This window comes from Mesoplodon bidens, assembly GCF_964165515.1.
Source record: "Mesoplodon bidens genome assembly, chromosome: 8".
Lineage (NCBI taxonomy): Eukaryota > Metazoa > Chordata > Mammalia > Artiodactyla > Ziphiidae > Mesoplodon > Mesoplodon bidens.
Window position 1 is genome coordinate 77,602,458 of NC_138165.1, and position 72,089 is coordinate 77,674,546.

Consider the following 72,089-nt stretch of genomic DNA (forward strand, 5'->3'; position numbering starts at 1 on the left):
CTGGGTCTGCACTTGAGAGCTTTAGAGCCCATGGTGGCCTCCTCCAATTGTGAGCTCTCCATGCTAGCCCTGGAGGCAGGAGTGCTTAGGGCTACAGGGAGGTACCTATGGTCTCAAAGCCTGCGCACCTGCTTCTAGGACCCTTTGTCTCAATGACCTGAGCCTAATCCCAGGGACCGTGCAGGCCTCTGGCCCCCACCTGCAGTGGGTCACACCTCCAGTGTGCTCTATTTGGGATAAAGAGGATGGAGCTTGGATGTTTGGACAGTGATCTAATAATAAAATATAAATATAAAATATAAATAATCAATGACGATATCAGCTCTGGGGAGCAAGTGGTACAGTAGTTAAGATTAAAACCAAGCTGGGCCTCAGTCTGGGTTCTGATATGCCTGTGTGACTGAGCAAACGTATTTAACATCTCTGTGCCTCAGTGTCCTCATCTGTAAAATAGGGATGTTAATAAAACAACCTTGTAGGGTTGGAGGGAAGTTAAGTGAAGTAAGTATGTGTGCTTGAAACGTCACAAGAAGCAACTGGCAGGCGAGAGGCCAGGCCAAAGTGGCACGAGGGTGAGGGTGGGGATAGGGATCAGGGCCACTTTTCCTGCATCACCATGTCCAGGCGTGGAATCCCTAGAGTCCAGCTAGCCTTCAGAGCTGATGCATAGGCATAGCTGATGAGGTAGGAGGACAGAGGGTGCTTTATTTAACAATCGGTCAGCTTGCTTTGTAACTCTTAAATGTTTATGCATATAGACATGTGGTATGGGGGCCTCCCCTTGACCTTTTACCTTGGACTCTGTAAGTGTTTGGGGTGGACCCAGGGAGGGGAGAGGTACGTTTGTCTTCTCCTTTCCTCTCACCTTGCAATCTCCCACCAGTACCTGTCACTGCCGAACCTGAGGATACGGGTTCCCTAGGACCCAGAGCAGAGCAGGGGAGGGTGAGAAGGGAACCCTTCTCAGCAACAGGATACTCAAACAGGTGAGTATCCAAGGTAGTCTGGACATAGATGCATAAAGGACTTAGAAATGTGCCTGAGGAAAGGGGAAACTCAGTTTATTTTATTTTAAGCCTCTAAATCCGGGAACAAACGAAGGCTGGCAGAGAGAGAGAAACATATGCAGTATACGACCTAATGTCACAGGGAATTTCCCTGTATTCAGGTGTTCAAGAAAAACTTGGATATTCTCTGATAACAAAACTCAATTGCAAGGATTTTAGGATAAAGTCCAGCTTTCTTTTCTCAGTGGATACTTTTCGGCACGAATGTCTCCTACCTCCCCATGGATCCTCTCTATGGAAGGACAAAGGTGCAGTGGGGAGCAGAAGCCTGGCAGCCTGGGGGACAGAGACCTCAGAGGGCTGCTCCCCCAGGCTGGCTGACATAATGTTTCACATATTTTGTGGTAGGAGGTCAACAAGTTTTTATAGATTAGCTATTTCCCCTTATTTTATTCTTGTTTGTAATTTAAAGCTTCTTACCTTTAATTTAATATCTATCCAGCAATCACTTATCAAATGCCCACTCTGAGCCCTGTGGTGGGCAAAGTACAGGGAGACAGAGGTGAATGACAAAGGAAACAGTGTGAGGAGAAAGCTTGTGGTCCAGGGGAAGAGGCAGATGAGTAATAGGTAATCACGATAAAATGTGATATAAACTGGAATCTACAAATGAACAGAGGGCTCACCTAGCTAATTCAATAAGTCAAGCAATAATTCTAAGTGGGAGTGCTTTATCCAGGGTTTGAAGGGAGAATGGAAATTTACTAAGTAGAAAATGCTGGGGAGAAAACATGTGCAAAGTAACAAAGTCTCAAAGGGCATGATGGGTTCAGGGACCAGTTAGAATTAGAGGTAAGTTGGGGAGAAAGGGAAGCTAAAAAGGGAAAGCTAGTAAGAGTCAGATTATGAAAGGTCTTATATGCCGTACCATGGAGGGTAGATAGTGAAGTGGAAATAGAAGAGGTTGAAGAGTGGATGGATTTATGTTTGACTCTTGAATCTGATTTTGCCACTTATTTGCTGTGTGATATTGGGTATTTAACTTCAGTTTCCTCATTAATAAAAGACAGATGGCCAATAAACATATGGAGGGGTGTCCCTTCATGAAAATGCAATTTAAACAATGAGATTTCTCTTCCCTGCCCCCTCACCGACCCATTGGGTTGGCAAAAATTAAAATGATTGAAAACATTATATGCTGGCATAAATGATGGAAAATGGCTACTCTTCAACATTATTGGGAGGACTGTAAATCACTGTAACTTATTGGGGAAATATTTGGAAATATCTAGATTTTTAAAACATTCCCCTAGGTTTCCTACCCTCTCCCCCAGTTACTGCACTATCTCTTGTGGTTTCCTTTCCTACATCCACACCTCTGAAGTAGCTCCTTTGTAGATAAACTCTCCTTCATTTACCTAATTTGAGCATGCCATCTCTTTCCCGTTAGTACACCGAATCAGCCCATAAAGCACGTGGCCACATGATGTGTTCTCAGTACACATAGATCCCTTCCCTCCTTCCCCTGAAGTTCTCAGGCTACATTTTGAATGTTATTAAGAACTCTTGAGTTTCTTCACAGAAGAGAGTGGCTTGATCTGCTTTGCTCTCTAGAAAGATGAGCCTGATGTCATGTAAAAAGGACTTTCAGATGGGAGAAGGAGAAGAGAGAATGACTTAACCATGGGGCCCTGCTCTGAAGATCTTCCTGCGGGAGACTCCTAGGACACGATGGGTGGTTGGTTATAGCATGGAACAGTCAGGGGTTTCTCCTGGTTCTGTGGCCTGAAAGAATGATAGATAACTTACCCTTAGGTGAAAAATGGGAACCAGGAAGAGGAAGCAGAATGAAGAAGTACGGGGCAGGAAATCTGAAGAAGCGGATAAGGGCTCACTTCCCTTCTCTCACCTTCTATTACTTTGTGAGAAGAGGAAAATGAGGGCGAGGATGCGGGAACACAACAAGTAGACAACAGCAGACTCAGAGAACTGCTGTGCAGGAATGTAGACAGAAAGACAGACGAAGGGTCCAGCCTCCTCTCCCTGCGTGTGAATGACTCCTCCTATTTCTATGTGCTGAAGATGATTTAACTCCCTGCCAGTCCAGTCTTTCTCTCCTGAGATTCAGCTACATACCAAACATTTCCACTCAGATGTCTCAAAGGAACCTCAAACTCGAAATGTCCCATCCTGGGACTTCCCTGGTGGTCCAGTGGGTAAGACTCCACGTTCCCAATGCAGGGGCCCCGGGTTCGATCCCTGGTTGGGGAACCAGATCCCACATGCGTGCTGAAACTAAGAAGTCCGCGTGCTGCAACTAAAAAGATCCCACGTGTCGCAACTAAAAAAAAAAAAAAAAAGATCATGCATGCCACAGTGAAGACCCTGAGTGCCACGATGAAGACCCAGCCCAACCTAAATAAATAAATATTTTTTAAAAGTCCCATATCCTGAGCTCATCACGTACCCCCAATCTGGTCCCCACCATCTCTATTCCCAGCCTGGGCGACAGCACCAGCATCTATCCAGGTCAGAAACACAGGAGCTCTTTTTCACACCTTACCCATCCTGTGCCCCCTAGTCAGTTACCAAATCATCTTGGTTCTATCCCCTAAACATCTTTTAAAACTCTCATTTCTCTCATTCCTCCTTTCATATCCTAGTCTGGCCTCTAGAATCTCTCTGTTGGACAACTGCAATAGCGTCTAACCAATATCTTCACTTTGTTCCTTTTGAGTCCGTTCTCCACATTGCTGTCAGAATGATCCATCTACAAGGCAAATGGGAGTATCTCATTCCCTAGTTGAGTGCTTCGATGGTTTCCCTTCATCCTAGTTTAAAGACAAAACTTCTTGGTGCTGATAATTGTCCCTCTCTGACCTCCTCAAGCAATTAAAAGTGAAGACTCTACTGCCAGAGTGCTGGTTTCAAGTCCTGGCTCTGTACTTCCCAGATGTGCGATCTTGTGGCCTCGATTTCCTTATCTCTAAAGTGGGGATAATAATAGCAGCTCCCTCACAGCATTGTACTGAGATGCTGGCCCAGACTGTAAATTCAGTGTCAGCTGTGAGGTCTCCAGCTTCATTGCTCACCACATTGCTTCTGTCTGCACGAGTCACACCGAACTCTTGTCTGCTTTCTCAGCTGAAAGCATAGTTTCCTCTACTTACATACGCACTGCTTCCTCCTAAGCCTTCATTCTTCCTTAAGGGTTTGTGTGGCTTTCACTAAGGCCTCTACCAGAAGGTCCCCCCTTTCCTTCCAAGTACACTCTAGGCACTTATTAATTAATTGATGGTGGAATAAATGAATACTAGTTTCCACATTTTATGGAAATTGCTTTTTTCATACTTTCCCCCACTGTAGGACACAATGTGTATGAAAGTTATCTTGTTCACCGCTGAATCCCAGTATTCAGTAGGGAGAATGGCACATAGTAGGTGTTAAATAAATATGTTGAAGAAATGAATACATTTGCCATCCTAGATGAGTACTGACTTTTGAAATCTACTTATATACTCAAATGCATCTATCATGAATCATAAAATTCTGCAAATTTTGCCAATTTACATTACAGTTCTTTTTTTTTTAATTTCATGTTCTCTCCAAGTTTCTTACTCTTCCAATACTCATCCTTTAATTATCATATATGTCAGATGATTTTGAACTTCATGTGGCAAAATGTTTTTTGATGAACTTTAAACCTTCTCTCTGATCTTGCTAATGCAGTAGACTGTATCAGGTTTTTATAGGTATGCAAAAAGTTACAAGCTAAAAGCAAGCCATTAGTCCAACCTCTAATATATAATTTCGAGGAAACAAAAATATTTCAATTATTCCCCTTTGTCCTTCAATGACTTTCTTCTATTAATATTAGTGAAATTGCTTTCCAAGTAAAGATCATCTTCACCTTACAGATAGCATGATATCTTTTATTGCAGTATATTAGAACACTGATTAACCATCATCTAAACTCTCCATCATCCAGCATTTATTTTTTGCTCTATACTTGAGGAAAAGAGTCCAAAGACAATGAAACAGATCAGTTTTAGCTAAACAACAAAAAAAGATTTGCAGCGTACATTCTATGGCAAGTGTCCATTAATGCATTAAAATGAACATTTTTTTCTTAAGAATGATGATTTATAGTATGCCAAGTCACCAAAGGTTCAATTTTTTCCTCCATTCTACCTAAAAGGGAGAAAAATGGAACCATCTATTTAGATTTTTCAATAAACACTGAAGCAAAAAGGGTTGCAGGTTTCACCCTCAAACAGAAAACCTGATTTTACCTTAACTCAATGCACCTTGGCAAATTGTGCTCTTATAATATTTTTTTCTATTACTTTGAATGACCACTTAATGAAGAAATGCATCTGATTTGCTCTAAGATACCTCTCACCGAAGAAGCACTCATTATGCACTGAATAAATAAATGAATGAACAAATAATATACATGAAGTTGGATCTGGCCCCTTTAGTAAGACATCTGTTTGACTCAAACCAGTTCTGCAAATATCATAAATGATAGTCAAATAGGTGACGCTACGTCAAGATGTTCGGAAGACTGAAGGAGAGGGAAACAACTCAAAACCTTGAAACCGAAGCTGTTAAATATTACAAGCACAGGCACGCCTTGCTAAACTCATTTTTCAGGACAGAAAAGCAGATTGTGGAATTATTCACGCCAAAGTAATCCTTGCTTAATTTAATCATCGAACTAGGTTTCCTAATATGGATATTTTCTTAGACTTCAGTTTGTTACGTAGCTAACTTATCTTCTAATAGACTATGTTGGTAATAAGAAAATGAACTACATGCTCTTGGCAGAGAGGTGACAGTTAGATCTGAAATACCCCACACAAACTTGGTACCCCCTTTTAAGTTCAGTAAGCTTGGGATACCTCTATAATGGATCAGAACTGAATGCCAATTGTAAACAGATGGTGAGCCCCCGGACCCAGCACGCTGCAGTGAGCACAGGCCACACTGTGCGTTATGGGGAACTGTCCACGGGCATCATCCGGAAGAAAACATGGGCCAGCGAGTTTTGAACAAAGACCACTTAGCTTCCTACTTTAGGACCTTCTAAATGCATAAATCCAGTTGGCTTCGCACAAGCAGAACTTAACACCCCAGTAGACTGAACACTCCATCCAGGAGAGGACCGCACCCTTCACAAGGCGTCAACATGCTACCCTGATGCTCTGGAAGATGAAATAGGAAAACAATGAAATGAGGTGTCTGATACTTGAAAGATCATTGGCCTTTCATTATCCACTGTCTCCAAACATGAACCGGGGTAAATTTCAAGGCAAGGAAAGCAACAGTTACTAGTTCATCAACTCTCCCTTCCCAGCAGCGAGTTATTCAAAAACAACAATGCCTTTCTAGGATAGGAAACCAAATTATTAAGAGCATTAAACACTAAAAGATTGCCACCCTTCACACTTCGCAGATCGTTTGTCTCACTTGTCAAACATAAGTTCATTTTTGACACTGATTTCTTAAATTTCCGCTGACTTGGCAATCCACAGGCACTTCTCACAAGCTCTGTAACATCTTAAAGATTTCACAGCTAAGCAGTTAGAAAGGATTTGGGGTTTAATTCAGCTCACCAACCTGTTTAAGAGAATAACGGAAATAAAACAATTTTCAGCTAAAGGCCTGAGAAGGCCTCTCTCCTTCTGAAAGACTCTTTGTATCAATGCCATGAATCAAATGGTTTGTCTAAGTGGTTATTCTGTACCACCAGTGAAGGCCCAGCAATGTGGCAGTGAATCACATTTAATAACTTGTGGTTAGCTGTCATGAACACTTAATTTGATGTTGAACACAAACCCTGCAGGGGCAGAAAGGGGCTGGGGAGGGGAGAGGTGGGTTAGGAGTTGGGGTGGCGGAGGGGAGAGAAAGCTAATATTCACTGAGATACCCGGGCTCCTTTCTCCCCTGAATCAGTGAAGGACAGAGGCGGGTCCTGTCTGCCGGGGTGTCCGCCACTGCTGTGCAGGGCGGCAGGAGAGAGTATTTGCTTTCCTGGCGTTTACTGTCCCCTTCAAGTTTTCCTGGGGTCCTATTCACCCCCCATAAGGAAGGCTGTCCCGGCCCTACAGGAACACTGCAGTCTTTTCCAGAATGCTATTGGAGGGCTGTCAGGCTGGCCAGAAGAATTCAAAGCGTTCCGGGAACCCACAAAAGATTTCTTGCAGTTTTTGAGCTATCTGGCAGGCAGTAGAAACCCCTCTTGTGTCAACTGCTAAACACTGCTGTCCCTGTGTCCTAGATGGAATGCGTCAAAACCCGGGAATATCACAGCTTCACATGTTGGCCATGTGTGCTGGCGGCAGCGGGCTCCAGCCATTTCGGACGTTCTTATTTGTCACCCGAGGAAAGCAGCTGTATCAGGGAGTTGGAGGACTTGGAAGGTGACCACAGGACCGGGACCTGTGATGAGCCTCTCCCTTCCGGCCGAGAGAGCAGGGGGCGCAGCGTGGGGACAGCAGGAGGACGCCTCCCACCGCGGTCACCGCAAGGTCTGCGACAGGCTGCCTACAGTGCCCACCGCAACAGCACCCTGCTCGTGCACTCTGTGTCGCAATCTGTATCTCAGAAGCACTTTACACACATTATCTCATTAATCCTCTGTCCGCTCACAATAGTTCTTTGAGCTACACAACGATTTCCTGTAGATTTCCCTACGTTGGTGTGAGAATCTTTTTAATGTACTTCAACTGCTACTTTGTAGTGACATGAGCCCAACAGTACATCCTGATAACTCCACATGGGTCTCTGCTCAGGACATCTGCTTCTGAGGAAAACGGAATTTGGCATTAAAAAATCAGTAGTCCTGGGCTTCCCTGGTGGCGCAGTGGTTAAGAATCTGCCTGCCAATGTGGAGGACACGGGTTCGGGCCGTGGTCCGGGAGGATCCCACATGCCGCGGAGCAACTAAGACCGTGCACCACAACTACTGAGCCTGCGCATTTGGAGCCTGTGCTCCGTAACAAGAGAGGCCGCGATAGTGAGAGGCCCGCGCACTGCGATGAAGAGTGGCCCCCGCTTGCCGCAGCTAGAGAAAGCCCTCGCACAGAAACGAAGACCCAACACAGCCCAAAATAAATAAATTAATTAATTAATTTAAAAAAAATCAGTAGTCCTGTTTTCGAAGTGCAAAGCAATAAGTGTGTTTTCAGGGAGTGTCGGTTTATTTTAAAGCAAAGCAAACTTTAATACATTTAAATAGAAACTAAATAAGTTGTAACACCTCTGAAAGCATTAAGCCTACTCTTGCGGTGCCGAGATGGTCGTGTAATTAGAGTCTTTATTGTTTTCCCACAGCACCTCACCACCATCCACCCAGGGCGGATACCACTTGCATTGCCTGGCCCAGTGTAACTGCTGGATAAATGTGCTGCACCAAATTCTTCAAACCGCTGACAAGAAGCATGTGAAAAATATAGATCTCTATTTTACATATTTTTAATTTATTTGTAGCTGTAACAGGAAAAATTTTTCCTGTTACAAAACAGCCCAAACCCATGGAATAATAGTAGCAAGCCTATCACTACCCCATGGAACACAACTGAAAAATGAGTCATTATCCATGAAATAAACACACAGGAAACCTCCGTATTCTAAAACTGCAGCAGGTACATTCAGATCAAGAATTATGGCATCAAGTTCCTTGGAGCAAACTAGTCCCCACAGTAAAATTAGGAAGAAAAAAAAAGCCACCACCACCACCACAACAAGAAAAATCATTAGAAGGTGTAGTTGTATGTGTTCACTTAGAAAAGACACTGAAGTCATAAAAAAAATTAAAAGATTTTAAAACTGGAAAAGACCTTAACGGGCACTTCTGGAATCTAAAAAAAAAAAAAGTGGTTCTGATGAACCTAGGGGCAGGACAGGAATAAAGACACAGACGTAGAGAATGGACTTGAGGACACGGGACGGGGAAGGGTAAGCTGGGACGAAGTGAGAGAGTGGCATGGACATATATACACTACCAAATGTAAAACAGATAGCTAGTGGGAAGCAGCCACAGAGCACAGGGAGATCAGCTTTGTGCTTTGTGACCACCTAGAGGGGTGGGATAGGGAGGGTGGGAGGGAGGGAGATGCAAGAGGGAGGGATATGGGGATATATGTATATGTATAGCTGATTCACTTTGTTATACAGCAGAAACTAACACCATTGTAAAGCAATTATACACCAATAAAGATGTTTAAAAAATGTGGCTATTAGAAAATTAAAAAATATATATTTAGATGTTTCCTTTAAATGAAAGTACATTTCATTTCATTTCGATCATTCGATAATTATTAAATTATGGAGAAACAGGCTGGAGGAGTTTACCAACTGCACGAAGGCCTCTAGCTGGTGAGTTAATGACAGGCCAACGATCAGACGCTAACTTGAACATCTGTGAATTCTGCCTTTGCTGCCTTTCTCCAGCAACATCGATGAGAACGGTAATCAGTTATGACAATTTTACAGGGCAGAAATTGAGGCAAGTACAGGTGAAAATCACCAAGCAAATTGATAACAGAAAGAGTCACAGGAGCCTGAATGGCTAACTGTTCCACCAAAAAACAGTATTCCTTATTTTAAGAAGTGATTTTCTTAAACCATTTAAATTCTCAGAACATTATGCGTAGACCGAAAATATGCAGATAAACACATTAAAATATTTTAAAACTATTTCCTTCTTTACTTACTTTCCAAGACCTGAACTCGGATTTATGCTTCTCTTGAAAGAATTCCCAAGCTTTCTTTTCCAAGCTGCAGAACTAGGCCTCGCTCAGGGCTCTGGGCTTGCCAGCTGTGGACAAGGGGCAGGACAAGGACCCAGGCTCTGAAGGAACTCGGAGGATCTTCTCAACACTCGACTCCAAGTCCTCACGATTTGGCTTCAGCAAGAAAGGGGCAAGTCCTGATTCCTTCAGGACCATAATTTCTCCATAAACACACCAAGTTTATTAGCTTCGGAGCTGTTAATTTGACACTTGCCTTCTTAGAGTTTGCCTAAAAATAGACTGTGGGGGAAGGGCAGGAAGGCAAAACCGAAAACGAAAATGTCAAGGATTCTGACTAGGATGGCAAAAATCATGTCATTTATAACATTTCAGTCAACAGGCTTACTGCATGCCACATCTTCATAGAAATCCTATTATCAAAGCCACCAGACACTATATTTGCTTCCTAATTATAGACCCTGAGCTAACAGTTACTTTTCCTTCCCTATAATAACAACAACACTTTGTATTTATCTAGCGCCTTTCTTCCAACAAGCTCAAAATGCTTTGCAGACATTAACTCCTGAATCCCAGGCCTCTGGCAAGTGGCATGCGGGTGTTTCTTGGGACTGTGTACGTCTGGTGGATTGGTCATGGGGTACTCGAACAGCTGGATTTCCATGAGCGCATTTTCCTTGACTTTATCAATTATAAGAATACAGCCAATGTGCAGAAATGAACCTTTACTGGGCTGGTATGTGCTAGCCTCTACAATTTGTTTTTGGGGAAAACAAGGCACAGAGCAGCCAAGGACTTAGAGAGTGACCCTGAAGGAGCTGAACTCTTGGGCCTACGAGCCAATTTAAAAAATGCTGTCTCCATTGTTTGCTTTTACTTGGTCAAGTCCTACTCTGGACTTGCAACAAACCCGGAGAATTCTTGGGTCTGATGCAGCTTCCATTTTGGACATTCTTCTTTCTACCTTTGCTTCCTTATTATCACTTGTAAACATCTTTAGACAGTTGTTTACTAATTCCAATCTTGAGTTTAGCTGTAAGGATCTTGATCACATCTATGATCTTATCCTAACACAAGCAACCCCTGGGGTGCTTAGGGCTCCCAGAACCAAGAAACAAAACATAGGTTAGGGGTTGCCTTTTAAACAATTTAGTTGTAGACCTCAGATTTTTACCTTACACTGTTACTGAAAGTTTCCAAATGGATTTCTTCAGTGGGTTCCTTTAAAACTTAACTGAAAACATAGTATAGGATTGCAGAATCTTGGAGTTAGTTAGAAAAAGCTTGGAGGCCTTCTAGAATTCCGTCTCCAATATTGCTGACATACCATCATTCAACTGTTCCTTGAACATTTCCAGTTTTCAAGAAACTCAGACAACAGCCCATTTATTTTTTTAATAATTCCCATTGATAGAAATGTCTTCATTATACAGGGCTGAAGTCATCTACCCTATAACTTCATCTCATTCAAGCTAGTTTTGCACTTGAAAGAACCCAGCTTACATCAATCACCCTTCCACACAACAGCTCTGCAAAACTTTAAGAAAACAATAATGTTCCCTTTAAGCTTTTTCTCTGCTAGGTTAAACACTCCGTGTTTTTAGTAGTTCCTCACGTGACATGTTTTCCAGATCCTTCTCCTTCCTAGGTGCCATCCTCTGAGCTTCACCTATCAGTAGTATCCTTGAAACCCAGTTGTGTTCTGACCAGTACAGATCACTATGGAACTCTATCTTCTATTATATGGTCCTCTGTGCCTCTAGTAATGCAGCTTAGGGTTTCATCCTATTTTGCTAGTCATAACATTCCCCTGGCCACTATTCATTTGGAATTCAACTAAACTCCTAGGTCTTTTTCATCTTGACTAAAAGTAATGCAGGCCTCTCTCATTCTGTTCTTGCAAAGTTGGATTTTGAACCATTGGTCCCCACTAAAACTAATTTGGTTAGTTTCATGTCTAGTATATTGAAATCTTTCTGGTTTTTATGTTGGAACTGCTCTCTCCATGTTTGAATCCTGACTCATATGATAAATATTTTTTGTGCTTTCAGTTGTTCACTAATACACAAAGATCCACTGTGTAGCTGATATTATTCTAGATGAGAGGAATACAAAAATAAATAAGATTGCTTGTCCTCAAAGCATTCACTGTCTAGAGAGATGAGAGATGGGGAGAATGAGACATCAAGTTGAGAGGTAGGTTGGAGTCAGCATGATGGCCATCACTTACTTCATTAAGGAGATTGAACTTGGCCCTCTGGGCCCTAGGAAATTTTCAAGCAGGGGAATAACCTGATCAGATGTCTGTGTTAGGAGAACATCTCTGGCAGCAGCTAGGACGATGGGTTGAAGGAAAAACTACTGGAGCCAGAGAGGCCAGTTAGGATGTTACTGCAAATTTTCAGGTAAGAGTTAATAAGAGTTGAAATACTGCAGGGGCAATGGGAGGGAACAGGATGGGACAGAAATGAGACTTTTCAGGAGGTGGAATCAGTAAGATTATGAGACTGGTAAAGTAAAAAGAATAAGGAAGAGGAAGAGGTCAAGAGTATTCTCAGGAGTTCAGTTTCAGTACATGGTGTTATTTGCAGAGGTTAGAAAGCTTAGGACAAGCAGAAACTACTCGAAGGAGAAATGGCTGTAATTGGAAGCTGTAGGTTTTCAATTTTCTCCAATATTTTTCCGTACCTTGGGATCATAAGGAAAGAAAAGAGAGGGCTGAATTATTCCAAAGGTGGGATATTGGTAGGTTGGAAGTAACAGGAGAGCAAAGGACTGAGCTGCAGTGTATGTAAATGCCACCCCAATCACTGGGTCCAGTGGAGGAAGAAGCTGATATATTGTAGTGACAGGGAAGGGCTGGGCCACTGGAAGTGGGAAAGCAGTTGCGGTGGAAATTCAGAAATGGGAAAGGCCAGGGTTAGGAGACTGTGCTAGCCGTGTAGGTCATTGAAGAAAATGAAGTTCTCAGTAGTAAATTCCCCAAAACCTCCTCTTTGGGTTGACCTCAGCTCATTAATCGATGCCGCTCTAACTGTACTTTACAATCAACAAAGGAACATTTCCGTGTCTTCTCCACAAGGCAATCATGTGTGGCTTTATCAGACCGCTTACTGATGATGTTCACTACGTTGAGAACATTTCACCCAATAACCCAATAAAAAAATGAAAAGTTCTGGGCTTCCCTGATGGCGCAGTGGTTGAGAGTCCGCCTGCTGATGCAGGGGACACGGGTTCGTGCCCCGGTCCGGGAAGATCCCACATGCTGCAGAGCGGCTGGGCCCGTGAGCCCTGGCTGCTGAGCCTGCGCGTCCGGAGCCTGTGATCCACAACGGGAGAGGCCACAACAGTGAGAGGCCCGCGTACCGCAAAAAAAAAAAAAAAAAAAAGTTCTTTATCATGAAGGTTCTTAGTTATCCTGTGTTAGCACCTAGCAATCACTCCAGTCTTTTCTAAGTATTTGTCTCTTTGATTACCCACTCTTAAAACTTGGAAGCAATTAACAATCAAATTTACCATTCTACATTTTTCCCATTTCTGAAAATCAAGGACACGTTTTGCCAGCTACATTCTGTAAGCAATCTCTGCCCCTCTTTCTTCGTGATTTCTTAAAAATCCACAGGTGTTTATGAGATCACACCACAAAATGTTACTTAAAGTTCTGGGCTGTGCCTTGCCTGGGCCTTGTGTTGAAGACACACCAAAAATGATCAATTCTGTGCCAGGACACACCACCTCCTCTATTTTCTTAAGCAAGCTTGCTCTGCTCTTTCTAGTTTGAGGAAATTATTTTCCTTAATAGACCAGATGACGTCAACACAGGAGGTGAGGAGTTCTGCTTCTTATACATCACTTTTTTACATTATAAACTTTCCTAGATTTTCCTTGTTTCTTTTCCTTTTGCAAACATAGCTTGAATGGCTTTTGTTTGTTTGTTTGTTTGTTTTGTTATTGTTGTTGTTTTTGCAAGTCTCAGTTCCAGAAGGATTTTAGCTTTCCTGGATCTATTATTCTAAATCCTGCTACTCTATTGTGTATATATGTCATTGGGAAGTGTCTTAAGACAGGTTTTCTCAGGATCAGACCCTGAGACAAGAATGTATATGCAAGGGATTTCTTAATGAAGTAAACCCAGGCAAATCCAGTGAGGGAGGGGAGGAAGAAAGACAGCAAAGGGAAAGAAACCAAGCAAGGATATAATTCAAACAGAGGCCCAGCCTCAGCCTGACCTTGCAGTGTTTGTCCCCAGCTGAAGCAAGGGAACTGGGCTTTCATAATCCTGTGCCAGTCAATCATTGGTTAGAGGGCTACAGGGCAGGGAGAGGGGTAGAAGGTGAGTGTGTGTGGGGTATAAACTGCTAGGTCCCTCTGGCTCTCTGCTTGGGAATGTGTGTGTGTGTGTGTGTGTGTGTGTGTGTGTGTGTGTGTGCATGCCCAGTAGTTCAAGGGCAATCTTCTGAAGATAGTTGCAGGTACCACCTGGTAGAAGCAAAGGCACACAGAAACTGAACAGGGAATCTGAGGGAATTTGTGTTCAATATTGTCAATGTATGCCAAGACTCATATTACTGTGTTCAAGAGGTCAAATATTCTATTTTTATATTTTTTATCCTTCTCTTTGAAATCTGAGGCCATCAAAGGCTTCTTTGTTCAATCAAGTTGGTTTCCAATGTGTCTCCCTTTTCTGTGACAGGATCATCTGTGTCTGTACTGTCACAATTCCACTTTTGGAACCCACTGGTTTCCTGAGGTGTCTTCTCCTGTACAGCCTGCAGTAGCCCGCCCCCCTGAGTTGCTCACACCAGGTGTCATTCCTGAGTCCTCTCCTCTCCATCAGGACCCCAACCTTACACATTCACAGTTACTCAGAAGTTACCCATCCCTGTCCTGCCTCCCTCCAAACTATGTCTCATATCCATCTACTTCCTTCCGTTCTTACTGCCTGTGTGAGTTATGATCACCTCTTGCTTATATTCTCCCAAAATCTTTCTACTTGTTCTCTAGACTTTCACATCTGTGCCCTGTAATCCATTTTCTGCATGGTACCTGGAATGATCTTCTTAAAACACCAGGCAGCCAATGTCACCCTACGCTTAAAGATTCCAAGGCACTTATGATGAAAGTCCACTCCTCCCCGTGGTTTCCAAGCTGCTGCCTGCACCTCCAGCCTCATCCTGAGCCTCCTGCCCCCTTGTTCACTGCACTTCTGCCAAAGATTACTATACTTCTGTTCCTCCTCCTGACCTCGGTGATTTTCTCCATGGCGTTTCTCAGTCTGCAGTGTTCTCCCTTCCACTCATCACTTGGCTACTTCCTATAGATCCTTCAGATCTCAGTGTCTTTTCCTGACCTAGGTAAAGTCGGTCCCCCATCCTGTTATTCTCTCTCACAATATGCCCAGCACAATGGGAAGAGAAGCTATGGCAAGGTTGCTATTTTCCTAGATGGTATTTATCACAGTTTATAATTAAATATTCATTTATGTCTTACTTCCTTAGTATCTGTCTCTCCTGTTAGACTATAAGATTCATTCCTGGGCTTCCCTGGTGGCGCAGTGGTTGAGAATCTGCCTGCTAATGCAGGGGACACGGGTTCGAGCCCTGGTCTGGGAGGATCCCACATGCCGTGGAGCAACTAGGCCCGTGAGCCACAACTACTGAGCCTGCGCGTCTGGAGCCTGTGCTCCGCAGCAAGAGAGGCCGCGATAGAGAAAGGCCCGCGCACCACAATGAAGAGTGGCTCCCGCTTGCCACAACTAGAGAAAGCCCTCGCACAGAAACGAAGACCCAACACAGCAAAATTAATTAATTAATTTAAAAAAAAGATTCATTCCTGTGATAAACCATAATGGAAAAGAGTATTAAAAAACAGAATGTCTGACTTCCGGGTAAGATGGCGAAAGAGTAAGATGCGGAGATCACCTTCCTCCCCACGGATACACCAGAAATACAGCTACACGTGGAACAACTCCTACAGAACACCTACTGAATGCTGGCAGAAGACCCCAGAACTCCCAAAAGGCAAGAAACTCCCCACATACCTGGGTAGGGCAAAGCGGAGAGATTCCCGCACAGAGGATCGGTGCCGAGCGGCACTCACCAGCCCGAGAGGCTTGTCTGCTCGCCCGCCAGGGCGGGCGGCGCTGGAAGCTGAGGCTCGGGCTTCGGTCAGAGCGCAGGGAAAGGACTGGGGCTGGCGGCGAGAACTCAGCCTGAAGGGGGCTAATGTGCCACAGCTAGCCGGCAGGGAGTCCGGGAAAACTCTCGAGCTGCCGAAGAGGCAAGAGACTTTTTCTTCCCTCTTGGTTTCCTGGTGCGCGAGGAGAGGGGATTAAGAGCGCTGCTTAAAGGGGCTCCACAGACGGGCGCGAGTCACGACTGAAAGCGCGGAGCCCAGTGACGGGCGTGGGACGCTGGGGCTGCTGCTGCCGCCGCCAAGAAGCCTGTGTGCGAGCGCAGGTCACTGTCCACACCGCCCTTCCGGGAGCCTGTGCAGCCCGCCACTGCCGGGGTCCCGGGATCCAGGGGCGGCTTCCCTGGGAGAACGCACGGCGCGCCTCGGGCTGGTGCAACGTCACGCTGAACTCTGCCGCTGCAGGCTCGCCCCGCACTCCGTGCCCCTCCCTCCCGCCCGGCCTGAGTGAACCAGAGTCCCCGAAGAGGCTGCTCCTTTAACCCTGTCCTGTCTGAGCGGAGAACAGACGCCCTCCGGCGACCTACACGCAGAGGCGGGGCCAAATCCAAAGCTGAGACCCAGGAGCTGTGAGAACAAAGAAGAGAAAGGGAAACCTCTCCCAGCAGCCTCAGAAGCAGCGGATTAAAGCTCCACAATCAACTTGATGTACCCTGCATCTGTGGAATACATGAATAGACAACAAATCATCCCAAATTGAGGAGCCAGGAGTCAGTGCTGTGCCTCTGAGGTGGGAGAGCCAACTTCAGGACACTGGTCCACAAGAGACCTCCCAGCTCCACATAATATCAAACGGCGAAAATCTTCCAGAGATCTCCATCTCAACACCAGCACCCAGCTTCACTCAACGACCAGCAAGCTACAGTGCTGGACACCCTATGCCAAACAACTAGCAAGACAGGAACACAACGCCACCCATTAGCAGAGAGGTGGCCTAAAATCATAAAAAGTCCGCAGACACCCCAAAACACACCACCAGACGTGGACCTGCCCACCAGAAAGACAAGATCCAGCCTCATTCACCAGAACACAGGCACTAGTACCTTCCACCAGGAAGCCTACACAACCCACTAAACCAACCTTAGCCACTGGGGACAGACACCAAAAACAACGGGAACTACGAACCTGCAGCCTGCAAAAAGGAGACCCCAAACACAGTAACATAAGCAAAATGAGAAGACAGAAAAACACACAGCAGGAGAAGGAACAAGATAAAAACCCACCAGACCTAACAAATGAAGAGGTAATAGGCAGTCTACCTGAAAAAGAATTCAGAATAATGATGGTAAAGATGATCCAAGATTCTATTTCCCAGATCCAAAATCTTGGACATAGAATAGACAAAATGCAAGAAACAGTTAACAAGGACCTAGAAGAACTAAAGACGAATCAAGCATCGATTAAAAACACAATACATGAAATAAAAAATACTCTAGATGGGATCAATAGCAGAATAACTGAGGCAGAAGAACGGATAAGTGAGGTGGAAGATAAAATAGTGGAAATAACTGCTGCAGAGCAAAATAAAGAAAAAAGAATGAAAAGAACAGAGGACAGTCTCAGAGACCTCTGGGACAACATTAAACGCACCAACATTCGAATTATAGGGGTTCCAGAAGAAGAAGAGAAAAAGAAAGGGACTGAGAAAATATTTGAAGAGATTATAGTTGAAAACTTCCCTAATATGGGAAAGGAAATAGTTAATCAAGTCCAGGAAGCACAGAGAGTCCCATACAGAATAAATCCAAGGAGAAATACGCCAAGACACATATTATTCAAACTGTCAAAAATTAAACACAAAGAAATCATATTAAAAGCAGCAAGGCAAAAACAACAAATAACACACAAGGGAATCCCCATCAGGATAACAGCTGATCTCTCAGCAGAAACTCTACAAGCCAGAAGGGAGTGGCAGGACATACTTAAAGTGATGAAGGAGAGAAACCTGCAACCAAGATTACTCTACCCAGCAAGGATCTCATTCAGATTTGATGGAGAAATTAAAACGTTTACAGACAAGCAAAAGCTGAGAGAGTTCAGCACCACCAAACCAGCTTTACAACAAATGCTAAAGGAACTTCTCTAGGCAAGAAACACAACAGAAGGAAAAGACCTACAATAACGAACCCAAAACAATTAAGAAAATGGGAATAGGAACATACATATCGATAATTACCTTAAATGTAAATGGACTAAATGCTCCCACCAAAAGACACAGATTGGCTGAATGGATACAAAAACAAGACCCATATATATGCTGTCTACAAGAGACCCACTTCAGACCTAGAGACACATACAGACTGAAAGTAAGGGGATGGAAAAAGATATTCCAGGCAAATGGAAACCAAAAGAAAGCTGGAGTAGCAATTCTCATATCAGACAAAATAGACTTTAAAATAAAGACTACTAGAAGAGACAAAGAAGGACACTACATAATGATCAAGGGATCGATCCAAGAAGAAGATATAACAATTGTAAATATTTATGCACCAAACATAGGAGCACCTCAATACATAAGGCAAATACTAACAGCCATAAAAGGAGAAATCGACAGTAACACACTCATAGTAGGGGACTTTAACACCCCACTTTCACCAATGGACAGATCTTCCAAAATGAAAATAAATAAGGAAACACAAGCTTTAAATGATACATTAAACAAGATGGACTTAATTGATATTTATAGGACATTCCATCCAAAAACAACAGAATACACATTTTTCTCAAGTGCTCATGAAACATTCTCGAGGATAGATCATATCTTGGGTCACAAATCAAGCCTTAGTAAATTTAAGAAAATTGAGATTGTATCAAGTGTCTTTTCTGACCACAATGCTATGAGACTAGATATCAATTACAGGAAAAGAGCTGTAAAAAATACAAACACATGGAGGCTAAACAATACACTACTTAATAACGAAGTGATAGGGCTTCCCTGGTGGCGCACTGGTTGAGAGTCCGCCTGCCGATGCAGGGGACGCCGGTTCGTGCCCCGGTCCGGGAGGGTCTCACATGCCGCGGAGCGGCTGGGCCCGTGAGCCATGGCCGCTGAGCCTGCGTGTCCGGAGCCTGTGCTCCGCAACGGGAAGGCCACAACAGTGAGAGGCCCGCGTACAGCAAAAAAAAAAAATAATAACGAAGTGATAACTGAAGAAATCAAAGAGGAAATTAAAAAATACCTACAAACAAATGACAATGGAGACACGACGACCCAAAACCTATGGGATGCAGCAAAAGCAGTTCTAAGAGGGAAGTTTATAGCAATACACTCCCACCTTAAGAAACAGGAAACATCTCGAATAAACAACGTAAACTTGCACCTAAAGCAATTAGAGAAAGAAGAACAAAAACATCCCAAAGTTAGCAGAAGGAAAGAAATCATAAAAATCAGACCAGAAATAAATGAAAAAGAAATGAAGGAAACGATAGCAAAGATCAATAAAACTAAAAGCTGGTTCTTTGAGAAGATAAACAAAATTGATAAACCATTAGCCAGACTCATCAAGAAAAGAAGGGAGAAGACTCAAATCAATAGAATTAGAAATGAAAAAGGAGAAGTAACAACTGACACTGCAGAAATACAAAAGATCATGAGAGATTACTACAAGCAACTCTATGCCCATAAAATGGACAACCTGGAAGAGATGGACAAATTCTTAGAAATGCACAACCTCCCAAGACTGACTCAGGAAGAAATAGAAAATATGAATAGACCAATCACAAGCACTGAAATTGAAAGTGTGATTAAAAATCTTCCATCAAACAAAAGCCCAGGACCAGATGGCTTCACAGGCGAATTCTATCAAACATTTAGAGAAGAGCTAACACCCATCCTTCTCAAACTCTTCCAAACAATATCAGAGGAAGGAACACTCCCAAACTCATTCTACGAGGCCACCATCACCTTGATACCAAAACCAGGCAAGGATGTCACAAAGAAAGAAAACTACAGGCCAATATCACTGATGAACATAGATGCAAAAATCCTCAACAAAATACTAGCAAACAGAATCCAACAGCACATTAAAAGGATCATACACCATGACCAAGTGGGGTTTATTCCAGGAATGCAAGGATTCTTCAATATACGCAAATCAATCAATGTGATACACCATATTAACAAGTTGAAGGAGAAAAACCATATGATCATCTCAATAGATGCAGAGAAAGCTTTCGACAAAATTCAACACCCATTTATGATAAAAACCCTGCAGAAAGTAGGCATAGAGGGAACTTTCCTCAACATCATAAAGGCCATATATGACAAACCCACAGCCAACATTGTCCTCAATGGTGAAAAACTGAAACCATTTCCACTAAGATCAGGAACAAGACAAGGCTGCCCACTCTCACCACTCTTATTCAACATAGTTTTGGAAGTTTTAGCCACAGCAATCAGAGAAGAAAAGGAAATAAAAGGAATCCAAATCGGAAAAGAAGAAGTAAAGCTGTCACTGTTTGCAGATGACATGATACTATACATAGAGAATCCTAAAGATGCTACCGAAAAACTACTAGAGGTAATCAATGAATTTGGTAAAGTAGCAGGATACAAAATTAATGTACAGAAATCTCTGGCATTCCTGTACACTAATGATGAAAAATCTGAAAATGAAATCAAGAAAACACTCCCATTTACCATTGCAACAAAAAGAATAAAATATCTAGGAATAAACCTACCTAAGGAGACAAAAGACCTGTATGCAGAAAATTATAAGACACTGATGAAAGAAATTAAAGATGATACAAATAGATGGAGAGATATACCATGCTCCTGGATTGGAAGAATCAATATTGTGAAAATGACTCTACTACCCAAAGCAATCTACAGATTCAATGCAATCCCTATCAAACTACCACTGGCATTTTTCACAGAACTAGAACAAAAAATTTCAAAATTTGTTTGGAAAAACAAAAGACCCTGAATAGCCAAAGCAATCTTGAGAACGAAAAACGGAGCTGGAGGAATCAGGCTCCCTGACTTCAGACTATACTACAAAGCTACAGTAATCAAGACAGTGTGGTACTGGCATAAAAACAGAAAGATAGATCAGTGGATCAGGATAGAAAGCCCAGAGATAAACCCACGCACATATGGCCAACTTATCTTTGATAAAGGAGGCAGGAATGTACAGTGGAGAAAGGACAGCCTCTTCAATAAGTGGTGCTGGGAAAACTGGACAGGGACATGTAAAAGTTTGAGATTAGATCATTCCCTAACACCATACACAAAAATAAGCTCAAAATGGATTAAAGACTTAAATGTAAGGCCAGAAACTATCAAACTCTTAGAGGAAAACATAGGTAGAACACTCTATGACATAAATCACAGCAAGATCCTTTTGGACCCACCTCCTAGAGAAATGGAAATAAAAACAAAGATAAACAAATGGGACCTAATGAAACTTCAAAGCTTTTGCACAGCAAAGGAAACCATAAAGAAGACCAAAAGACAACCCTCAGAATGGGAGAAAATATTTGCAAATGAAGCAACTGACAAAGGATTAATCTCCAAAATTTATAAACAGCTCATGCAGCTCAATAGCAAAAATACAAACAACCCAATCCAAAAATGGGCAGAAGACTTAAATAGGCATTTCTCCAAAGAAGATATACAGACTGCCAACAAACACATGAAAGAATGCTCAACATCATTAATCATTAGAGAAATGCAAATCAAAACTACAATGAGATATCATCTCACACCAGTCAGAATGGCCATCATCAAGAAATCTAGAAACAATAAATGCTGGAGAGGGTGTGGAAAAAAGGGAACACTCTTGCACTGCTGGTGGGAATGTGAATTGGTACAGCCACTATGGAGAACAGTATGGAGGTTCCTTAAAAAACTAAAAATAGAACTACCATATGACCCAGCAATCCCACTACTGGGCATATACCCTGAGAAAACCATAATTCCAAAAGAGACATGTACCAAAATGTTCATTGCAGCTCTATTCACAATAGCCCGGAGCTGGAAACAACCTAAGTGTCCATCATCGGATGAATGGATAAAGAAGATGTGGCACATATATACAATGGAATATTACTCAGCCATAAAAAGAAACGAAACTGAGCTATTTGTAATGAGGTGGATGGACCTAGAGTCTGTCATACAGAGTGAAGTAAGTCAGAAAGAGAAAGACAAATACCGTATGCTAACACATATATACGGAATTAAAAAAAAAAAAAAAAGTCATGAAGGACCTAGGGGCAAAACGGGAATAAAGACACAGACCTACCTGAGAATGGACTTGAGGATATGGGGAGGGGGAAGGGTAAGCTGTGACAAAGCGAAAGAGAGGCATGGACATATATACACTACCAAACGTAAGGTAGATAGATAGTGGGAAGCAGCCGCAGAGCACAGGGAGATCAGCTTGGTGCTTTGTGACCGCCTGGAGGGGTGGAATGGGGAGGGTGGGAGGGAGGGAGATGCATGAGGGAAGGGATGTGAGAACAGATGTATATGTATGACTGATTCACTTTGTTATAAAGCAGAAACTAATTTAAAAAATTTAAAAAAAAAAAACAGAATGTCTGTATGTATAGAACTGAGTCACTTTGCTGCACAGCAGAGATTGGCACAGCATTGTAAATCAACTATACTTCAATTAAAAAATAAAATATAAAAAAATTTCATAAGGGAAGGAATGTATCTATTTTATTCCTTGATGTACAGTCAATAACAGTTGTTGAATAATGAGTAAGCTCTTATTTGTAAAAATAGTTTTGAAACCTATCATCCTATGCTGAGGATACAGACTTGAGTTGCAAAAAACAGCTTCTGCTTACAAAACAGCCATCAGAATGTGAAGAAAAGCTATGATAAGGTGACAATTAGACCCTCATGGTGAGCTGGACCCAGATCTTTTCATTTGTGAACTTCTCAAAGAAGTTCTTGGGACTTAAAAGCCCCCCAAAAGAGCAATAGCATAGAATAGGTGCATTATGGGCTGAATTGTTGAATTCATGTGTTGAAGTCCTAACCTCCAGCACCTCAGAATATGACTCCATTTGGAGATAGGGCCTTCACAGAGGTAATAACTAAAAATGAGATCATTAGGGTGGGTCCTAATCCAATATGATGTCCTTATAAGAAAAGGAGATTAGGACACAGACACATGTGAAGGGAAGACCATCTGAACACACAGGGAGAAGACGGCCATCTGCAAGCCAAGGAGAGAGGCCTCAAAAGACACCAAGCCTGCCGATACATTGATCTGAGACTTCTAGCCTCCAAAACTGTGAGAAAATATGTTTCTGTTGTTTAAGCCACCCAGTCTGTGGTTCTTTGTTAGAGCATCCTGAACTAACTGAGGCACTTGAGGAAGTCATATCTAAGATGGAAAAAGCATTTTTGCTGATGTAGCTGAGGGCCTGATAAGTATGGGTTCACACTACACCAGAGTTAACTGTAAGTTCCAGGATTTGCTCCATTCTTGGGGGGTGAGGTGGGGCCATAGCCCAAAGGACTCCCTTGTACCTACACCACAGGAAACGTGCAGGTGGATCTGAGGCCTCACTGCAGGTCCATTGAAGAGCAGCTCTTACCACCTCACAGGGTCACTTCAATAATTAAGACAATGTGACAATCATAGAGTTCTAATTTGGGAGGTAAAAAGTGTGTTTCACCTCCCCACTCACACTTCAGCCTCTTCTCACTATGCCCGCTAAAATAAGTTAATTTCCGAGCATTAATCACTATAGGGAATCACCACTTACAGTGAATTGGAGATTCACTATAGGAATCTCCGATTATTCCATTTATAGGGAATCTCCAGTTTTCACTCATCTGAGTATGTCTGCAACCAACAAGAGAGTGGATATGTCCACAACACTGACCCCAAAGACTTTCCAGATCTGGGATCTTCAGAGACTTTTAGTTTAAAATCTGACTTGTTTGTCTATTACTTTGCAGTATTGCCCTTAAAGATGCATTGCATTGAGTTAACACATTTTCTGCCTTTTAGGTGCTAGAACTCCTAGGAGGTGGTGTGTGTGTGTGTCTGTGTGTGTGTGTCTGTGTGTATCTATATTTGGTCAAACTCTTAGTTTGTCATTTTAGGATAAAAATTCTCTTCTAATCTTTTCAACATACTTATATGATTAAGTGAGCTTAATATTTCATAGATTTTTGACTCAAGTTCAAAAAAATCTTTGTATTTCTTTAGCTCAGACCTTTAGACAAGCATATTCTAATCATTCACTTAAATGGTAGCAAAGTTTTATGGGAAAGCCAATTGGGTATAAAAAAGAGAAGTGGGATGAAATTGAGCAAAGAAAAATATAGAATGTATAGTGGGTGAAAATCGACTTAAAAAGAGAAACCTGGATCATAGTGAACATTGAACTTGGTAGAATATTAGAGAACCCCGTTTATTCAAGAACTTGGGGGGGAGGAGCTTCAAGATGGCGGAAGAGTAAAACGCGGAGATCACCTTCCTCCCCACAAATACATCAGAAATACATCTACATATGGAACAGCTCCTACAGAACACCTACTGAACGCTGGCAGAGACCTCAGACTTCCCAAAAGGCAAGAAAGTCCCCACGTACCTGGGTAGGGAAAAGAAAAAATTTTCTTTTTCTTTCTTTTTCCACACACTAGGAAGCCCCTTCGCAGGTGGAGACTGCGGGTGGCGGAGGGGGGAAGCTTCAGAGTAGCGGAGGAGAGCGCAGCAACAGGGGTGCGGAGGGCAAAGCAGAGAGATTCCCGCACAGAGGATCGGTGCTGACCAGCACTCACCAGCCGGAGAGGCTTGTCTGCTCACCCGCCGGGGTGGGCGGGGCTGGGAGCTGAGGCTCGGGCTTCCGAGGTCAGATCTCAGGGAGAGGACTGGCGGCGTGAACACAGCCTGAAGGGGGCTAGTGCGCCACAGCTGGCCAGGAGGGAGTCCAGGGGAAAGTCTGGAGCTGCCGAAGAGGCAAGAGGATTTTTCTTGCCTCTGTTTCCTGGTGCGCGAGGAGAGGGGATTAAGAGCGCTGCTTAAAGGAGCTCCAGAGACGGGCGCGAGCCGTGGCTAACAGTGCGGACCCCAGAGACGGGCAGGAGACACTAAGGCTGCTGCTGCTGCCACCAAGAAGCCTGTGTGCGAGCACAGGTCACTATCCACACCTCCCCTCCCGCCACTGCCAGGGTCCAGGGATCCAGGGACAACTTCCCCGGGAGAACGCACGGCGCGCCTCAGGCTGGTGCAACGTTACGCCCGCCTCTGCCGACGCAGGCTCGCTCCGCACTCCGTACCCCTCCCTCCCCCGGCCTGAGTGAGCCAGAGCCCACGAATCAGCGTCTCCTTTAACCCCATCCTGTCTGAGTGAAGAACAAACGCCCTCAGGCGACCTACATGCAGAGGCGGGTCCAAATCCAAAGCTGAACCCCGGGAGCTGTGCGAGCAAAGAAGAGAAAGGGAAATCTCTCCCAGCAGCCTTAGGAGCAGCGGATTAAATCTCCACAACCAACTTGATGTACCCTGCATCTCTGGAATACCTGAAGAGACAATGAATCATCCCAAATTGAGGAGGTGGACTTTGGGAGCAACTATATATATATATTTTTTTTTTTTCCCTTTTTCTCTTTTTGTGAGTGTGTATGTGTATACTTCTGTGTGTGATTTTGATTTTGTCTGTATAGCTTTGCTTTTACCATTTGTCCTATGGTCTGTCGGTCCATGATTTTTTCTTTTTTCTTTTTTAGTATAATTTTTAGTGCTTGTTATCATTGGTGGATTTCTTTTATGCTTGGGTTGCTCTCTTCTTTCTTTCTTTCATTTTTTTTATTAATTAAAATTTTTTTAATAATTACTTTTTATTTTAATAACTTTTTATTTGATTTGATTTTAGCTTCTTTCTTTCTTTCTTTCCCTTCCTTCCTTCCTTTCTTTCTTTCTTTCCCTCTTTCTTTCTTTCTCTCCCTTTTATTATGAGCCGTGTGGATGACAGGCTCTTGGTGCTCCAGCCAGGCGTGAGGGCTGTGCCTCTGAGGTGGGAGAGCCAAGTTCAGGACACTGGTCCACAAGAGATCTCCCAACTCCAATGTAATATCAAACAGCGAAAATCCCCCAGAGATCTCCATCTCAACACCAAGACCCAGCTCCACTCAATGACCAGTAAGCTACAGCGCTGGACACCCTATGCCAAACAACTAGCAAGACAGGAACACAAACCCATCCATTAGCACAGAGGCTACCTAAAATCATAAGGCCACAGACACCCCAAAACACACCACCAGACATGGACCTGCCCACCAGAAAGACAAGATCCAGCCTCATCCACCTGAACACAGGCACTAATCCCCTCCACCAGGAAGCCTACACAACCCACCAAACCAACCTTAGCCACTCGGGGCAGACACCAAAAACACCAGGAACTACGAAACTACGGCCTGCGAAAGGAGACCCCAAACACAGTAAGTTAAGCAAAATGAGAAGACAGAGAAACTCACGGCACATGAAGGAGCAAGGTAAAAACCCACCAGACCAGGGCTTCCCTGGTGGCACAGTGGTTGAGAGTCCGCCTGCCGATGCAGGGGACACGGCTTCATGCCCCAGTCCAGGAAGATCCCACATGCTGCGGAGCTGCTAGGCCCGTGAGCCATGGCCGCTGAGCCTGCGCATCCGGAGACTGTGCTCTGCAACGGGAGAGGCCACAACACTGAGAGGCCCGCGTACTGCAAAAAAAAAAAAAAAAAAAAACCGGACCTAACAAATGAAGAGGAAATAGGCAGTCTACCTGAAAATGAATTCAGAATAATGATAGTAAAGATGATCCAAAATCTTGGAAATAGAATGGAGAAAATAAAAGAAACGTTTAACAAGGACCTAGAAGAACTAAAGAGAAAACAAACAGTGATGAACAACACACTAAATGCAATTAAAAATTCTCTAGAAGGGATCAATAGCAGAATAAATGAGGCAGAAGAATGGATAAGTGACCTGGAAGATAAAGTAGTGGAAATAACAAGTGCAGAGCAGAATAAAGAAAAAAAAAAGGAAAGAATTGAGGAAAACTCCGAAACCTCTAGGACAACATTAAACACACCAACATTCAAATTATAGGGGTCCCAGAAGAAGAAGAGAAAAAGAAAGGAACTGAGAAAATATTTGAAGAGATTATAGTTGAAAACTTCACTAATATGGGAAAGGAAATAGTCAATTAAGTCCAGAAAGTGCAGAGAGTCCCATACAGGATAAATCCAATGAGAAACATGCCAAGACATATATTAATCAAACTATCAAAAACTAAATACAAGGAAAAAGTATTAAAAGAAGCAAGGGAAAAACAAAAAAATAACATACGAGGGAATAACAATAAGGTTAACAGCTGATCTTTCGGCAGAAACTCTGCAAGCCAGAAGGGAGAGGCAGGGCATATTTAAAATGATGAAGGGGAAAAACCTACAACCAAGATTACTCTACCCAGCAAGGATCTCATTCAGATTCGATGGAGAAATTGAAACCTTTACAGAAAAGCAAAAGCTAAGAGAATTCAGCACCACCAAACCAGCTCTACAACAAATGCTAAAGGAACTTCTCTAGGCAGGAAACACAAGAGAAGGAAAAGACCAACAATAACAAACCCAAAACAATTAAAACGGTAATAGGAACATACATATCAATAATTACCTGCAATGTAAATGGATTAAATGCTCCAACCAAGGGACACAGACTGGCTGAATGGATACAAAAACAAGACCCGTATATATGCTGTCTACAAGAGACCCACTTTAGACCTAGGGACACATACAGACTGAAAGTGAGGGGATAGAAAAAGATATTCCATGCAAATGGATATCAAAAGAAAGCTGGAGTAGCAGTTCTCCTATCAGACAAAACAGATTTTAAAACAAATACTATTACGAGGGACAGAGAAGGACATTACATAATGATCAAGGCATCAAACCAAGAAGAAGATATAACAACTGTAAATATTTATGCACCCAACATAGGAGCACCTCAATACATAAGGCAAATACTAACAGCCATAAAAGGTGAAATCAACAGTAACACAATCATAGTAGGGAACTTTAACACCCCACTTTCACCAATGAACAGATCATCCAAAATGAAAATAAATAAGGAAACACAAGCTTTAAATGACACATTAAACAAGATGGACTTAACTGATATTTATAGGACATTCTGTCCGAAAACAACAGAATACACTTTCTTCTCAACTGCTCATGGAACATTCTCCAGGATAGATCATATCTTGGGTCACAAACCATGCCTTGGTAAATTTAAGAAAATTGAAATCATATCAAGTATCTTTTCTGACCACAACGTTATGAGACTAGATATCAATTACAGGAAAAAATCTGTAAAAAACACAAACACGTGGAGGCTAAACAATACACTATTTAATAACCAAGATATCACTGAAGAAATCAAAGAGGAAATTAAAAAGTACCTAGAAACAAATGACAATGAAAACACGATGACCCAAAACAATGAGATGCAGCAAAAGCAGTTCTAAGATGGAAGTTTATAGCAATACAATCCTACCTCAAAAAACAAGAAACATCTCAAATAAACAAACTAACCTTACTCCTAAAGCAATTAGAGAAAGAAGAACAGAAACACCCCAAAGTTAGCAGAAGGAAAGAAATCATAAAGATCAGATCACAAATAAATGAAAAATAAATGAAGGAAATGATAGCAAAGATCAATAAAACTAAAAGCTTGTTCTTTGAGAAGATAAATAAAATTGATAAACCATTAGCCAGACTCATCAAGAAAAAAAGGGAGAAGACTCACATCAATAGAATTAGAAATGAAAAAGGAGAAGTGACAACTGACACTGCAGAAATACAAAGGATCATGAGAGATTACTACAAGCAACGATATGCCAATAAAATGGACAACCTGGAAGAAATGGACAAATTCTTAGAAATGCACAGCCTGCCAAGACTGAACCAGGAAGAAATAGAAAATATGAACAGACCAATCACAAGCACTGAATTTGAAACTGTGATTTAAAATCTTCCAACAAACAAAAGCCCAGGACCACATGGCTTCACAGGCGAATTCTATCAAACATTTAGAGAAGAGCTAACACCTATCCTTCTCAAACTCTTCCAAAATATAGCAGAGGGGGGAACACCCACAAACTCATTCTATGAGGCCACCATCACCCTGATACCAAAACCAGACAAAGATGTCACAAAGAAAGTAAACTACAGACCAATATCACTGATGAACATAGATGCAAAAATCCTCAACAAAATACTAGCAAACAGAGTTCAACAGCACATTAAAAGGATCGTACACCATGATCAAGTGGGGTTTATTCCAGGAATGCAAGGATTCTTTAATATATGCAAATCAATAAACGTGATACACCATATTAACAAATTGAAGGAGAAAAACCATATGATCATCTCAATCGATGCAGAGAAAGCTTTTGACAAAATTCAACACCCATTTATGATAAAAACCCTGCAGAAAGTAGGCATAGAGGGAACTTTCCTCAACATAATAAAGGCCATATATGACAAACCCACAGCCAACATCATCCTCAATGGTGAAAAACTGAAACCATTTCCACTAAGATCAGGAACAAGACAAGGTTTCCCACTCTCACAACTATTATTCAACATAGTTTTGGAAGTTTTAGCCACAGCAATCAGAGAAGAAAAAGAAATAACAGGAATCCAAATCGGAAAAGAAGAAGTAAAGCTGTCACTGTTTGCAGATGACATGATACAATACATAGAGAATCCAAAAGATGCTACCAGAAAGCTACTAGAGCTAATCAATGAATTTTGTAAAGTAGCAGGATACAAAATTAATGCACAGGAATCTCTGGCATTCTTATACACTAATGATGAAAAATCTGAAAGTGAAATCAATAAAACACGCCCATTTACCATTGCAACAAAAAGAATAAACTATCTAGGAATAAACCTACCTAAGGAGACAGAAGACCTGTATGCAGAAAACTATAAGACACTCATGAAATAAATTAAAGATGATACAAACAGATGGAGAGATACACCATGTTCTTGGATTAGAAGAATCAACATTGTGAAAATGACTCTACTACCCAAAGCAATCTACAGATTCAATGCCATCCCTATCAAACTACCACTGGCATTTTTCACAGAACTAGAACAAAAAATTTCACAATTTGTATGGAAACACAAAAGACCCCGAATAGCCAAAGCAATCTTGAGAAAGAAAAACGGAGCTGGAGGAATCAGGCTCCCTGACTTCAGACTATACTACAAAGTGACAGTAATCAAGACAGTATGGTACTTGCACAAAAACAGAAATATAGATCAATGGAACAGGATAGAAAGCCCAGAGATAAACCCACGCACATATGGTCACCTTATCTTTGATAAAGGAGGCAAGAAAATATGATGGAGAAACGACAGCCTCTTCAGTAAGTGCTGCTGGGAAAACAGGACAACTACATGTAAAAGAATGAAATTAGAACACTCCCTAACACCATAAACAAAAATAAACTCAAAAGGGATTAAAGACCTAAATGTAAGTCCAGACACTATCAATCTCTTAGAGGAAAACACAGGCAGAACACTCTATGGCATACATCACAGCAAGATCCTTTCTGACCCACCTCCTAGAGAAATGGAAATAAAAACAAAAATAAACAAATGGGACCTAATGAAACTTAAAAGCTTTTGCACAGCAAAGGAAACCATAAACAAGACCAAAAGACAACCTTCAGAATGGGAGAAAATATTTGCCAATGAAGCAACTGACAGAGGATTCATCTCCAAAATTTACAAGCAGCTCATGCAGCTCAATACCAAAAAAACAAACAACCCAATCCAAAAATGGGCAGAAGACCTAAACAGACATTTCTCCAAAGAAGATATACAGATTGCCAACAAACACATGAAAGAATGCTCAACATCAATAATCATTAGAGAAATGCAAATCAAAACTACAATAAGATATCATCTCACACCGGTCAGAATGGCCATCATCAAAAAATCTAGAAACAATAAATGCTGGAGAGGGTGTGGAGAAAAGGGAACCCTCTTGCACTGTTGGTGGGAATGTAAATTGATACAGGCACTATGGAGAACAGTATGGAGGTTCCTTATAAAGCTACAAATAGAACTACCATACGACCCAGCAATCCCACTACTGGGCATATACCCTGAGAAAACCATAATTAAAAAAGAGTCATATACCACAGTGTTCATTGCAGCTCTATTTACAATAGCCAGGACATGGAAGCAAGGTAAGTGTCCATCGACAGATGAATGGATAAAGAAGATGTGGCACATATATACAATGGAATATTACTCAGCCATAAAAAGAAACGAAATTGAGTTATTTGTAGTGCGGTGGATGGACCTAGAGTCTGTCATACAGAGTGAAGTAAGTCAGAAAGAGAAAAACAAATACTGTATGCTAACACATATATATGGCATCTAAAAAAAAAAAAGATCATGAAGAACCTAGGGGCAAGACATGAATAAAGATGCAGACCTACTAGAGAATGGACCTGAGGACATCGGGAGGGGGAAGGGTAACTGGGACAAAGTGAGAGAGTGGCATGGACATATAAACACTACCAAATGTAAAATAGATAGCTAGTGGAAAGCAGTCGCATAGCACAGGGAGGTCAGCTCGGTGCTTTGTGACCAGCTAGAAGGGTGGCATAGGGAGCGTGGGAGGGAGGGAGATGCAAGAGGGAAGAGATATGGGGATATATGTATATGTATAATTGATTCACTTTGTTGTAAAGCAGAAAGTAACACATCATGTAAAGCAATTATACTCCAATAAAAATGTAAAAAAAAAAGATGTTAAAAAAAACCTTGGGTATTAAAATGAGTTGTTACACTCACTACCCTTTTTGTGTGTTTTAGAAACATGTGTATTCTCAAGTGCTTAGAGAATTTGGAATAACAGTGAAAACATATTTTATGCTTAATCTTATTATTTAAAATCTAGATTTCTGTAATAAAACCTGTTTTGCACTTATAACGTATTAAAAGTTGTGTCTTGAAACCTGGTCCCTGTGCACGCACAGCAGCCGTTATGAGTGACCTGGTGCAGCCAGCTGCATTTGTAGAAAGACTCCTATTTTGCCTGCTTCCAAGCTTTCCAGGTCCTCACAAACATCAATTTTTCCGTGTCCTGTGCTGAAACCAAAAATGCTGCTGGTAGAGATGAATCCCCAAGGAGACAGACTCTGAGATTTATGTTCCGTGGGGACAGCCCTCAGGAACAAGAGCAGGAAGGAGGCAGGACCGGACAGTGGGAGAAGGTAAAGTGTGATGAAGTTTCAACAGCAGACTCAGGTGACCCTGCAGGGATCTCCTGATGAGCAGAGCTCTTCAAAACTGTCCTGCACTGAGACAAAGGGGCAGATGTCTATACCCCGACACTAACCAGTCACTTGATACAGCGCGGTCCCCTCCCATGGAGGGGACACAGCCCTGGAAGAGGCCGCAGCTCCCTTCATCTGAGAGCAAGCCTGGGGAGGACTCAGCTGAAGCCATCCCCAGCACTAATGTAAGCAGCTGGGAGAATAAGAGGCCTCCTGAAGGGGAGGGGTTCGGCAGTGCACAACACCCACTGCATGCACCCCCGAGCCACTCGGAGGCACTTACTTCACACTTACTTCGTATGTAAGTACACACCACCTCCTCTGTGATTCTGGTTTGTCTCTCTTCCTGGGAAAACTGACAGTGGGAGGGTTACTGGATGAAATACAGCCACCCCCCACTGCAACTGGTCCTGAGGCTGCAACTGACACTCGTCTCATCTCCCTATCCTACTACATATTCTAGATTCTCTTCACCCCTAGCATCTCTGCCAGTCTAAGTGGCTTACATGGTAAAGTGACCCAGACACTCCTTCCTGAGTGGGTCTGAGCTCCTGGACCCTATGCCCTTCTCTGGCTATGGCTGTTGCACGTGACCATTTATAGTCAAAATTGGGGAACTGAGTATCAAGAGATGAGATGACCCAATGGATCACCTGGGTCCCATATGAATTCTTCCCTATTGTGTAGCAGATTCTCCATTTCTACTGATGATTAAATTTTACCTGTCAGACAGTGACTTCCTTCTTTGCCTTTGACATACGTAGCCTAAAGTGACCAGGTAGCAGCTGTAACTTAGAGGTTAAAGGAACTCTTGCTGTAAATCCCATTGGAGGCATTTCCCTTCTGGAAACCAGGGTCTCTGGATCCCCAAAGCCTGGAATTACAGAGATGAGAACAACCAATGTTGGTCCATGTTGCCTGTGTCCTACAGCCCCTTCAGTGCCTAGTCTCTTCCATCCTTAGCAGGTCCAGCATAGCCTTGGTCAGGTTATGTTATGGTGTGCTCCTAATTATTGGTTAGCGGACAAGAGTGGAGTTGGGAGTAAAACCTAAGGGTTTTCTTACAAGGCAGAGGACTCTGCACCATGTTCAAACAAGAGGGAATGCTTTAGTAGGAAAGAGTGGGCTTTTTTTTTTTTTTTTTTTGCATTGTGCCAAGGCTCCAGGGGATAAAAGTTCTTTAGCGGACACACCCAGCTATCCCCATCACAGGTCACAGGGTCCATCCCTTCCCAGCCAGGGCTCTGACCGTGGCATAGCTGACTTGCTGTAGGGCTGACAATTCAAAGTTCTCTGGTGCTCAGCTACCCTTGTAATTAAAGTCTGGGGACTGATCCTCAGCATTTCCTGCTCTCTGGCTGCAGGAGATGATTGTTCTTTCATATGCTTCTGAGAAAGCCCTCTGAACTTACAATTTGCCTTAAATTGGTGATTAATCACCCTAACCTTTTCATTATCTTTCTCCATTGTATTGAGTACACTCTGCAAAAGCAACCTAATTCCACTGTCTTTATAATTACTTCTTTTTCTGAATCTCTGAGATGTTGCACCTGCCAGCTGGCAGATGACCTAGTTCATAAATCCCATTTTAGAGATGACTTTCTGGGACGGGCACCAAGGTCTTAAGTTGAATTCCCAAGGAAGCAGACTCTGAGATGGAGATTTGCATGCAGGGATTCCACTGGATTATTCTTGGGAACAATATGTATGGGGGAGAGAGAGAATAGGATCGAGCAGAGGGAAAAATTGAACTGCAATGAAGTTGCAACAGAGGCCCCAGCTGATACCCTGGGTGATCTCTGGTCTGGAATGGCCTTTCAGAGTTGTTTGAACTGAGGTGAGGGGGAGGGGCCTTTGTTGCTCCTTTATTGACCATGTTGTTTTTGGATATGGGCAGTCCTTGGAGTGGAAACGTAGACTTGTGTGAGGCAGCTCCCTTCAACAAAGGGCAATTCCTGGGGCATGACTTACTGTGAGCCATTGGCAGGCAATAGTGCTAATAGCTGGCAGAATAAAAACCTCAGTCCTGCAGGTGAGGGTGGGGAGAGAAACCTGGGATGTAACTTGCCACTATATGTACCAGTGCAGTTCTGAAATTTTAATAAGATCATGAATGTAGAAGGGCTTTAAATTTGTCAACACTTTATAAATCCAGGTTATTTTTACTACTTCACAATTTTGACACGGGTTGGCCCAAGCACAGGATCAACTGCCATGGTCAGTAGGACAAGATCTCTTTAAGTCAGACTGTTCCATGTTTTAGTCAAGTCATTGGCCTTCTAACAGTCTGTCATCTTATTCCAAGACTACAAATTCTTGGTAGATTTTAGACAAATCTCTCCAGTATCCTGTAAAAATGAGGGGTTCATATTTGACTTCATGTTTTCCACTCAAGATTTTTTCTTTGGTGAGCAGTTTAGAATATGGGAAGGGTTAAATACTAGTATCATGGCAAAGTTGAAACAGAACCATAAGTTTAATATTATTTTAAAGTTAAAATGATTTAACATGACACCAAGCTTGAGTTAACATTCTACATGGTTGTGGAGATATTAGGGTTTAAACAGATGTCAGCAATTTTTTTACAAAACGGAAATTGAGTTCTACAGATGGTGGAGACTGAGGAGTTCAAAGTGTTGTATAAAAAATGTACACTCGAGTAAAAAGTAATCATCTTTATATTTCAAGTTTGAAGACGCCCTTTTGGTGATGAGGATAATTTTCAAGCCAATCAGACAGAAATCTATTTACCTTTCACTTCCATATCATACTTTTTTTTTTCTCTGCTACAATTTCTGATTATGGAAGGTATTTGTGCAGTAATATAGGACTTCTCTTTTTCCAGTTCCCACCCCTATTCTACCTCATTTTTCTATTAGCATAATATTGTTCAGCTTGCCTTATCATATTTTCCATAGCAACAGGCCACGGTGTCATAAAAATCATCTTCTTCCAGATTTTTATTATTTTCCATATGTGGTTGGACTTCTTTTAGAAAGTTGTAATTTTCGTGCATTTATTTGATGAAGATGCTCTTACCAGTTGAGGAAATGTTTTAAGGTTATAAGAAAATATTCAGGTATGTGAGTTTTGTCCATCATTGCCAGTTCTTTTAGTTGTATAATTTGTGCTCAAAAGTGCAAAAAGTTCCATAAATGATGAAACAAAATTCATATTTTTAAATGAGAGAATGTAAAAATACATTATCTACAAAATTATCACTTCCTGTTTTCACCCAAACAGCCAGATCTTTTTTCAAATGTACAATGAATTTTGTGTACTTGAAACCCTGACTGCCAGAGTAGTTAGAGAAAATGCATTGCAAAATTTCATTCAAACAGGGAGGAGAATCGTGGGACTGGAAGGAGGATGAGGGACCTTCTGCAATACATTTTGGACAATAGGTGGGATACAGGAGCCCTCCATTCAGATGTAGGTTGGTTTCTAGCCTTGATGCCTAAGACCTCAGGGAAAAGGGTGTTCCAATGACAAACTACAGACCCTGGAGAATATCTACTCTACTTCTAAGAAGAGGAATTTGGGATCTGAAAGATCCATACATAAAGACTGCCACTGACTTCCCAATCTTCTTACCCTCAGATACTACAGTTCTCACTTACAGTTGCCCACTGCTATGCCCAGTATCCTCTTTTGAGTAGACTTTCAGAGTCATGGAGGAGTTGAGGTCATCTTTGGTGAATCCCAGGGGGAACCCATCTCACTCTACCAGTGTCTATCTGGAGAGTTCCATCACCTTGACTCTTCTCTCTCTGGCTTGGTGCTGTCTCTCTGCCTCTAGAGAATACTGTTGGCTGCTTCCTATCAGTGATCTTCCTTCAACCATAGAAAACAAGTAGCCTTGCTTCCCTCCTCCCATCTTCTTTTGAAAATCACCAGACATGAATCCTATTCTTCAAAAAGTGAGGATTAGACTCTGTATCGCTAAGTGGTCTCCTTTACCATTGTCATCCCAACAATGACACCAGCCACCTTTTATTTACCTCACTATAGTATCTCTATTCCTTATGGTGACCCTACAAAGTTGAGTTTTATCTCAACTTTCTGATGAGAAAAATGAGACTCAGGAAGATTAAATAATTTGCTCAATGCCACAAAGCTAATAAATGGCAGCACTTAGAGTAGAATTTACATGTCTCCCAGCGCTACACTGTCCCCCTCATAGCATACTGCCTTCCGAAATAAAGAGGTGATTCTTATCCGTTACAGAGATGGCTGTCATGAAAGGCTGTGAACAAGGTGGCAGGCATTCATCCCAACCACGTTTCTAACATAACCATTATGTGGCCACATCAGGCCAGCTAGAAAAAGAGGACAGAGTGACTGCAGACCAGTGAACTCGGAGATTTCCAAGGAGCTGTGGGGAGAGTAGAATTTCTCAAATAATATCACTGCTACTAATGTCCCCCAAACCTAGGGCTGTGATTTACCAGACCAATAAGTAAGTTTACCCAAGAACAGACCAGAGTTCTCCTATCTGTCCTGGATGAGTCTCTGGATGGTTGTCAGTCACTTTGGCCTGAAAGATGAAGTGAGATTCTAGAACCTATCTATGTTGCAGCACTATTAATCCTCTTAATAGGATTAAAAGATAATAGATCACTAAAATGTCTGGACTTCCCATTTAGATGCTGTTAGGACAGAATTAGCTATTAGGATCTATTATTTTTTTCAATCTTATTGTTACTAGGATCAGCAGTGCCTGAACATTGAGAGGTTCTGAAACCTTATTCCACTCAGGTTGCTAAGTGGCAGATATCTGTTCTATATATGAATATCTTACTGCTGCTTTAGCCTTTATATTAAACCTACTTTGAAAGCATAGCCCAAAGCCATTCGTGCCATTGGCTTCTTTCTCTTTGCTCTTTCTTTGAGTTATGAACTGAGCACATCAATAGCTGCTCTGAAAGCTTTGATGCTTCTTTGGCAATGACTTCAGTCCTGCTGCATTTACCACAGAACTGCAGTGACTGTCTTATGTGGAGAAGCATATTTGTGGTTGATAAAATGCTAGTTCAATGGGGGAAAAAGTGAATTGATTATATTGAGTATTTTTATAACTGTCACTCTTCTACAAGACAAAGAGAATAATTTTGGTTTCTTCATCTATTCCACATATACACTGATTTTTAATTACAATCAAACATTATTAAAGGAAATCCAAGTGAAACCAGGGGGAAAATTATAACTATGGTTTAGTACATAGGATTCCATTTGGTCTGGGGTGGAGGGAGTCGGCGGGCACTTTCAAGCTTTTTGATTTGTACAATATTTGATTATGTATACAATTAGTCAAAAGGTATTCTAGGGCTTCCCTGGTGGCACAGTGGTTGAGAGTCCGCCTGCCGATGCAGGGGACACGGGCTCATGCCCCAGTTCGGGAAGATCCCACATGCCGCGGAGCGGCTGGGCCCGTGAGCCATGGCCACTGAGCCTGCGCGTCCGGAGCCTGTGCTCCGCAACGGGAGAGGCCACAACAGTCAGAGGCCCGCGTACCGCAAAAAAAAAAAAAAAAAGGTATTCTACTCAGTATAATTACCTGGAGAATAATACATGGTATGTAAGGTACTGCAACCCCTTCTATAGTTGGAATTCTGAGAAATGAGAATCCCACTGCCCTCTACCTGAAAGCATGGTTTAAGTCTATCATAGCCTATTTTTTTACCCCATAGATTTTTCTAGAGGAATAAGTTTGCCTTTGTAACTCACCATCCTTCTTCCAAGAGAGGCAGCATGATAGTGGTTATGTTCAGGGACTCGGAGACAAACAAAACTTGTTTCAAATCGAGGCTTAATCACTTAACAGCCTTATTAGCCTATGTGGCTAGTTGTTTAATCTATCTCAATTTCCACACCTGTGAAATGGGCACCATGTAAAACCAGTATCCTCATTACATAAAACAAAGATCAAATGCCATACTGAGTACCAAGTTATTGGCGCACAGTAAACAGCAAAATTTAGTTGACATTATTACCAGGGTCATAAAAGTCCTTAGTGGAACTGTGGGAACAGGTCACACATGTTTGAGGAGGCTCATCTGCCACGTGAGAAGCAGTGTAATGGATGTTAGAAAAATCCTTAAAGATGTGGAGTCTGCTTCTGGAAACGGTTTCTGCTTCTTCTGAATGACCAAGATGGTTCCAGACCCTCCAAGTCCTGGCAGGACAAATTGAGGCAATGTTCCTTTGACTGACTGTATAAATGATCCCAAAACTAGATTCGAGCTTTCATTTTTACATTATCTTTCTTTCGGGATGATTTATCCTTCTGGGGACTCCTCTAGTGATAATAGCAGCTGCTTTCAAGAAATACTTTTGAAAAATGGAATAATCTTATGAGGTCGGAGGTGGTTGGGGAAGAAGGGGAGACCCGCTTGAGAATGGGATCTGCAGTCGGTTCAGAGTTCTGATGTTGCTTCTCTGTTAATTAGCTTGTAATTGGATTACTTCATCTAGACCACTGTTTCTCGACGGCTGGTCCTCTGAATCACCTGTGGCACGGTGCTTGTCAAACATGCTGTTGCCTGAGCCCCACCCCAGACTTTCAGGGTCAAAACCTCTGGGGCTGGAGATAGGCAGTCTGCACACCCAAGTGTGAGAACTTCCAATACAGGCTACAGCAGAAAATATTAATGTCAATACTGACATTATTTCAGCTCCAAGCACTTCTCACTTGGTTTTAAGGAGGGAGAAAGAGATGATTAATACTTACGATTATGTATTCATTCATGGGCTCCGAGACTTCCACTTTCACTTTTCTGAAAAATGGGAGTTAACAAGAGCTACCAAACTCTTTTTTTTTTTTTTTTTTTTTTTTGCGGTACGCGGGCCTTTCACCGCTGTGGCCTCTCCCGTTGTGGAGAACAGGCTCCAGACGCGCAGGCTCAGCGGCTATGGCTCACAGGCCTAGCCGCTCCGCAGCATGTGGGATCTTCCCGGACCGGGACACGAACCCGCATCCCCCGCATCGGCAGGCGGACTGTCAACCACTGCGCCACCAGGGAAGCCTCCCAAACTCTTTCTAATGTAAGAATGAATAAATGTTTAATAAGTGTTTGGGGCTCTCTGCAAAAAGGTAGTATAAATATGCCAAGCATTATTATAGGAGAAATATGTAGATGGGTTTGACTTATATATGGCCCAAATTCCCATTTGCCATAATTTAAGAAAATAAGTACCGAAATGGTGCCAGTGGATCTTATAGCTAAGTTACTGTTTTGGCTCCGTAAAGGGAGGGCATGCTTAACCCAAGGGAGCTATAAAACATCAGCTGAGTATTGATGGAGTTTGGAGTCAAATAGAAGCCTGTTCTGCTGTGAAAACATGCACATGTGTGGAATTGCATTGCTATAATCAGGACACAACCAAATTCACAGATGTGCCCAATTTTCTGTTTCCTCTATATTTTACCAGTTTCACGGCACAGTGACAAATGAGGAAAGCACTAAACTGATTTTGTATAGCATCTCATGGAAGCCGCTCACAAATCTCACTGGTGGGAAAGAACCTCACAACTGTTAATAGTTAAGTGCTACATCTGTCTAATCCATCTCTGGGATACACTAAGACCTCTGTTACTTTGCATATAGCAAATTGGAGAAATCCCATTATTCTAAGTCAAGTTTCAAAAAAAAAAGATTTCCTTAAAAAAAATCCCTCCTCTCCCCAAAGATTTTCCTTCTTCTATTTTTCACATTTTCAAGTGCACACGATGGATAATTAGAAAATGGAATCAGAAAAGAATATCTGACTGAGGCAATCTGAAATGAGGAAGGAGCAGCCCGTCACACTTATTTTTCCCACTGTATATGTTTCTCACCATTTTTAGCTCCTAAAATACCAGGAGGCTCTTAAAACTTTAAAACTCCTCTACCAACATCCAAAAAAAGGAAGGTAGGATTTTCATAGTTTGGAAAAGAGAGAAAACACATTGTAGTGGACAATCGTCTTCTCTGATCATTAGCATCCACCCCCCTTTTTTTCCTTTGCGGGAAGTCGCCTGGCTGCATTAAGTGCCATCTTAATGTTTTGGCAATTAAGACGTCCCCTCTCCCCAAGCCAATGAGTAAGTGCCTGACCCAAAGTGGGCCAATCAGACACACTCTCCAGAGTTTTGAACCCTCAGCCTAGCAGAACAAGGACAGGGGAGTGCTCACTGCTAGTGGCAGTGTCTTGCCAAGACTGCCCGTAGTTCTTGCTGCCCAGAACCCCAGGGCTGCCCTGAGTCCTGAACTATTCTCCATATGAATTTTCAGTCTTACCTTTGCTTCTTTAGCTCCTCCATATCTTTCCCACAAATTCCTCTTTTTCTTAACCTAGGCAAGGTTCTTTACTGTTGCTTACAATCAGAGGTGTCAATTAAAATCTTTATCAACTGGCTTACCTGTGGGAGAAGACAAAAAAAAAGGAATGCATGCTGGTCGGGGTGCCCACCAGCAGGCTCCTAACAAAAAGCTTTTACTGAAGATATTAGATATCATTGTTCTGCTCATTTTAGGAATAGTGGCATTTTCACCTGAGCTAAGCTTTACCTATAGTCACGCGATAGAAATAAAAGATGACAATGTTAGTAAGAGAGGGGGAAAGAGAGCCTAGTCAAGCAAGGATGGACTGAGGGACTGGAACGGAGATAATACTGACCAGCGTGAGTGGAAAAAGCTGCATGGTGATGAGACTTGCATTAAGAATGGCTCTCAGATCTGTAGAATCCTGGAGATTCTTTTGGGGATTCCCACCAGACACAAGACCCGTGGCTTGAGAAAGACTGTCCTAAGGTGGGAAAAAGCACTAAGGATACATAACTGGAGAAAGGTTTCCTTTACTGAGTTAAATGGTATTGATAAATTCCTCACTGACTTTTACATATGCCTCAAGAAATTAGAATAAAGTCATAACCTCCCTGCTTAAAATAATAGGTAAGTTAAACTGTGAAGGACCAGTATTTGGTTTACATGCAGGAGAAGGTAAAGCTGTATTACATTAAAGTATGATGCTGAAAGTTAGCAACAGGCCTAGGTAGAAGGATAGGTATAGAGAATGTGATCAAGCTGGTGCTTACTTCTTTAGGCTCCTTCCCACCACTTCAGCCAGGCTCCCTCCCATTCAATCTTACAGAACTAGCGACAATCCTTCCAGCGAGCCATGCTGGTCCCTGCCTTACACAATCGGTCCTTCTGCCTGGAATGCCCTTCACCACCTTGGCTTCTCAGGAATGTCTACTGTTTCACAACCCCTTGTTCATATGGCATCTCTGTGCACACTAGAAGCATCCTTCACTCAAGATACTTCACTTCCCTCTGTCACAAAATTGTTGAACTATGTGGATTTTATTAAACATTTTATTAATATTTTAAGAAAATTTTTATTTAAAATATACTCATCTGCAATATCTATGATATAAATTATGCCCCTTATGGTTGAACAGCACACAACCTGCATATTCATCTTGGTGGGTCTGGATGACAAAATATCCAGAGATGCTCACAGAGAAAAGGTTCAACGGTTACAAAGCGCATCTGAGAAGCTTTCTCCGTGTGTGCTCCCCCTCTGTCTTGAATGCCAGCTCCATCGGGGCACCTGACACACAGTTCTGTATGTGTGTCACCCCCGCAATAAAGGGGAAACACTTTGAGAGGAGAAATTGCTTCTTATTCACTCCTGTAACTTCAATGACCAGCAAAGTATTGGTAAATGGTGGAGGCCCAGGACATTTTTGTTGAAGAAAAGAAAGAAGAAATGTTCATACATGGTACCCAATGTAAGGTTTTCCACATAAATAGCATTTATTGAATTAAACTCCTGGAAACAAACATTAGTGGTATTGGCAGTTTTACACCACCCACTTTGGATCTTGTGTGTTTGTATGTGTTTTGAGATATTAATGATAAAATATTAATTCTAAGTGAGGGTATTTTCCTCCTTTAATACTGCGTCTTGCTAGTACGTAACACAGTATAGATGTTCAATAAACATTTGCTAAATGAATAAATGAGTGATCGTGAATGAGTCAGTGAGTGAATCACGACAAAGAAAGTGTCACCATCATTCTTCTTTATAGGACAGAAATACTGAGACTTGTTTTCTTAATGAAGTGTGGCACTCAGAGTCGTTGAAAAGTCTATCAGCATCATGATAAATGTTTGAGAAAATCTTTTCCCCTAATAGAAAAGAAAACTATCTCTGCTATTAAGATGTTAGAAGTAGTGATACAGAGAAGGGTGAAAGCCCATAATATTAGGTGCAGAATTAAATGTTGCCCATGAAGTTAAAGAATTTTCCCCTGATTTTTTGAGTGAGATAATGTTCCGGAAAAGAGCACTTACTTGTAAACTAGTACATTGATTAAATGTTTCATTTGGCTTTTATATTGGGACATCAGCAAAAACACTGATTGGCGGACGTAACCTTCACCAGAAAACATCCAAGGCTATAAAAATAGTTGAAAGCAGAAATTTTTGTTTTTAAAAAAGAAAATCAATATCCAGAAACTATTGCTGGATCATCACACCTTCAGAGCCCATTCAATTAAAATAGACGTGAGCCGTGGAGGATCCTTACCATGAACAATCTCATTTTGTTCCATATATGCTACTCACTAGGGCTGCAAAGGAAGCTCAGACAAGAAGAACTGAAGGAAACATGCTTTCTGGTTACCCTGAGATACCTCAAAATGTCTTTAATCATAAGACTCAAACATTCCAGGTTTTACTGGCTTTGAATTGGTGTAGCATCAGCAGACCCTACGATAGCATATTTGTTAGTATGATCGGGGAGGATTTCTAGTGACAAGGACTTTTCAAAACATTGGCCTTAGGTTTGATGAGGGAGAGCATATCTTCCTCCACTTAGGGTGCACACGAAATGGGTAATGAATGGACATCCGCTCTTTCTGGGGCCAGTGGATATTGCCAGGCTGTTTCATACATTGAATAGTAAAGGCATAACACCTGGGGCCTATGAGATTTCCAAGGACCTAAAAAACAATTTAAAAGCTGAAATTTCAAAAAAGAAAAGAAAAACATTCATTCAAAAATGCAAAAGGGGCAAACTGAAGTCAATAAACACTAAATTAAATGTCTCCAAAATGTAATACTATGTCAAATTCATTTAGTGTTAAACTGAAAATTCGTGAAATTTCTATTACACTTGAAAGCAATCTGTGGACTAGATTTTATCATTTTGCAAGTGATCAAGAAATCATAGTCAACTGTGGGACTTCCCTGGCAGTCCAGTGGTTAAGACTCCGAGCTTCCACTGCAGGGGGTGCAGGTTTGATCCTGGTCTGGGAACTAAGATCCTTCATGACGCGAAGTGCAGACAAAAAAAAAGAAAAGAAAAGAAATCATAGTCAATTATAAATTAAGTGTGTTATCCACAGTCAAATAATTTAAACACAGAATATGAGCATCAATTTTGTAAAATGTATAAAAATTATGTAATATGGGATGTGGGTGCATTTCCATATATTTGATATCATGTAGAAGAGAGATTTCCAGGACCTATGGAGGTTGCTCAAACCCACAGTTTATCACTAGTGGTGAAAAAGAACCCGAACCTGCAGCACCTTCTTTCCTTCTCGCACTTCTCTTCCAAGGTCAGCCCACGGAGCAGGTGGCAGGGGGTAAAAGCACTGGATTTGGAGTCAGACAGCCAAGTTCAAGTTCTAGGTGGGGATACCTCCTTTGTTATGTGACCTCGGGGCTGAGGCTCATCACAACAGATGGGCTCCGTCCCGAAAAAGCAATAAAATGAGACAATATATTAGGTTGTATTGGATGAAACATCCATTTGTAGGGCAAAATAGACTACTATAAGTTTCCTGTGTTTAGGCCTAATATATGAAAGCATTTTGCAAAGTGTAAATGATCACAGGGATTAAGATTCCGAGGGAAGTAGAAAGTACGGAAAAGGGAGGGAGAGAGATCTTGGTGAATGCCTGAATTTACTTGGAATAGCAGGGCGAGGGTTAAAGAACCACAGCACTGTGGCTCCTAAGTTTCTAACACCCAGAGGCAATTCCTTGATCCTTGGTCGGCACCCTCTGTGTCAACAGTGTGTCCCCTTCCCCAACACTGCCCCCAAACAGTTATTACTCAGACGTCTGTGTAGGACCTTCAGGTATCCCCAAAGAAAAGAGATAATGCTTTAACCTCTTGTTCCCCCTGCTCCCAACCTCCTTACCACCCTCCCTCCTTCAAAGCAAAGGGAAAGAACGGGGTGTGTTTGGCGGGGTCAGCAATATATTCTCCCAGGAATTTCCAGTCCTATAAGCTTACATTTACTTTGTGGGGCTAACAGATTCAGATTTTCCAATAACCTATAAAATTATTTTCACATCCATCTCTGGTAAAACTCCATAACCACTGGCTAGATGATGACTATATGTATGCAGTATACATACTGCCTTGAATAGACTTTCTTCTTTTAGGGTTGCAGCTTGTAGAAACACTGTCTTCTTAGCTTGATTTTATTCGTGAAAGAGAAGAGACATAGCTGGGAGCTACCAGGCAGAACCCTGAATGAGGAAGAGGCTCCTTCGTTCATGGTGAGGAAGGTGAGTCCCTTATCTTGTTAGATTCACTTTGTAATTAATTTAAAATAACGATGAAAAGTAAAGAATTGGTAATTTTTAGATAAAAGGCCAGAGGAAGTTTTTCAGTCAGCTGTTTTCCCAGAAGAGGAAGTCTTGAGGGTAAAGCTCCCCCTGCCACACTTTCCTTCCCCACTCCCAAGCCTCTTTCCACTTACAGCTTTTGGGGGGGGGTACAGAACTTTCTGGAAGGTTCTAGACATTCTTAGAATCACCTGACTCCACACTTGGGTTATGGGAGAGGGAAAAGAGAACTGAAAAGAAAAAAAGGGGGGTGGGGAGGAGAAAGGGGAACGAGCTCTCCAGTCTCCTAACACCCACTTGGTTGTGGCTCCTGGCGGCTAAGGGTCCCCGGTGAGTAGTTCCTGAGGCAAGACTGTGACCACCCTGCTACAGATTAATTCTTTCCTTTAGAAAGTTGGGCTTCGGTATACTTAATGAGGGAGAAATAGGATGAGATTTTTTTTTTTTCCTGCAGAATCACTCCAGTGTGATCTGCAGAGTGATTAGCGTAGCTCAGCCTCAGTTGGGATATTATGGCTTAAATTATTCCTATTAGTTTCCAGCTGACCTTGGAACACAAACATTACATCTGATTTCAATGAAATTTTAGACTTTGTTGTTCTCAGTCAACTAATGAAACAGTTGAACCTTCCCATGACTTGTGGTAATTAGAATAAAGGGTAAGTATTATTACGAATAATGCAAACCGATTTACAAGATGGCAAAGTGATATTCTGGAAGTTGTAGACGAAGACACTAAAAATGTGAACTGAACGCAGACTAAAAATGCAGTGCCATCCAGAAGGTTGATGCGTTCCTGCCAAAATACAACCCCACCTGGCAGCATTACTTTTGTACAGTGAGTTTTGGCCCAGCTGACTGGTTACAAGAAACATTATGTTAACAGGAAAAGCCACTTTAAAAGTCTGTTTGATGCTTAAAGCTCTCCAGTACACTCTAAACGTTTAAACCGATACTCCAAACTGATTAAAGCATTTATGGAAAATAAAAGTGTTTTGCCACGGGGGGAAAAGATGAGGTATCTTGGTTGTTGTTGCTTGTTTGGTTGGTTTTACTGAGGTGTAGAATAGAAACCCCAAATCTGACAGATTTCCCAGTTCTAATTTACTTTTAAAAGTTTAAGAGTTTATGCCATCCCAAACAATTTACCCAAACTCAATGGAGTTTCAAATCAAATATAATGACCCTCCTGCCCTAGGAGAGGGATGGTGTCCTCTTCCTGGTTATATTCTTAGTGTTGAATATAGTGCTTGGCACACAGCAGATGCTTAATAAAGGAATAATGAAAAGTAATCACCTAAAATGTGGGGACTCAGCCTCATCACTCACTTAGGAGCACTCCGGCGTCATGTAAGTAGACTTTTCACAGATGTTTCAGACATGCTGTTTCTGATGAGAGTGTCACGTTTCAGCTTCCTGCCCCCTACACCCCATATGCCCAGTGAAGTCCTCTTCACCCTTCAAATCCCTTTCTCTGAAGAATCCCAGACTGGTGATGCCTAAGACTTGAAGCCAGCCAGTCTGGGTTTGATTTCTGGCTCTGCCACTCACAAAAGACCTTGAAAGTGACTTGACTATTTTTTGCCTCAGTTTCTCCATATGTAAAGTGGGGATTAATGTGAGGATTAATGTGCATCATCTCATGATTATTCAGCAAATGTCAGCCCTTAGTGCCTCGGGTTACTTGTCACACTGTATTGCAACTATCTGTTTACTTATATTGCCTTCACTCGATTACAGCTCATCCAGTGTAGGATTTCTGTCTTTCTATCTTTGTGCTCACCGAGTTTACAAAGCACAGGCTCTAAACTTGGTAAGTAAGCAATAAATGTTTGCAGATTTGAATAAACTAAACTCAACCCATTCCCTGGGAGGGCGGTGAGGCCAAATTCTCTCTTATTCTTTAGGGAAATCCTTTCAGATGGAGAAGATCATTTAGATTAGAAACCTGTAAATTCCACTTCCTGTGACTCACCTTGCTGGGAATGAAGTAGAGACACCTAATCGTCACCAAGAATCTTGAATAACAACAACATTTCACTTTGGCCAAGTTTCCATTCAGGGACATACAGATTAACTTCTGTGATTTTGCCTTTACGAAATGTGTTCATTTCCTTGTTATTATTTTGAGCAAATTCACATCATTCTTACTGCATTTCAATTTCTGAATGAAAGTCACCTCCTTCCCAACTTGCACAGCTAGGGCTGGGGGAGAGGAGAGGTTTCGGGTACACCACTTTCTTCCAAAACTATCATTGATTGGAAGAATCTGTTTTTTCCCCAACTTTTAACCACATTAAAAAATTTTGTACAAAGCTTTTCCCCAGTTTCTGTTCAGAGTGATGTCATTCCCCAAGAACCTAAGTATTCAAAGGAATATCATAGTAAAAAAAATGCACTTTCAGGCCACAAAATACAGCACAAAACTGAAGCTATTTTGTTGTTTCCAGAAAAATAATTGCTTATATACTGAACACTTGGTGTTAAGCTCTAGTATTAGGTTAAAAAATGCAGATGTATTTATAGAAAAATATCAAAGAAATGCAAATAAAGCTGTTACTTGCATAGGATAAAACTTGTGACGGTGTAAGTAAATGACTAAAGGTTCAACAAACCCTGGGTCGGAGAATGTTCCTGACATTTCTCAACTCTTCTGTGAGAAACAGAGGCATGTCACACCCTGGAGCAAGGATTTCCCTACCAGTCTCTCCTCTGTACTCCTTCCAGCGTCATCCTAGGGAAATACAGTGGTCACACCACAAATTGTGCAACACCATGGCTGTCTTTATACAATAAGAAATCGAGAGATGGGTCCCTAGCACAGTCTTGCCTTTCTCTCTCTGCTGTAGCAGGGGACCTTCAGTCTCTTAACAGCCTCATGCAATAGTATCTTCTCTCGGCTGAGAGGATCCAAGGTCCTAGTTGATGGTTGGTTGTTGTTGTTGTTGTTTTGCCTATTATGGAAATGAACCACTGAGTTGCCCTCATTAAAAGCAGTTTGTCATTTAACCATCAGGGAATTACAGATGAAAGGTGTCTCTTAGGTCCTTGGGTCCAGTGCCTGGTAACGCGGGCTCCTCCCACTTTCTGCACTGTTGTTTCCAGCTTTTTGTCCCCTCCAGTTTCCGTATCTTGAGGACTTCCCTCTAAAGCACTGCTATACCAATGGACAGCATCACTTGTAAAAAAGTTGCTCTTGACCATCTAAATAATCATTCTCATAGGTAGTTAAGAATCTTGATGCCCTGTGGTGAAATATGCCTTTTGCGGCTCCCCACGTCTACTCAGCACATACAATCCTGAGTGTGTACTTCACACCAGCCCCTGAGGCCAGGCTGGGGGATAGGACACTGAGGAGGACCCAGCTCCTGAGTGGCTAGGCCTCTACACATGAGCTTTTATTTTATTTTTTAAATTTATTTATTTAATTTATTTTTGGCTGCGTTGGGTCTTTTTTGCTGCGCGGGCTTTCTCTAGTTGCGGCGAGCAGGGGCTACTCTTCATTGCGGTGCGCGGGCTTCTCATTGTCGTGGCTTCTCTTGTTGCAGAGCACGGGCTCTAGGCGTGCAGGCTTCAGTAGCTGTGGCACGTGGGCTCAGTAGTTGTGGCTCGCGGGCTCTAGAGCGCAGGCTCAGTAGTTGTGGCGCACGGGCTTAGTTGCTCCGAGGCATGTGGGATCTTCCCGGACCAGGGATCGAACCCGTGTCCCCTGCATTGGCAGGCGGATTCTTAACCACTGTGCCACCAGGGAAGCCCCAATGAGCTATTTTTACATTGTCTTCTCTTGCCATCTTCCTACTGTCCTTGACTTCTTCTCAGGTCCAGCCCTAGACCTCGTTGGGAAATAGGGGCCGACTGTGTGCAGGGAATCTGTTTCCTCTCCCAGCTCCTCCTCGGGCATCCAGTGCCCCACACAAGCTCCCTGCAGACCACCACACAGGGTAGTCTCCAGCCTACCTCCAGCCCTGCCCTTAAGTGACTGAGAGCGATTATTTCCAGGTGACAATACATTTAATTTGCATTTGAGCCTTCCCTCTGCTTGTGAATAGGAACATTTTATGTTCTATTAGAGAAAAGAGGCTTTTCCAAACGTGCAAAATCATAGTCCACATTTTATCCACACAAAAGTCTAACCTGAGGGGGCAGAATGGAAAAATTATGTGATTAGGGTCAGACCCAATTCTGACGCTAACTCCTTGGATGACCCTGGGCAAGTCACTTAATCTTTGCAAGGCTTCCCTGGCTCATCTTATGAAGCAGGGCTGCTATTCCTTGGCCATCCCACTTGGGTTGACATAACATTTAAACTCCCATTGAAGGGTTCCAATGAGATGACATTCCTGAAAGTGCTTCGTGACTGCCACGTGCTATGCAAAGTCAGTAACTCCATTGCATAGTGGCGTCTAGATCAGAGGGCACCTTATCCTTGCAGAACCCCACTCTGCTATGTACCTATCAGGTGGCCCTTTGTCCTTTGCATTCCCTCCTTCACTCACTTGGCGAGGCCTTGGAGAACCCCTATAAACTTTAGGAGCAAAAGCAGAGTCCACTCACCTCCTCCCCAGTCAAAAGCATGGACTGCCTTGCTCCATCCACATGCCCATTCTGGTGCTCAGGCTGCAAGTGTCAGCTTCACCAGGTCCTAAAACAGTGGAAGTAAGACCACTCTTCCGCTGGGGTTCTGACACAGGGTCTGTGGTTCCAGGGCTCCAGGACAGGTTTTAGGGGCTTGATAAACCTCTTGAAGTGGCTCGTAAAATTATACACACGTTTTTTGGAGAAAATATCCACAACTCTCATCAGATTTTCAGACGGGCCCTTGGCCCAAAAATGTCCAAAAATTCACTGCCCTAAGATAGCTTTTTAAAATTATTGCAGTGACATGGATCAGGTTGCTTCATAGCTAGGTAGGAGAAGCATGGATAGAATTAAAGTCTTATGTATTATTTTTAGTTGATAGGTTGCCACTTTATGAAAAAGATTCTCAGATCCTTCATTTGGGGGGAACCCCATGAAGGGGTTCCAATGAGACATTAATGAAAATGCTCTGCGAATTGCCAAGCACTACACAAAGTCTTATCATACTTACCCTGCCTTCGACTTTTCTCTCCCTTACCTCTACATCCTCCATTGTTCCGCCATTTATATTCTTTTCTATAATCAGAATAACATATTTTGTGCTTGTGCATAGAATGACTAGAAAAATTGAAAATCAATATATAACATATATTATGGTGATGCACATAATCATATATAATTTTTAATATATACATACACATATAAACATAATATATACATAAACCTATAAACATAATATATGCATAACATAAATATAATATATATGTACATATATAAACATATATACCCTTTTATAATTTTTGTAGCTTTCTTAACTTTTTTCTGTTTCTTGATTTCCATTTCTTTCCACTGTCCATATAAAGATTAATGTTTTATACTACTAGAATGTATTTTCTAGTGTCATCTGATCCTGAATAAGGCAAGGCTTTTATTTGTGAGATACTGTGATTTATAAGAAATATATATATTTGGTCATTCAGATGACCAAAACATTTCTCATATATATTTGGTCTTCATCCACAGTTCCTGACTCACAGCTCCCAAAACCTTTGGCATTTTATCCCACCCCAGGGTGGGGGCTGGTTGCCAGGAGAACCAACCAAGTGATTAGAAGGTTGGAACTTTCCGTTCCACCCCCTGATTTCCTGGGAGGGGAGAGGACTTGAGGTTGAATCAATTGCCATTGGTCATGATTTAGTCAATCATGACTATGTACTAAAGCCTCCATAAAAACCCAAAGGACAGCTTTTTGGCCCTTTGTCAGAGAGCTTCCATGTGCCACCATCCAGGCCCTGCACCCCACAAAGATAGAAGCTCCTTTCTTTAGGACCTTGCCCTATGCATCTCTTCATCTGGCTGTTGATTCATATCCTTTAATATCCTTTTATGATAAGTTGGTAATCTACCAAGTAAACGGATTTCCCTGAGTTCTGTGAGCCATTCTAGCAAATTAATCAGACCTAAGGAGGGGGTCATGGGGACTCTGATTTACAGTCAATCAGCCAGAAGTACCGGTAACCTGGACTTGCAGTTGGTATCCTGAGTTGGAGGGGGTCATTGGCACCTCCAGTCTGTAGTTCGTTGGTCAACCTGGGCTTGTGACTGGCACCTGAAGTGGAGGGAAGTCTTGTGGGACTGAACCCTTTACCTGTGGAATCTGATTCTGTCTCCAGGTAGGTAGTATTAGAATTGAGTTGAATTCTCGGACACCCGCTGCTGGCCTCAGAGAATTGTTTGCTGCTGTGGGGAAGCCTCCAAACACACAGGTTAGAATTGGGTCCAAGAACCCTTTGCAATTTATTTGTTTTTGTCCAAAACAATCCCTCAGAAGAGAGGGAGGGAGTTGTCCAATATTTGAGCCCTGACAGTTTTTCCATATCACAGAACGCTTTCTCAAATATTTTGCTGAACGCTATAGTTTAAGCAACTGATCGACTTTTATGTACATGGTACACGTAGTTTGGAGATCTCCTTTTATTCAAGAGTATAAAGAAGGTTTTCAGCAAGAGTGAATGAGTGATATATTTTCTAAGTTCCTACATGTCCTCACGTTGTGTTAAGAGTTTGGTTGTGGGAATAGAATACTAGACAATCATTCCTTTTTTTCTTATAATTTTGAAGGCATTGCTTCATTGTCATCTAGCACGCAGTGCTGATGGTGGAAATCCTGTTGTTTGTCTCTCACTCCTTTGTAGGTAACAGAGTAGTCATGGGTCCCACCCACCGAGTATTTCCGGTGTTTGTCCTGTGGTAAAGTTGCCCTTCTTGGCCTCCTTGAATTTGAATGGGATCATGTGACTAATTCTGGCCACTGAGTTGTGAGTGGAGAGATGTGTGTCAGTCCCAAGCCAGAGCATTTATTTTGACAACCTCTGGAACCCACCCTCCCCCTGACCCCTGGCCATGGCAAATGACAGTGTTCATGTAGAGGAACCATCAGCCTAGGTCCCAGAGTGAAGACGGTGATGACCCAGGAGCACAGCCTCTTCATATCTGTTGTATATTCCGGAGATGCTCAACATCTCTTGTGCTTCTTTCCCAGCTCCCCAAACCCTCACTACAAAGCTTTGGGCACAAATCACATGCTTCCTCGGGAGTGTAATATTCTGGCTTTAGCTTAAGGACAAAAGTTTTCATTGCCAGCCACTTGACGGTGGGAGTGGGATAGGGATCCTCTTTAAAGGATTAACCTGGCAACTGGCCCATGCTGCCCTTTGAATTTAGTGATTTTGAACTTGGTGATTTCTGGGATTCCTGAGGATGTCCCTTGCTTACTTCTGGTATCCTGGGCTGTGGTTTCCTCTGCTCTTTCTCTGTCTATTCTGATCACATATGTTTTCAGTATTCTAGGAATTCTTCAACATTTTTGACTGACAGATGGTTTCCAGCATTGTTCTGCTTTTATTAAAAAACAAAACAAAACAAAACAAAAACCTTGTACTGTCATTTCAAAGGGATCTTTGGAGGAAAGTGGAAGTTGATGTCTGTGCTCAGTCTGCCATTTATAATTGGAAGGTAAATGTCCACTTTTTTAAACAAGGCTTTTTCTTAAGAAAAAGTCACACTGACTCTGAGTTGCCTAAGTAAAAGGGCAATATATGAGAGCCTTAAGAATATAAACCATCTCCTTCTGGGACCTTAATAAACAATTGTACTTAAATTTTAGAAGCACAACTTAGAAGGACATGGAAAGGTTAAAGAGGCCTAAAAGGATGTAATAAAGATAATTCGAGGCTTGGGTAATAGGGTATTAGAGGAGAAGTAAATGGAATTAGGACGATTTATTTTACCCAAATAAAATTTCAGTGTCCTAATATAGCAATGCATAAAGTGCTAATGCACAGATCAAATTTTCTGTATCTCTACTAAGGCCAAAGTAAGTAGAAACTGGCTTTAACAACACAAAAAGAGCTTTAGGTGAAAAATACAAAAAGAGCTTTCTCCATGTAGCAGGAGCAGTGGAAGACCTAAGGAAGGTACAGGAACCAGTTCTCCAATCCTTAGAAAACATTTGTGAGGTATGGTTCATTTTGCAGATCTGTCTGAAGATAGGAGCCTGCGTTAGACTCTGTCCCTATGGCACCATGGTTGTCTGTGAGATGAAATTGTGGTGAGTCTTTGGCATATGGAAATAGATCATGGGACTGTCGATAAAAGCTGTAAGCAAGCATGTCTTTCATCATCCTTGTGACATGACGTAATTCATGAGATGCTCGAAATAGTATTGTGTTGTGTTGGAGTATTTTTGACAACTGTTAAAAAGCTCATATTTAACTTTTCTATTATGAATTTGAGCCTTCTTTGGAAGTTGTCTTTTTCCCATAAAGTCTTCCCAGATAATATTTTCCCAGCAACATTTGACCGGACAGCCTGACACATACCCTTGCTAGTTATAAACCCTAAGCTGCTTATTGTTCTTTATTTAATTAGCTCTAGTGGTACAGTTTTTTTCCCCCTTATTCATTATTTTGATAGACTCGCCAACACAGAAAAGCAGAAGAAGAAAAAAATGGTTTTTAGTAAGGACTATTTACTTTGGCCAGATAAGATTTCAGATTGTCCTAATATAGTAAGGTTTCAAGTGCATAAAGTGCTAATGTGCAGATTAGATTTTCTGTATCTCCACTATGGCCAAAATAAGTAGAAACTGACTTTGCAGGAAAAGAAAAAAAGATGGAGGTAAAAAAATCAAAAAGACTTTCTGAATGTTAGGGTTTTTAACTTTGGCAATGAAATATCCAAGAAAGAGACAGAAACTAGCTCTCCAATTCTTAAAAAAGTTGTGAGGGATGGTCTAGTCATAAAACCTGTCAGTATTTCAATGATAGAGTTTTTTTCAAATTTCTATGTGTCAGGGAGTCCTGATTCTGTCTTTGTAACCCTGGGAACGTCATGAGTGTCTTGCAAATTAGAAGTAAGTCCCAGAGTTAACTCGCTGATTTAGAGGGGTTCAAAGTTTGCTTGGGAGGTTGCAGATTTGCCTTGTTTGGCTAGGTATAGGAGAGCACTTCAGTTTTATCCAAGTGCCCACAACTTGGGTTTATCCAGAGGCATAGAAACCAAAAGGTCACAAGACTTCATTCATTTGCTCACTCATTTATTCTCCTATTCAGTTAAGCATTAATCAAATGGATAACACTGAGTTGGAGTTGAGAGCAAAAGAATCCAAGATACAGATATTCATGGTTGTCACAAGGGCACAGTAGTGACACCAAGATACCAGAAGACACAAAGAACAAAAGTCATTTAATGCCAGTAAAAGACATGAGAGTTTCACTGTCTTAAGACAGCCACTGACTGCCAGTGAAACCAGTTGATAAAGTAAGGATCCTTTGGGGTCTTTCAAAAAAGCTCTCTTGGCCATTTTCAAGAAGATTTAACCGGTAGCCCCATGCCACTGTTCTGGAGTCTGGCTCTAGGACTGTCAGACCACTAGGTGCAAGTAACTGATAAGCAATTTAGCACCTTGCCAAACAGGGTCTGCTGTGTGGGTCACCAGTATCAGCCTGCTTTAGGGACTTGTTAGAAATGCAGAATCTTGGGCCTTTTCCCAAACCTACTGAGTCAGGTAGTTTAACAAGATCCTCAGGAGATTCACTTGCACAAGGCAGTTTGAGAGGCATTGCCCCTATACATTTCTAAATACCTACAGGGAAAATGAGTGAACTTAAGATAAATTACCTGGGGTCAGTTCCCTAGCTGACCTCCACTCCCTCCCCAGTGGGACTAGCCTCTCAAGTCTGCTGGATGTTCCTTGTACTTGAGGAGTGTACAATCTTTTTTTTTTTCTTTTTTTTTCTTTTTTTTTTCTTAAATAGCCCTTTCTTCTCCAGGATGAACTGCTCTCATCCTTTGATCATTCAGAAAATATTCACCAAGTTCCTACTAAGTGTCAGGCCCTGTGATGGGTCCTAGGTGAACAAGAGTGGACACGAAAAGCACAGTCTTTGCTCTCAGAGATGAGCTTATATTTTAGTCGCAAAGACAGACATTAAAGAAGTAGATGGCTAGGCAGTGAGATTTAGCAGTTACTATAATCTCTATTTTTCAGATGAAGAAACTGAAACTTGGCCTAAGTAAATTGCTCCAGGACATACATATCTTTGTGGGGTAGATGGACAGATATTTTATTGTACAATCTTGTGAAGGAGAAAAGACCTGCCCAAAATAACACAGTGACAAGATTACTGATTAAGAAACAAACATATGATTAAGTGTTAACATGAGAAACAGAAAATAGCACACTGGAAGTTCAAAGAAAAGTATAAGCTTATAGGTAGGTATAAGCTGACACAGGTGAGAAAGTTCTTTCTGAATAATTGGAACTCAATTCAGGCTCTAAAGCAGTGGTTCTAACTTGAGCATGCGCCAGAATCATCTGGAGGGATGGTTGATGCCTCCTCTGGAGTTTTTAATTCAGTAAATCTAGGATGGGTCCTGATAATTTGCATTTATGACAAGTTCTTCCTCCCATTTCTACCTGCTGTACTGCTGCTGCCAGTCCCGGGACCATTCTGAGAACCTCTGTTTTAAAGCGGTAGTTTGCAAATAGGGGTAGGGGAAGTTAACACTGTCCCCCAGGGGGACATTTGGCAGTGTCTGCAAACAGTTTTAGTTGTTAAACTGGGTGCTGCTTCTGGTATCCAGTCAGCAGAGGCCAGGGATGCTGCTAAACATTCCCCAATGCAAAGGACTGCCTCCACAGCAAAGAATTATCTGGCCCCAAATGTCAATGGTGCTGAGATTGAGAAATCTTGCTCTACAGCTCACCCCTGGCTGTCCATTAGAAACACCTGGGAAGACTTTAAATATCCTGATGCCCAGGCTGTACCCCAGATCCATGAAATCAAAATTTCTGGGATTGGGACCTAGGTGACAGTATGTTTAAAGCTCTTCGGCTGATTCTAATGTACAGCCAAGGTGGAAGAGAACTCTTCCAAAGGATGGAAAATAGGTCAACCGTCGAAAAGTGTGTTGGTTAATATGTTTGCTCCCAGATTTATTTTCCATTTTTCTTTATCTTATGCAGGCCCCCAGGAAGCTGTCCAGGAACGATGTTACCCAGGCCCCCTTGCTCTCTGGCTCCTGGGTGTATTCAGCCAACAAGGGGTACCACCTGGACATTGGAGGTGGGAAGAGAGAGCTAGTAGGTTATTTGTTTTCCCCCTTCCCTCCCTGTGTTGTCACAGTTCTGACAGTAGTTCTGTTCTGCTATGGCCTCACTCTTTTGGGGTGGCTGCCTTTCCATGGTGTTAGCTCTCAACCGGGTTCCGGCCACCCCTCGTCCTCCCTTGTCCCTTCAGGCCTGGGGTAGCAAAGCTTGCTGACGTTGCCAGTTAATGCCGGGGTGCTTCAGTATTCATTATCGGTTCCCTCAACTCTGCACACATCTCTGTAAATAATTCCTTCATTAAAAATTCGCTTCAAAATTCTAGGTGAGTATGCTGTTTCCTGCCAGACAGGGCTGGCTTCACAAGCATACAACCCAGGCAGTCACGTCTGACCCCGCACTCAGGAAGACCCCATACCTGGCTTCGTGCATTGCTGCATTCTGTCTTGGAATTCCTAATACTTTTTTTTTTTTTGCGGTACGCGGGCCTCTCACTGTTGTGGCCTCTCCCGTTGCAGAGCACAGGCTCCGGACGCGCAGGCTCAGCGGCCATGGCTCACGGGCCTAGCCGCTCCACGGCATGTGGGATCTTCCCAGACCGGGGCACGAACCCATGTCCCCTGCATGGGCAGGCGGACTCTCAACCACTGCACCACCAGGGAAGCCCCCTAATACTTTTGAAGAAGAGGCTCTGCATTTTCTTTTTTTGCTTGGCCTGATGAATTATATATTGATCTTGCTGCCAAGACTCTGGCTGATACACAGTTATTATTGAGAGGAAGGAAATGACATGAGCAAGACCTGGAGTTAAAAGGGCACTTGCTGTATTTGGGGAACAATAGATGTGGCCACTTCCAACTTGGCAGGAAAGGATAATCCATCATCACATCTAGAGCAGTCTCCTGGTGATCCGGAAAAAGTCGATGGACTGAGTCTACCGCAAGATAGCATCTCCCGCTGTAGCGTGTGCCCAGTGGATCTGAGCTTAGGTTGTGGTGAGAGCCGTTTAAGGGTAACTGATCTGATGATGGACACTTAGGTTGCTTCCACGTCCTGGCTATTGTAAATAGAGCTGCAATGAACATTTTGGTACATGACTCTTAGAATTATGGTTTTCTCAGGGTATATGTCCAATGGTGGGATTGCTGGGTAGTATGGTAGTTCTATTTTTAGTTTTTTAAGGAAGCTCCATACTGTTCTCCATAGTGGCTGTATCAATTTACATTCCCACCAACAGTGCAATAGGGTTCCCTTTTCTCCACACATACCTTCTCCAGCATTTATTGTTTGCAGATTTTCTGATGATGGCCATTCTGACCGGTGTGAGGTGTCCATCATCGGATGAATGGATAAAGAAGATGTGGCACATATATACAATGGAATATTACTCAGCCATAAGAAGAAACGAAATTGAGATATTTGTAGTGAGGTGGATGGACCTAGAGTCTGTCATACAGAGTGAAGTAAGTCAGAAAGAGAAAAACAAATACCGTATGCTAACACATATATATGGAATCTAAGAAAAAAAAAAGGTCATGAAGAACCTAGAGGTAAGACAGGAATAAAGACACAGACCTACTAGAGAATGGACTTGAGGATATGGGGAGGGGGAAGGGTAAGCTGTGACAAAGTAAGAGAGTGGCATGGACATATATACACTACCAAACGTAGAATAGATAGCTAGTCGGAAGCAGCCGCATAGCATAGGGAGATCAGCTCGGTGGTTTGTGACCACCTAGAGTGGTGGGATAGGGAGGGTGGGAGGGAGGGAGGGAGATGCAAGAGGGAGGAGATATGGGGATATATGTATATGTATAGCTGATTCAGTTTGTTATAGAGCAGAAACTAACACACCATTGAAAAGCAATTATACTCCAATAAAGATGTTTAAAAAAAAAAAAAGAGTAACTGATCTTCCACACTCCAGTTCTTGATATGCCTAGAACCTCTTCTGACAGTCACACTCTAGATATGAACATGTGCACTTTCCAAGAAAAAATATGTTCACATGCATTTAGCTCATTTTATTTTCACAATATGCCATTTAGCACAGTAGTTCTGGAGTAACATAAATTTTAACAAACATTTTAATTGAAATATACATAGAGAAAAGTACTTAAATCATAAAGCTGTGGCTCAATTAATTTTCACAAAGTGAACATATCTGGTTCTCTGATAAAGGAAGAGCATTATCAGCTGTCCTGAAAGCCCCCTGTGCCAATCTCCTCTCCAAAGGTAACAACTGCCACCACAGGGAAGTGTTGCCTACTTTATGGAAAAAGAATCATACAGTATGAGTTACTTTGGGTTTTGCTTCTTTTACTCAATATTGTTATGTTGACTTACATTGTATTCATCAGTGGTTTCTTTATTCTCTTTGCTGCACAGTAATCCACCGTAAAAACATTTCAGTGTATTCACCCATTCTAGTATTTATGGACATTTGGGTTCTCAGGGTTTTGTATTATGAATAATGTTACCATGAACCTTCTTGTCATGTCTTTTGGTGCACATGAAAGCATTTCTTCGGAGTATGTATTTAGGAGTACAATTGCTCTATTGATACGAGATCTTTCAGCTTTGGTAGACATTGCCAAACAACTTTCCAAAGTTGTTGTATTAGTTTATGTTGCTACCACCAGCGGATGAAACTTCTAGTTGTTTCACATCTTCAGCAAAACTCAATGTCATCTTTTTTCATTTTAATCATTCTGATGGGTTCATAGTGATTTCTCATTGTGACTTTAATTTAATCCTATTGTGAATTTGCATTCATTCCCCTGATAACTAATGTGGTCAAGCACCTTTTCATATATTAATTGTCCATTTGAGTATCTTCTTTTGTGCAATGCCTGTTGAAGTTCACACCTATTTTATTAGGTTGATAACTTTTCCCACTTGATTCGTTTTTATATTCTGCATGCAAGTTGTTTGTTGTTTTTATGAATGCAAATATCTTGCCCCCATCTGTGGCCTTTCTCACTCTTTTCATGGTATCTCTTGACAAAAGGAATTCTTAATTTTAGTGTAGTTCAATTTAGGATCTTTTCCTTTATGGTTAGTGCTTTTTTGTGTCCTATTTCAGAAACCTTTGTTCCAAATCCATGAAGATGAAGATGTCTTCTAGTCTCCTACATTGCCTTCTAGAAGATTTATTGTTTTACCTTTCACATTTAGATGAATAACCAAAACATTTAATTTTGTGAATGGTGAAATGTCGATGTCTAGGTTTATTTCTTTCCACATGAATAAACAAATGAGCTATGAGCTTTTATTTAAAAAACCATCCTTTTCCTATTGTTCTCTAGTGACACTTTTAAAAATCCAGTGTCCAAACATGACTGGTTTTAGTATTATGGTAATTTTGGGCTCATAGATAAGTTGTATAGAATTACTATTAGTTATTTCTTAAATGTTTGGTAGAATTCACTAATATTCTGGACCTGAAGTTTGGAGATACCGCCCGTGCACCTTTAGGAAGTCTTCTAACTACACTTTTGATTTCTTTAATAGATATAGTATTGTTCAGGTTATCTCTGTCTTCTTGAGTGAGCTCTGGTAATTTGTGCCTTTCAGGAATTTGTCTATTTCATGTAATTTGTATTTATTGGCAACTCTTAGTTTTGTTAATCTTTTCTATTGTTTTCCTATTGTCTATTTCATTTATTTTTATTCTAGTCTTTATTATTTCCTTCCTTCTACTAAGTTTGGGCTTAGTTCTTCTTTTTCTAGTCCCTTGAGGTGTAATGTTAGGTTGTCTGTTGGAGATCTCTCTTCTTTCTTGAGGCATGCATTTATTGCTAAAAACTTCCCTCCTAGAGGGAAGTTTGTTGCATCCTATAGTTTTGGAATGTTGTTTCCATTTTCATTTGTCTCAAGATATTTTCTAAATTTCCTTTATGATCTCTTCTTTGATCCATTGGTTGTTAAGGAAAGCGTTGTTTAATTTCCATGTTTTTGTGAATTTTCCAGCTTTCCTCTTGTTATAGTTTCTAGTTTCATACCATTGTGGTTGGAAAAAACTACTCGATATAATTTCTACCTTTTGAGTTTGTTGAGACTTGTTTTGTGATCTAGTATATAATCTATCCTACAAAATATTTCATGTGCCCTTGAGAAGAACATGTATTCAGCTGTTGTTGGATGGTCAACAGTGTTGTTCAAATGTGCTATTTCCTTATTGAGTCTCTGTCTGGATGGTCTATCCATTGTTGAGAGTGGAGAATTAAAGTCCTCAACGATTATTATATTGCCATTTATTTCTCCTTTTAGTACTGTTAGTATTTGCTTTATGTATTTAGGTGTTCCAATGTCAGATGCATAAATGTTTGCAGTTGTTGTATCTTCTTAATGAATATACCTCTTTAACATTGTTTAATAACCATCTTTGTCTCTTTGACCATTTTTAACTTAAAGACTATTTTGTCTGATATAAGTACTATAGTTACCCTGATCTCTTTTGGCTACTATTTGCTTAAAATAGCTTTTTTCACCCCTTCACTCTCAGTCTACATGTGTCCTTAAAGCTAAAGTGAGTCTCTTGTAAGCAGCATATAGATGGATTTTGTTTTTTCTCCATTCAGCCATTTTATGTCTTTTGATTGGAGAATTTAATCCATTTAATCCAAGTAATTATTGACAAGTAAGGACTTACTATTGCCATTTTGTTAATTGTTTTCTGATTGTTTTGTAGACTCTCTGTTTCTTGCTTCCTCTCTTATTCCCTTCCTTTGTGATTTGATGACTTTTTGTGGTGGCACGCTTTGACTCCTTTACTTTTGTGGGTTTTTTTTGTTTTTTTTTTTTTGCGGTAGGCGGGCCTCTCACTGTTGTGGCCTCTCCCGCCGCAGAACACAGGCTCCGGACGCGCAGGCCCAGCGGCCATGGCCCACGGGCCCAGCCACTCTGCGGCATGTGGGATCCTCCCGGACCGGGGCACGAACCCGCGTCCCCTGCATTGGCAGGCAGACTCCCAACCACTGCGCTACCAGGGAAGCCCTACTTTTGTGTATTTACTACAGTTATTTCCTTTGTGGTTACAATAAGGTTTACATAAAACAGCGTATATTTATAACATCTTATTTTAAGCTGATAACAACTGGCCCCTGGTAACTACTATTCTACTTTCTGTCTCAATAAATTTGACTACTCTGGGTATCTCATATAAGTGGAATCATACAGTATTTGTCCTTTTGTGTCTGGTTTATCTCACCAGCATGTCTTCAAGGTTTATCCATGTTGTTGCATGTGTCAGAATTTAATTCCTTTTAAAGGCTGGATAATATTCTATTGCACGTGTATATCGTATTTTGTTTATCCTTTCATCTGTCTATGAAAGACATTTGGGTTGTTTCTACCTTTTAGGTATTGTGAATGATGCTACTACACACATTGGTGTAAAAATATCTGTTCATGTCCCCGCTTTCAATTATTTTGTGTATATACCTAGAAGTGGAATTGCTGGATCATATGGTAATTCTATATTTTTTTCTGAAAAATCAAACATACTATTTTCCACAGAAGATGCACCATTTTACATTCCCACAAGCAATGCACAAGGGTTCCAATTTCTCCACATCCTAGCCAACACTTGTTGGTTTTGGGTTGTTCGTTTGTTTGTTTATTATAATAGCCATCCTAATCGGTGTGAAGTGGTGTCTCACTTTGGTTTTGATTTGCATTTCCCTAATGATTAGTGATGTTGAGCATGTTTTCACATACTATTTGGCCATTTATATTTCTTCTTTGGAGAAATGTCTATTCAAGTCCTTTGCCTATTTTTGAATTGAGTTGTTTACTTTTTTTGTTGTCGAGAGGAAATTTATTTTTTACAAGATATACAGATAAATATTGACAGGATATAATATTTCCTGATACAATATTGCCCCGAAAAGTTTTTGAAATAATTAGCAGTATATATGTATCACAAAGAACTTTTATCTAGAATATATAAAGAACTCCTATGACTCAAAAAGAAGACAAACAGCCCAATTTGAAAAGGGTAATACATTTAAACAGACACTTCACAAAAGAATATATACAAATGGTCTATATGCACATGAAAAGATGCTCAACATCACTAGCCATCAGGGAAATGCAAATTAAAATCACAAGATACCATTACACACCACTAGAATGGCTAATATTAAAAAATCATAATAATACTAAAAGTTAGTGAGGATGTGAAGCAACTAGAACTCATATATACTTTTAACGGGAGTATAAAATGGTGCAACTAATTTGGAAAAACATTTTGGCAGTTCCTTAAAAAGTAGAACATATATTTATCATACACCCCATCAATTTCACACCTAGGTAGTTACCCAAGAGAAATGAAACATATGTCCAAACACAGATCTGTGCATAAATGTTCATAGCAGTTTTAATCATAATAGCCAAAAGGTAGAAACAACCGAAATGCACATGGACAAATTGTGATATAGTCATAAAGTGGAACATATGCAGCAGTAAAGGGAGCAAACTACATGTTGCCAATACAAGCAACATGAATGAATCTCAAAAATATGATGCTGTGTGAAAGAAGTCAGACACAGAAGAGTACATATTATATAATTGAATTTATATCAAATTCTAGAACAGGCAAAACTAATCTATTATGGTATAAAGTCAATCTGCAGTTGCCAAGGACCTTTAAGGGAGGGAATGGACTGCAAAGAGAAACAAAGGAAATTTTGGGGGTGATATGAATATTCTATATCTTGACTAGAGATGGTGGTTCCACAGATGTATATATTTGTCAAAACTCATCTAAATGTATATTTAAATTGGTACATTTCATGATATGTAAATGATACCTCAATAAAGTTTTTTTCAATGTAATTTCTTTTAGTAACTAAGAAACTATGACAATAATCTAAGTTTTCAAACCACCATGATATACTTAGGTCTGACCTAAGTATGACAAATTAACACCTTACAGTGAGGAAGGCGTTTTAGTACCTAGCTTCCTTTATTCATAAACTGAAATAATTTCCCACAATACCATCAGCAAAATAATTACATTTGCTCTTTCTCTTTCAGATTTTCTGAATATGCCACTACATTTCAAACAAAAAGACTGAAGAATAGAAAATATAAATTTTAAATGTTTGGGTTACCAGACATCAAAATTTATCTTATAACATTACTTATAATATTCCCTAAGTAAATGGAATAAAGAATTTCAAAATTACTTCCTTTATATTTCAAATATACTTATGTTGAATGGGCCTTTAAACATAAAACCAAGCAAATGGGAAGTTCCAAGGATGTCATTCTGTATCTGCTACTGAGTTGATATACAAAATTGCCAACAACATTTTTCATTTCAAAGCTAATGAAATTGTATACATTCTATTTGCAGTTTTGCATGGGTAAAATATATAAGCAAAATGAGGACTTTTTTTAATTATAAAGAATTCATGGAAAAATAATTATTAAAAATAACATTCAGTTCTACAGAAGAAAAAGGACAACCCAATAATAAAAATGTATTCCTGTTTTCTAAAGATTAGCCTCAAAAGATAAGGAAGATATTGTTACCATCTTATGAAAATAAATCTTATCATTGCCTTGCACATATCCTGAGTAGAATGCTGTATCTGATGGTATCAACTTCTAGGGTCTGAGATTTTAACACCAAGAAAATGTTCTTGTTTCCTTGTATTTTCATGACAAAATAACATTCTTGCTAAATGGATTAGATTAAAAGAAGGGGGTGGGGAGAAGTAAGGAGAGGGGAGAAAAACCTTACCCAGAATGTCAGGTTTCAGGAGTATGTCCAAGTTACCTGAATCTGTACATTTATCTGCCAGGATGTGACTTCCACAGTGTCTGCAGAGAGCTGTAAAGTAATTACACAAATTGCACTGAGTCATTTTACGGAGATAAATTCAACCCCTAAAACTAAGAAGGACTGCCAATTTGATCAGAAATCTGTGATTTTTAAGATTTTTAAAATTTTTCTCTTCTTCAAGTTATACTATGGGATCTGTTGACAAACCAACTCTTCTATCCATCCGGAGGAATGTTATCTCTAAGTCTTTTGAATTATCTGGTTTTGAATTATATATAATCAGGAAACTCTGGGCTTGTCTTCCCTCAAAGCTCTTCCACTGCAATAGCATGATTTACTGGAAAGTTATTTACCATATTCCACATCTTCAAAGACCAGATCCCCTTTATTTCTCTACCACAAAGTGCTCCTTAGAAATTTTCATTACAGCAATATGAATTAATGCCAGTTGTTACCCCAGGAGAGATCAAACTGAAACCTCCACAGAAGTCCAATTAACAGGAATCTCACAGGAAGCAACAGATACTGTGATGTGCTCTTCAGTGACTAATGGACTATGCTCTCTGTTGAAAAAGGGAAAAAAAAGGTAGCAAAATGGAGCAAGTTAAAAAAGGGCATAAAATAAGTTGCAAAAATAAATACAAGGAGAGTAAATACCAAACTTTAGAATATATAATCAATAAGGGTAGGTGAATATGGCAGCATTTTGAGATAAAACTGCATTTTCAACTATTTTAAAAATGTTTCCCATTTGGTAGAACCCCAAATGGGCTTTGCCAAGCACTTTTTCTTCTTCATTTTTAAGTACGTATGTATTTCAAGGAAAATTTAATCCATATGTTCCTCCCTCATTTACACAATTTATCAAAATGTTGCTTTGAATGAGCCATTTAATGTCTAAGAAAACTGAAGAACACTGCTTTTTTTCCCCTAACAAGTTTCTAGGGTTTTTTTCTTCCTGAATTCGATATGTGTTTGGGGCTACATAGAAAGCTAATTGAAAAATATTCAATTCTGTTTTAAAATTCAGAATCAAACAAAGTCTGATAAAATTCAAAATAGAAAAGTAACATTCCCTTACAGTACTAGATTTTCAAGTTTCTAAAGCCTTTTATTCACATGATTCCTATCAATCAAAGAATGTCAGAATTAAAAGATACCTTAGCAATGTTGTTTTTTCTCTCACTTTAAAAACTAGGAAACTGAGTCCCAGAGAAGTTGAAGAATCTGCCAAAATCACAAAACTAATTAGTGGCAGAGCCAAGACATGTGTCTTCCCATTAGTGACTTCTTTGGTTTTTCTGGTTTTAATTAGGATTTTATTTATAACATATAGAAGTGTCGGCATAATACTAGATTATGAAAAACAGTGAAGTTTATTTCTGCATGAAATGTGCCTGCCTGCTTCCAACAGACCAACCCCTGGGCAACAGCTAGGCGAGGAATCAAAAGTTCAACTGCCAGTATTGCCATAGTAAATTGTATCTATCCTTTACCATCCCCACAAGGGTAAGAGATAGACCTGTTTAAAATAAAGTCCAGGTACACTCCCAACTCTTACCAGTAAAATGCTACAGGAAAACAAGCCAATTACGCTTTAACTCCTAAGGATATTTCTTTGTCTCCTTATTCTCCTATTCCTTCCTCCTCCTCCTCCCCCAAGGGGATCAATCATTCTGGACTACACAGAAATCTGGTGATGGGCATACCATGATGTCTGGAGGGTCTCAGTGGAGACATCAGTCCATGAGATAGGATTAGGGTACTTTTTTTTTTTTAACCCCAGTTTCTTTAGACAAGGAAAAAGCACAGATGGATAAAAAACTGCGATCCCCAGGGAAAAAAGAGAAGAGAACAGAAGATCATTGGGTCTTCCAGCTGTCATGTCAGGAGGCAGTCATAAGCTACAGATCACAAATCACAATCAAAGAACTTTGTAAGATTCTGTAACCTTGTAACTTATCAGTGTTCATGTTGTGTTATTCTCTGTTTGTTTTGTAGCAGTCATTCCCAGCAAAACTCTGTTTGTTTTAATGTGATGAGAGGGGGCATATAATATCTGTGTGTATTTTGGGAGTAACAAAGAAAAACTGAGAGACCTTTTTTTAAATTAATTTAATTAATTAGGTTTTGGCTGCATTGGGTCTTTGTTGATGCGCGCGGGTTTTCTCTAGTTGCAGTGAACAGGGACTACTCTTCATTGAGGTGCTCAGGCTTCTCATTGTGGTGGCTTCTCTTGTTGCGGAGCACAGGCTCTAGGCGCACAGGCTTCAGTAGTTGTGGCTCACAGGCTCTAGAGCGCAGGCTCAGTAGTTGTGGCACACGGGCTTAGTTGCTCCGCGGCATGTGGCATCTTCCCAGATCAGGGCTCAAACCCGTGTCCCCTGCATTGGCAGGCAGATTCTCAACCACTGCACCACCAGGGAAGTCCCTGAGAGACCTTTTATGGAGGGAGAAAGTAAAATCATATAGTACAGAACAGCTCAACCACTTACTAATTGTTTAACCTTGGGAACATTACTTAACCTCTCTTTGTCTCAGTTTCCTGATCTATAAAATGGAAATAATAACAGGATCTACTTCATAAGGATTAGTGAAATAATACATGTAAAGCACTTAGGACAGTGTCTGCATATAACAAGACCCCAATAAAAATAATTGTGGTTGCACTATCATTTTTTTACACTGAACTAGGAAAACAGGCTGAATTCCTAGGACTTGGGACAAACAGAAAAAGAAAACACAGGAAGATTATTTAGGGCTAATAAGGAGCTCTGAGTCTAAGCAATCAAAAAGCTGTTATAGACGACTGAACAGGGCTTCTAGACCCAACTATATACTGAAAATGAAAAACAAGGACTCAATTGGTATCACTATAACAAGTGCTCATATCATTGGTACAGGGGACATTTGAAAGACTGTAACCCTACCTTCTTATATATTGACCTCCAGCTGTCAAAAACAACAGTGTATTCAAAGATTGGACAGCCATTGGAACCCAATGCAAAATACTTATGAGTCTCCCCAGATCTCTTGGTTTGAGAAATGGTTACTTTGGCAATGACCTTAGGCATAATAGCTTTGGGGCTTAATTGAGTTAGATTTCTGAGTTGCTTTTTCTTGGTGAAGTTTCTCCTTTTGATTGAATGTAATTTGATTGGTTATATCAGATGGCAAACAGAGTGGAAAGCACACTGGCTTGAGAAGTGGGGTGATGTGATTGCAGTCTTGGTTTTGCCTTGAGTGTCATTCTGAAGACAACATTCTTTTTCTAGGGGGTTGTTGTCTAGGTAAAAATGGGGTTGGATTTGGTGATCATAAATGTCCCTACCACTCTAATATTTTGTGAACCCATAGTGGTATAATTATAAAATAGTGAGATTGATTTTCCTGGCCATGATCACCCTATCATCAGAACTGATTTATATAGCACCTTTCTTTGAAAGTTCTAGGCATTCTATTCAGAACAACTGAGAAAATAGAGAGGAATGTGGTGAATACAATATGCTTTTCAGTCAGATCTGGGTTCAAATTTGGACTCTTTCACTCTATCAGTGGCTCAATATTGAGCAAATTAACTTCTCTGAGTCTCACTTTGCTCAGTCATGAAATATGGCTCACATTACCTATTTCATAGGGTTGTCAAAAGATTAAATGAGAAAACATAAGTCATATGACTGCCTCCTAATAGGTGTTCAATAGAAGGGAAATATTATTATAGTAGCAGGAAAGGAAATAATGTATACAAGCATCTGAAAGAAGGTCTTGCAGCTAAGGGAGTGTCAGATGGCGTAATAATGCTCCCCAAGCCCAAAAGATTGTTGTCATTTTTTATCATGTGCTACAATATTATCAGTGGAGACCCCAGAGGAAGCAATGTGAGAATGTTTGTTGAATGAATTAATGAAGTCGTTCCCCTCAGCCAGGATTCTTGGCCTTTGCTGAATACTTTCACAATTTGTAAGAGAATTATATCACCACTTGCCCATTGAATTCATAGTACCAGACATTTTGGGCCTAACTGACATGAATATATACTATATAGATGAGTAAGTGAAATGTTTCATATTTAAATGATAACAAATATTATTTGATAAAAAATATAATTATTTAAGTTAGCTCCTCATTGATAGGTCTGAAATGGCTAAAAAAAATTAATTTTTCATAAATGGGAGGGAGTACATGCAAATATGACCAAGGAGGCTAATTCTAGGCTATGCAGAACAATAGTGAACAAATGTCCTCTAATCAAAAGGGCTTTAGAGGGCTTCCCTGGTGGTGCAGTGGTTAAGAATCCACCTGCCAATGCAGGGGACACCGGTTCGAGCCCTGGGCCGGGAAGATCCCACATGCCACGGAGCAACTAAGCCCATGCGCCACAACTACTGAGCCTGCGCTCTAGAGCCCGTGCGCCACAACTACTGAAGCACTCACACCTAGAGCCAGTGCTCCGCAACAAGAGAAGCCACCGCAATGAGAAGCCTGCATACCGTAACGAAGAGTAGCCCCCGTTCTCTGCAACTAGAGAAAGCCCACACGCAGCAATGAAGATCCAATGCAGCCAAAAATAAATTAATTAATTAAAAAAAAACATGAAAACTATTTAAAAAAAAAGGCGGGGGGTTAGAGATGGAACTTCCCTGCTTTGAGAAGGAAATATTAACGATGCAACCTGGGTAGTATCTTCAGGCTTGGCCAAGGGCTATCATGAAAGCAAGGATGTGCTTGGCCTGAAGAAATGGGGCCTGGTTGCTGAGATCTACCTTCAGAGTTAAGAGGCAAGGCAGGACCACTGCAGTCAAGCTTTTGGTTGACAAAGTCAGGAGTCAAGGGACCAGGGATTACTCTGTCAGCTCTGAGACTTCCCCATGGTTAATATTTTTGTTGCCCTAGTCAGTTTCTCATGATGATTACCAATAAAATCTCTAAAACAATCTTTAAAAATAATGTGCATTCTGGAGTAGCGATGGGAAATCGCTTTGCATTCTGCAGCCAGACTTGAATGTAGGGAAAAAATATCACAAAGGATGGAGGGAAGCAACTGTGGAAGAATACGGGAAGCTGGCTGAGTCCCAGAGGCCTCTGCAAGGAAGAAACGAGAAGACCTGGGCCAGAGCAGGGATTCTGGGAATCCCAGATACAGTGTAGGATCAACCAAAGAAACCGCTGTCTCTCAGTTTCGAACAATTCAATTTTTTGGTTTTTTTTCTCCAAGCTTATGATCTACTTCAAAATCCGTATTATAGTAGGTAATAATTATTTCTTCTAACTTTTTTACAGTGTTTTCTGAAAGAATTTATTTTCTGGGTTTGGGAAATGCTGAAAAGTCCAGCTCACTAAGAAATAAATTCAACCTGATTATGTAACCAAACTTTCTGAATGGCCAATATAGGAATTTATCTCCAAGTCAAGAATGAACAGAGCATTGTCTTACCAAATGTCATCATTTCCTGCCTTTGAGAAGGAACTAGAAAGACTTGTGTCGAACCAATTCAGAGTATTTTAGGTAGGTCTTCAGCTGAATCCTGGGAATCAAAGCAAAAGAGAAGAAAAAGTGGTGTGAGGGGGAAGCTAATTTTCAAAGGTCTCCCTGCGCCCCATGGCCACTCCCTTCTCTTCTAGGACCTTTCCGCCTCTCTTCATTTCAGTTTTGAGTTAGGAATACTGGAACTGATCACTTTTCAGCCTCAATAAGTCCTTGCTAATTATTTTAACATTTCAGGTTCAGGAAACCCAAACCCAGTGTTTGTTAAGTGCTCCTTGCCTTGATTTGTGTGCCCTCTTATATTTCAAGGGAAGTTGGGTCCATGTGTTTCTGATTCGTTTTTACTTAACTCATCAAGACATTGTTTCATGAAGGCCATTTGATGTCCAAAGATTCTGCTGAACCTTTTGTTCGTTAAACCATAAAGCCAGTGAAGTCATATGCGGCTTATGACAAAAGAACAGAATTAGGAGACCCAGGAACTAAAGAGTCTACCTTTGTCCCTGCCGTGGTTTCATACAATGATGAATCGCTTTTCTAGATATCTGTGTAATCTGGGTAGAGGTAACAGTGTTTTATACAAGGTTTAGAGAATTTTATAATAAAATAGAATTCTGGAGAGACTTTGTTAAGAGAAAGATATGTTATAACCCAGTATCAAAATAGCTCTAGAGTTGAAAGAATAAGGTTTTGTCTGGTTTCGAGGCTGTTATAGTAGTTCTCCTGGCCAAGTACCACAACTCAGAATTAAAATTTCAAATGGTGACTAGACAACACAATGTTTCCACCGGAAAGCATAACCCTTACATGGATTTATACACTGGGAGAGTACTACATTTCCTACTGGTTTCCTTTTTGAGCTAACAATCACACCCCAAATCTGATTAGCAGTTTGCATAAAGATAAGGGGTAGATGTTTGTCACGCAGAGAACTTTCTGTTTTTGACCCAAGGCAGAGATTCTCCTAATATTTTATTTTGGAGCATGGAATACTGAAGTCCAAATTCCTCCAAATGAAGTGGCAACAAATTTAGCAGGTATCAACAATGAAAAACAATTTTTTTTTTATTTATTAGTTCTAGCTTTCCACTAAGTTCATTATCCTGCAGTCACTTGCTGTTCTCTGGGCTATCACCCTGATAGTTTGTCACACCTCCAGAGGGCATAATAGGATACAAAAATCAGTTCTGACTGGGGTCAACAGCAGAAATCAAGGGAGTTCTAATCAAAATGATGAGGAAGGTGAGAAAACATGCTCAGGCAAGCTAACAGCATCTGCCTCTGGATTTTTGCATTAGTAAGGCATCTAGAAGAGAAGAGGGTGGCCATGGGCTGATGGAGACCTTTGAAAATTAGCTTTTTTACACAAACCATTTGTTTCCCAAGCTCACACACTTTGTATTTATTTATTTATTTACTTATTTATTTTTAGTTGATCACTTGATCTCCAAGGTATGACCTGGTATCAGGCAAAGGGCCCAGTCAAATATGCATAATCACCACCCAGAACAGACTGAGACACACAGGCAGAGAGTCAGTAGACATGTAGCCCCTTTTCTCAGCATCCTGTGAAGAGGGGTGGTTGGACTGCGTACAGCCAGATACACCATGGATGTCTGCAGGAGTGAGACCCAGCCCCTTTTCTGTTTTTTTCCTGCGGTTCTCATGAAAGCAGCTTGTGATAAAGAGGGGCGGGGCAGGGGGGCAAAACAACCTAAATTTTGTTGTTACCAGGGGCTCAGGGGAAGTACATACCAGGGCTGGGTATACCAGCTTCCTGGCACCAATATCCCTTGGAAACTTTATAGCAAGTTGAGACCAGTCACTGACTCTCCTGCTGAGGTGATAGATAGTAAGTTATCCCAGCTGACTCCTGCCAGCCAATCTAGAGAGATTCAATGGACAAGACTTTTTGTCTCTCCACAATTGGCAAGCTGTTGAGATCCATTTAGGAAAGTACCTACTACTTGCCCAGGGAGTGTGATAAGGAAATCAGGAAAGACACAGCATCTGTATTTAATCCATGGCAAAAACAAAAACAAACAAAAAACAAACTTAAGGGCCAGCCTTCTAAGAGTTCACGGCCTAGCAAATGATGTCTGAAAACAAATAATGACCACACAGAATGGAAAATGATCTTGTAGAGGTATAAGCACCAGCAGCAATGTCACAAATGAGGTAGTGATCAACTCTGGTGGCAGGAGGAGGGGTTCTTGGGAAACTTCCCCAGGAGTATATGCTCATGAAGGTGGCAGTCTATGGGTACAGGTTGAGGGAAGGGTATTCCAGGCAGAGGGAAACACAGTGTAATTATGCAGGAACCCTAATTATAACCAAGCTGAAGAAAGTTTGCAAGAAATAGACACCCCCTTGCTGCCCCATTTTACATATCTGGAAGAGTCAAATAATAATAAGCTAAAGTCTAACAACTGTATAGCAGTTTCCCCAAATTCCACAAACAACTAAGCAATGCCATGTCCATTTCCAAAGTGAAAACTCCGTTAGAACCCTCTGAAGTCAGAAGCTGCCCCTCAGATGTCTGCTGTCCCCATCTCCCAGCTGGTCAATGTCCTTTTCCAGTTGGTCACTGAGTTGGGGCAATATTAGCTAAACTGACCTGGCTAGTTGGCTTTTCTGTCTCTTTTGGCCAGGAGTTATTTCTGTCCCACACAGAGTACCCAACAAACCAAGCACCTTACATATATTAAAAGGAATATAGAATTC

General features: G+C 41.2%; 1 long non-coding RNA gene across 1 annotated transcript; it reads right to left on the reverse strand.

Moving 5' to 3' along the window:
* Positions 1 to 9,768: 9,768 nt before the first annotated feature.
* Positions 9,769 to 41,905, reverse strand: LOC308621861. Its single transcript, XR_014016517.1, has 4 exons — positions 40,925 to 41,905; positions 40,546 to 40,667; positions 32,989 to 33,140; positions 9,769 to 10,045 (listed from the first exon to the last, which is right to left on the reverse strand). It is a non-coding gene; the product is annotated as an uncharacterized lncRNA (long non-coding RNA).
* Between the last annotated feature and the right edge of the window lie 30,184 nt (positions 41,906 to 72,089).